This window comes from Lolium perenne, chromosome 3 (genome assembly GCF_019359855.2).
Source record: "Lolium perenne isolate Kyuss_39 chromosome 3, Kyuss_2.0, whole genome shotgun sequence".
NCBI lineage: Eukaryota > Viridiplantae > Streptophyta > Magnoliopsida > Poales > Poaceae > Lolium > Lolium perenne.
The window spans coordinates 243,278,046-243,338,993 of NC_067246.2; the positions used below are offsets into that span (position 1 = coordinate 243,278,046).

General features: G+C 45.8%; 1 protein-coding gene across 9 annotated transcripts; it reads left to right on the plus strand.

The window, feature by feature from the left end:
- The first annotated feature begins 33,368 nt into the window (after positions 1-33,368).
- Positions 33,369-56,458, plus strand: LOC139838560 (uncharacterized). 9 transcript variants are annotated; one of them, XR_011755874.1, is made up of 10 exons: positions 33,369-33,838; positions 41,809-41,997; positions 42,077-42,285; positions 53,385-53,455; positions 53,730-53,837; positions 54,221-54,329; positions 54,496-54,809; positions 55,241-55,348; positions 55,730-55,838; positions 56,005-56,458. XR_011755874.1 is itself a non-coding variant. In XM_071828424.1 (5 exons), exons 1-5 carry the CDS (start codon positions 33,788-33,790, stop codon positions 53,732-53,734), a joined length of 525 nt encoding a protein of 174 aa, XP_071684525.1. In that variant the 5' UTR covers positions 33,369-33,787; the 3' UTR covers positions 53,735-53,928. The 9 variants fall into 9 exon arrangements, 2 of the variants coding, with proteins under 2 accessions (XP_071684525.1, XP_071684526.1); XR_011755879.1 differs by lacking the exons at positions 41,809-41,997; positions 42,077-42,285 and adding exons at positions 43,608-43,692; positions 43,773-43,826; positions 43,914-44,224 and having other exon boundaries at positions 54,496-55,348; XR_011755875.1 differs by having other exon boundaries at positions 54,221-54,420; positions 54,496-55,348.
- Positions 56,459-60,948: the final 4,490 nt, after the last annotated feature.

Genomic DNA, 60,948 nt, shown 5'->3' on the forward strand with positions numbered 1-60,948 from the left:
CATACTTTCACTAGTGGACACTCTCAACATTGATCACATAACAGAATAAATAGATAGATGCTAGACTCTACACCCTCTTGTTGGATGATGAACACCACTAACTATGTAGGATTACACAAACCCTCAATGCCGGAGTTAACAAGCTCCACAATATTCAATGTTCATATTTAAATAACCTTAGAGTGCATGACAGATCAACATAACCAAACCAAGTACTAACATAGCATGCACACTGTCACCTTCACACTACGAAAGGAGGAATAGATCACATCAATACTATCATAGCAATAGTTAACTTCATAATCTACAAGAGATCACAATCATAGCCTACGCCAAGTACTACACGATGCACACACTGTCACCATTACACCGTGCAGGAGGAATAAACTACTTTAACAACATCACTAGAGTAGCACACAGATAAATTGTGATACAAAACACATTGCAATCATAAAGAGATATAAATAAGCACTTCACTATGCCATTCATAACAGTGAATAAGTATTCTGTGAAATATAGCCTAAGAGACCCACACGGTGCACACACTGTCACCTTTACACACGTGGGACAAGGAGTCTCCGGAGATCACATAAGTAAAACCCACTTGACTAGCATAATGACATCTAGATTACAAGCATCATCATATGAATCTCAATCATGTAAGGCAACTCATGAGATTATTGTATTGAAGCACATAGGAGAGAGATTAACCACATAGCTACCGGTACAGCCCCGAGCCTCGATGGAGAACTACTCCCTCCTCATGGGAGACAGCAGCGTTGATGAAGATGGCGGTGGTGTCGATGGAGAAGCCTTCCGGGGGCACTTCCCCGTCCCGGCGGCGTGCCGGAACAGAGACTCCTGTCCCCCAGATCTTGGCTTCGCGATGGCGGCGGCTCTGGAAGGTTTTCTCTGGTTTCGTCGAACGTGTCGTGGTTTTTAGGTCAGGGACCTTTATATAGGTGAAGAGGCGGAGTCGGGGGGTCGACGAGGCGACGACACACTAGGGGGCGCGCCCCCCCTAGGGCCGCGCCGGCCTATCATCTGGGGTCCCAGTGGCCCCCCTCTGGCGACTCTCGGGTGTTCTGGAAGCTTCGTGGAAAAATAGGATGCTGGGCGTTGATTTCGTCCGATTCCGAGAATATTTCCTTACTAGGATTTCTGGAACAAAAAACAGCAGAAAACAGGAACTGGCCCTTCGGCATCTCGTCAATAGGTTAGTTCCGGAAAACGCATAATAATGACATAAAGTATGCATAAAACGTGTAGATATCATCAATAATGTGGCATGGAACATAAGAAATTATCGATACGTCGGAGACGTATCAGCATCCCCAAGCTTAGTTCCTGCTCGTCCCGAGCAGGTAAACGATAACAAAGATAATTTCTGGAGTGACATGCCATCATAACCTTGATCATACTATTGTAAACACATGTAATGAATGCAGTGATCAAAACAATGGTAAGGACATGAGTAAACAAATGAATCATAAAGCAAAGACTTTTCAGGAATAGTACTTCAAGACAAGCATCAATAAGTCTTGCATAAGAGTTAACTCATAAAGCAATAATTCAAAGTAAAAGGTATTGAAGCAACATAAAGGAAGATTAAGTTTCAGCGGTTGCTTTCAACTTGTAACATGTATATCTCATGGACAATTGTCAACATAGAGTAATATAACAAATGCAATATGCAGGTATGTAGGAATCAATGCACAGTTCACACAAGTGTTTGCTTCTTGAGATGGAGAGAGATAGGTGAACTGACTCAACATAAAAGTAAAAGAAAGGCCCTTCGCAGAGGGAAGCATTGATTGCTATATTTGTGCTAGAGCTTTGGTTTTGAAAACATAAAGAGAGCATGCAAATAAAGTTTTGAGAGGTGTTTGTTGTTGTCAACGAATGGTAGCGGGTACTCTAACTACCTTATCAACCAGACTTTCAAGAGCGGCTCCCATGAAGGACGTTATCTCTACCAGCAAGGTAGATCATCCCTCTTCTCTTTTGTTTACACATGTACTTTAGTTTAGTTTTTCTTTATTTATGGATGACACTCCTCCCAACCTTTTGCTTACACAAGCCATGGCTAACCGAATCCTCGGGTGCCTTCCAACATTCACATACCATGGAGGAGTGTCTATTTGCAAAATTAAGTTGCTTACTGATAGATCAGAGCAAAACATGTGAAGAGAATTATTAATGCAAGTTAATTAATTGGGGTTGGGCACCCCATTGCCAGCTCTTTTTGCAAAATTATTGGATAAGTGGATGAGCCACTAGTCCATTGGTGAAAGTCTGTCCGAAGTAAATGACAAGATCGAAAGATAAACACCACATACTTCCTCATGAGCTATAAAACATTGACACAAATCAGAGGTGATAAATTTTGAATTATTTAAAGGTAGCACTCAAGCAATTTACTTTGGAATGGCGGAGAAATACCATGTAGTAGGTAGGTATGGTGGACACAAATGGCATAGTGGTTGGCTCAAGGATTTTGGATGCATGAGAAGTATTCCCTCTGGATACAAGGTTTAGGCTAGCAAGGTTATTTGAAACAAACACAAGGATGAACCGGTGCAGCAAAACTCACATAAAAGAAATATTGTAAACATTATAAGACTCTACACCGTCTTCCTTGTTGTTCAAAACTCAATACTAGAAATTATCTAGACTTTAGAGAGACCAATTATGCAAACCAAATTTTAGCAAGCTCTATGTATTTCTTCATTAATAGGTGCAAAGTATATGATGCAAGAGCTTAAACATGAGCACAACAATTGCCAAGTATCAAATTATCCAAGACATTTTATCAATTACTACATGTAGCATTTTCCGTTTCCAACCATATAACAATGAACGAAGCAGTTTCAACCTTCGCCGTGAACATTAAAAGCTAAGAACACATGTGTTCATACGAACCAGCGGAGCGTGTCTCTCTCCCACACAAGAATTTATTCAAACAAAAACAAAAACAAAAACAAAAACAAACAGACGCTCCAAGTAAAGTACATAAGATGTGACCGAATAAAAATATAGTTTCAAGGGAGGAACCTGATAAATTTGTCGATGAAGAAGGGGATGCCTTGGGCATCCCCAAGCTTAGATGCTTGAGTCTTCTTGAAATATGCAGGGATGAACCACCGGGGCATCCCCAATCTTAGAGCTTTCACTCTCCTTGATCACATTGTATCATCCTCCTCTCTTGACCCTTGAAAACTTCCTCCACACCAAACTCGAGACAAACTCATTAGAGGGTTAGTGCATAGTAAAAATTCACATGTTCAGAGGTGACACAATCATTCTTAACACTTCTGGACATTGCCCAAAACTACTGGAAGTCAACGGAACAAAGAAATCCATCCAACACAGCAAAAGAGGCAATGCGAAATAAAAGACAGAATCTGTCAAAACAGAACAGTCCGTAAATACGAATTTTAAAGTGGCACCAGACTTGCTCAGATGAAAATACCCAAATTTAATGAAAGTTGCGTACATATCTGAGGATCAAGCACGTAAATTGGCAGATTTTTCTGAGTTACCTACAGAGAGGCAGGTCGAAATTCGTGACAGCAAGAAATCTGTTTCTGCGCAGTAATCCAAATCTAGTATTGACTTTACTATCAAAGACTTTACTTGGCACAACAATGCAATGAAATTAAGATAAGGAGAGGTTGCTACAGTAGTAACAACTTCCAAGACACAAATATAAAATAGAGGTACTGTAGCAAAATAAACACATGGGTTATCTCCCAAGAAGTGCTTTCTTTATAGCCATTAAGATGGGCTCAGCAGTTTTAATGATGCACTCGCAAGAAATAAGAGTTGATGCAAAAGAGAGCATCAAGAAGCAAATTCAAAACAAATTTAAGTCTAACATGCTTCCTATGCATAGGAGTTTTGTAAATAAACAAGTTCATGAAGAAAAAAGTAACAAGCATAGGAAGATAGAACAAGTGTAGCTTCAAAAATTTCAGCACATAGAGAGGTGTTTTAGTAACATGAAAATTTCTACAACCATATTTTCCTCTCTCATAATAACTTTCAGTAGCAACATGAGCAAACTCAACAATATAACTATCACATAAAGCATTCTTATCATGAGTCTCATGCATAAAATTATTACTCTCCACATAGGCATAATCAATTTTATTAGTTGTAGTGGGAGCAAATTCAACAAAGTAACTATCATCATTATTCTCATCAAGTGTAGGAGGCATAGTATTATCATCATAAAAATTACTCTCCATAGTAGGCGGCACCAAAAGACCAATATCATTATAATCATCATAAATAGGAGCCAAAGTATCATCAAAGTAAATTTTCTCCTCAATGCTTGGGGGACTAAAAATATCATGCTCATCAAAGCCAGCTTCCCCAAGCTTAGAATTTTCCATATCATTAGCAACAATGGTGTTCAAAGCGTTCATACTAATATGTTCCATTGGTTTTTTATTTTTGGCATCAAACCATCCATGTCTTAAATCAGGAAATAGAATAAGAAGCTCATTGTTGTCCATTATGCCTAACTAGTGTAAACAAGAAACAAAAAGATGCAATTGCAGGATCTAAAGGAAATAGCTTCGAGCACACACACAACGGCAACAGAAAAGTACTTTACCTGGGACCGGAGTATGAGTGCCTTTTACCTTTCTTCCCCGGTAACGGCGCCAGAAAATTGCTTGATGTCTACGGGTGCTTCTATTCTTGTAGACAGTGTTGGGCCTCCAAGAGCAGAGGTTTATAGAACAGCAACAAGTTTCCCTTAAGTGGATCACCCAAGGTTTATCGAACTCAGGGAGGAAGAGGTCAAAGATATCCCTCTCATGCAACCCTGCAACCACAAAGCAAGAAGTTTCTTGTGTCCCCAACACACCTAATAGGTGCACTAGTTCGGCGAAGAGATAGTGAAATACAGGTGGTATGAATAAATGCGAGCAGTAGCAACGGCGCCAGAAAAGTGCTTGCTGGCGTACAGTTGATGGTAGTAATATTGCAGGAAGTAAAGATGCAGTAAAACAGTAAACAAGCAGCGATAGCAGTATTTAGGAACAAGGCCTAGGGATCATACTTTCACTAGTGGACACTCTCAACATTGATCACATAACAGAATAAATAGATAGATGCTAGACTCTACACCCTCTTGTTGGATGATGAACACCACTAACTGTGTAGGATTACACGAACCCTCAATGCCGGAGTTAACAAGCTCCACAATATTCAATGTTCATATTTAAATAACCTTAGAGTGCATGACAGATCAACATAACCAAACCAAGTACTAACATAGCATGCACACTGTCACCTTCACACTACGAAAGGAGGAATAGATCACATCAATACTATCATAGCAATAGTTAACTTCATAATCTACAAGAGATCACAATCATAGCCTACGCCAAGTACTACACGATGCGCACACTATCACCATTACACCGTGCAGGAGGAATAAACTACTTTAATAACATCACTAGAGTAGCACACAGATAAATTGTGATACAAAACACATTGCAATCATAAAGAGATATAAATAAGCACTTCACTATGCCATTCATAACCGTGAATAAGTATTATGTGAAATATAGCCTAAGAGACCCACACGGTGCACACACTGTCACCTTTACACACGTGGGACAAGGAGTCTCCGGAGATCACATAAGTAAAACCCACTTGACTAGCATAATGACATCTAGATTACAAGCATCATCATATGAATCTCAATCATGTAAGGCAGCTCATGAGATTATTCTATTGAAGCACATAGGAGAGAGATTAACCACATAGCTACCGGTACAGCCCCGAGCCTCGATGGAGAACTACTCCCTCCTCATGGGAGACAGCAGCGTTGATGAAGATGGCGGTGGTGTCGATGGAGAAGCCTTCCGGGGGCACTTCCCCGTCCCGGCGGCGTGCCGGAACAGAGACTCCTGTCCCCCAGATCTTGGCTTCGCGATGGCGGCGGCTCTGGAAGGTTTTCTCTGGTTTCATCGAACGTGTTGTGGTTTTTAGGTCAGGGACCTTTATATAGGCGAAGAGGCGGAGTCGGGGGATCGACGAGGCGACGACACACTAGGGGGGTGCCCCCCCTCTAGGGCCGCGCCGGCCTGTCATCTGGGGGCCCAGTGGCCCCCCTCTGGCGACTCTCGGGTGTTCTGGAAGCTTCGTGGAAAAATAGGATGCTGGGCGTTGATTTCGTCCGATTCCGAGAATATTTCCTTACTAGGATTTCTGGAACCAAAAACAGCAGAAAACAGGAACTGGCCCTTCGGCATCTCGTCAATAGGTTAGTTCCGGAAAACGCATAATAATGACATAAAGTATGCATAAACATGTAGATATCATCAATAATGTGGCATGGAACATAAGAAATTATCGATACGTCGGAGACGTATCACTCTGCAGTACAACCCTAATACCTTCCGCCAATTCTCTGGCTCTCAATCTCTATCCCCCCTCACTATCTTCCTTAATTACCGAAGCCGTCGTCGACATGTTCTCCGGCTATCCGGCGTTTGGGACCACCCCGGAGTCTGTGGAGTGGACGAGGAGCTCTACCACATCGCGTGGATCATCCAGTGTCAAGGAATCGGGAGGGGGAAGCCTCAGTTGTCGGAACCGACCATTTTCCTACTGACGGTGATCATCGGAAATTGCAACCGCATAGCCGTCTCTAGCCACCGCTGTCTTCGTCGAGCATACCATCAGATTCAAGGTGAGCGTGCGCATCCATAGAGCTACCTTTTTTTAAAGGAATACGGTAGGGGAAGCCCCTACAGTGATTTTTGTTTTTAAATAATAAGAACCCAAATTCACATCCCTGGGGACTTGAACCTGGGTGGCTGGATTGTACATCCACTTCCCTAACCAAGTGAGCTAGGCTCACTTCTTCATAGAGCTACCTATTGGAGCTTCTAGCCTTCTGTAGCTATTTCTTGCATATTGACCGGTCGGCGCCACCGCAGTTGAGCTCACCGGAGCAATTCTGGTGACCTCCAACTGGTGGCCCCGATACTACCTTTCTCATCATCGATTCGCCGTTCGAACAAGCCTATCCGCGATGTTCTGGGTAGTCTGTAGCGTCGCCATCATTGCTCACTGGCGTGCCCTCCGGCGAGGTGATGTGGAGGTGGGACCGACGACTAGTCTGACCTGGTCAAATGCCAAGAGGGCAACTGACCTGGACCAGACCCCACCTGCCTGTCTCTAGAGGTAGGGTTTGACCGGTTTGAGTAGTCTTTTCTATTTAATTCGAATTCTAGAAAATATCTAAAACTATGCAAATGCATATAAAATTCATTTCAACTCAGAAAATACAAATGAGATATCAAAATGCTCACAAAAATAAACTATATCCAATAAAAATATAATATGATTTTTAAATTTAATTATTTAACCTTTACTAGCTCCATCCCAAAGCTTAAGGCCTATATTTTTTTCAGAAAGTCAAACTATGTCAAGTTTGACCAAATTTTTATCAAAAATTATTAACATGAAAAGTACAAAATCAATATCATTAGATAGATAATGAAATATGTTTTTTATATGGTATCTACAAAATATCATATTTGTTCATAGATTCTTCTAAAAGTTTGGTCAAACTTTACTTCGTTTGACTTTTCAAAAAATATAAGCCTTAAGTCTTGGGATGGAGGTAGTATTAATTATGCCTTTTCTTTTATCCTAAATACAATTGAAATTCAATAATTAATTAACTTTCATAAATAAATGATATCTATTTAGGAGGTAAATAAAACACCAAGAGTAATTTTCTTTTATCATATTATCATTTACTTAAATATTAATGATATTTTCAAAACCCTAAATTGCACTTACTTATTTACCATTTTCTTTAAATATTAAGAAAATAAGAAAAATGTTGAAAACTAATATTACTTTCTAGTCAAAAGTTATTTATTCACTTCAATCCTTTTGACTTTACAAGTTATTACTTAAAAGTTTAAATATCAAATAGGAAACCCTAATTCCAACATAAAATAAATCCTAACTTCATACTTTCATGTGAAAAACTAATTTACTTTCACCTCTAAAACCCTAGAGGTTTATGAAATATGATCATATGAACTTCAACCTTACTTATAGATCCTTATTATGCAAAAAATAAATGTATGCTCATGATTTATTAAAGTAGAACAAGCCAAGTACACATGAAGTTATTATTTCATGTCTTCTTGGTTAATAGACCTTATATGATTCCTTAATGGTCAACCTTAACTTGTTAATTCTTGTCATCACCATTAATCATCATTAAGTAATGTCACACTGATGACCCACAAGTATAGGGGATCGCAACAGTCTTCGAGGGAAGTAAAACCCAATTTATTGATTCGACACAAGGGGAGACAAAGAACACTTGGAAGCCTTAACAGCGGAGTTGTCAATTCAGCTGCACCTGGAAACAGACTTGCTCGCAAGGGTTTATCAGTAGTAATGAGTTTATAGCGATACTTGATAGTGTAATAACAAAGTGAGTAATGAGACAGACGGTAGTGATTTTAGTAAACAGCAGGATTAAAATACTGTAGGCATGGGGACGGATGACGGGCGTTGCATGGATGAGAGAAACTCATGTAACAATCATAGCAGGGCATTTGTAGATAATAATAAAACGGTGTCCAAGTACAAAGCAATCAATAGGCATGTGTTCCATATATAGTCGTGCGTGCTCGCAATGAGAAACTTGCACAACATCTTTTGTCCTACCAGCCGGTGGCAGCCGGGCCTCAAGGGAAACTACTGGATATTAAGGTACTCCTTTTAATAAAGTACCGGAGCAAAGCATTAACATTCCGTGAACACATGTGATCCTCACATCGCTACCATTCCCTCCGGTTGTCCCGATTTCTGTCACTTCGGGGCCATCGGTTCCGGACAGCGACATGTGTATACAACTTATAGGTAAGACCATAAACAATGAATATCATGATGAAACAATAACATGTTCAGATCTGAGATCATGGCACTCGGGCCCTAGTGACAAGCATTAAGCATAACAAGTTGCAACAATATCATCAAAGTACCAATTACGGACACTAGGCACTATGCCCTAACAATCTTATGCTATTACATGACCAATCTCATCCAATCCCTACCATCCCCTTCGGCCTACAGCGGGGGACTTACTCACACATGGATGGGGGAAACATTGCTGGTTGATGTAGAGGCGTTGGCGGTGATGGCGGCGATGATCTCCTCCAATTCCCCGTCCCGGCGGAGTGCCAGAACGGAGACTTCTAGCTCCCGCGACGGAGTTTCGCGATGTGGCGGCGTTCTGGAGGGTTTCTGGCGACTTCGACTTCTCCCCGTGCGTTTTTAGGTCGAGGCGAATAAGTAGTCCGAAGGAGGGCGTCGGAGGCCGGCCGAGGGGGCCACACCACAGGGCCGCGCGGGCCCCCCCTGGGCCGCGCCGCCCTATGGTGTGGGGCCCTCGGGCCTCCACTTCAATTGCCCTTCTGGCTCCGTTAGTTTCCTGGGAAAATAGGGCCTTCTGCATAAATTCCGAGGATTTTCCCGAAAGTTGGATTTCTGCACAAAACGAGACACCAGAGCGCTTCTGCTGAAAACAGCGTTAGTCCGTGTTAGTTGCATCCAAAATACACAAATTAGAGGCAAAACAATAGCAAAAGTGTTCGGGAAAGTAGATACGTTTTGGACGTATCAACTCCCCCCAAGCTTAGCTTATTGCTTGTCCTCAAGCAATTCAGTTAACAACTGAGCGATAAAAGAACTTTCACGGACACATTTGCTCATATGATGTATATATTCTCATGCAATGGCTAATACTTAAACAGTTCATAATGAGATACATGCAAATAAGATCATCTAACAGCTATGTCGATCATGGAGAGGTACCAACAATTAATAAGAAGCATCATGAATCATGTATATAAGCAAGATTGCAATGTTCATAAGAGAGTATGATAAAGTGGTATCTCGCTTGCCTGTATTTGATTGGCAAAACATAAATGCCCGGGCACCTCTGGAGTTCATAGAAAGACTAGAAGTAGTGATTGTCAAAAGATAAATGCATCAAAGTTATACCACAATCAATCATATTTTGAGACAAGCATATTATACTAAGAATGACAGTTGTGCTCTCAAAATAGTGCTCGAAGAAATAATGGAGACACAACATAAAAGTAAAAGATTGACCCTTCGCAGAGGGAAGCAGGGATTAACATGCGCTAGAGCTTTTTATTTTTATAAAGACAGGAGTAAAATTATTTTGAGAGGTGTTTGTTGTTGTCAACGAATGGTAATGGGTACACTAACTACCTTGCCAACCGGACTTTCAAGAGCGGCTCCCATGAATTATTGCATATTTATTTGGCACTCCTTCCAACCTTTCTTTCACAAACCATGGCTAACCGAATCCTCGGGTGCCTGCCAACAATCTCATACCATGAAGGAGTGCCTTTTTATTTTAGTTTTATTATGATGATGACACTCCCCCAACCTTTGCTTACACAAGCCATGGCTAACCGAATCCTTCGGGTGCCGTCCAACAATCACAAACCATGGAGGAGTGTCTATTTAAGTTAATTAATTCGGGACTGGGAATCCCATTGCCAGCTCTTTTTGCAAAATTATTGGATAAGCGGATGTGCCACTAGTCCATATGAGAGTCCGTCAAAAGTAAATGACAAGGTTGAAAGCTAAACACCACATACTTCCTCATGAGCTATGAAACATAAACACAAATTGAGAAGCATTTTGAAGGTTTTAAAGGTAGCGCATGAGAATTTACTTGGAATGGTTTGAAATGCCATGCATAGGTATTTATGGTGGACACTTTGGAATAACTTGGTTTTCATGTGTTTGGAAGCACGAGCAGCGTTCCCGCTCAGTACAAGTGAAGGCTAGCAATAGACTAGGGAGCGACAAATCAAGAGAGCAGTAACTGTCATAATCATGCTTGCGGCAAAATAAATTAACGGAGGCATAAAAGTGATACAAGAACTCTGAAGCAATATAGATCATCGAGGCTTAATTGACTTTTTGTTCAGTCATATGCATGCGTGAGCATGTGCCAAGTCGATATAAATGAATTATTCAGAGGAGGATACCACAATGCCATACTTACTTATGAATAAAAACAATGCAAGCAAACATCCATGACATGCTACTCATATTAATAGATTGGAGCTAAACATGAGAGATCATAAACTACTAGACTTTCTCAAATAACATATACCTCACATGAACCAACTAAGCATGCTCACATGGATGAGTATATGTACAAAAATGAAAACAAATAGAGTTCATACCAGCCTCTCACCACAATCAGATTGTCGTAGATCGTCATTATTGCCTTTTCACTTGTGCAGCTTGGATAATATGAAATGAAAACCACGCTCCAGCCACCAAAGACCATTGAACTCATAAAGAACTTTACAAACCAGAGAAGAACAGCAAATATTTTTGGTGTTTTCGAATTGCAAACAAGAACAAAAGGAAACAAGCAAACAAAGTAAAATCTTTTTGGGTTTTCTTATAGCAAACTAGAAATAGCAAATAAAGTGAAACAAATGCAAGAAACCAAAGCAAACAAATGGTGAAGAGAAACAACAGAAATATTTTTGGTCTTTTTGTGTTTTGGGAAGGAAACAAAGCGAAAACAAGAAATAGCAAACTAAAAGAAACACAGAAAAGCGAGATGGCAGAAATCTGCCAAAACCTGACAGCAGTACAGAAATCGATTTTTACAAAAATCTTACGTTGCTCAGATCGAAAAGTGTTCAACTAATGAAAGTTAGATAACAACCTGGGGAACCTGCACAAAAATTTGCAGCTTAAAATGACGCTCTGGCTATTTTTAAGAATTTTTACGGTAACGTTCCAGAATCTGTTTTCAGGCAGCACTTCCCCAAATATCATCTTCCTCTCATTAGAAAACCACTCAAACGAACAAAACAAGTATGTGCAAGTATTCAGCAACCATAATATGCAAAGAATGAGTGATGCCGGTATACCTCCCCCCAAGCTTAGGCTTTTGGCCTAAGTGGAGTTCAACCCCAACGAGGGTCGTTGTTCCTCGCCGGTGGGTAGTCCATGGAGTAGTCATAGTAAAGTTCCTGTGCAGAAGAAAAGCGTGGAGGCTCCGCATATCCACCATGTTGATGCGTGGAACTTGCTGCATCGGATGATGAGTCGAGGTGCTCCTCGACCTCTATGTCGTCTCTTGCATGATGGCCTCCTCTCTCTATGTGTGCATCCAGTGCACCTTCTGTGACCGACCAATCTCCCCTGGAATCAAGGTTAGACAGAACAGGCGCAGGCAATCTTACTAATTTCTCAGTTTTCTTAGTTATTCTCCAGACTTTCTTATAAAATATCATCTTGTAATACAGGTTACCCAAGTTGGAGGAATCAGAAACAAATTCATGTTTAATCATAAAGGCTAGGTCAAGTTTTTCTATGGGGAATGGAATATCAAAATGATGAGGTTCTACATTATGAAAAGATAGTAAACGAGAGGCGATGAGACCTCCACAAATTCCACCTTTCTCACGGTTAGTAGCAAGTCTATAGGCTATCAATGCCCCCAAATTATAAGCCCTACTATTTTGCAGTGCCGTAGCTAGAAAAGCCAAATCCGGGATAGAAAGTTTACCACCAATCCTTTTAGCAAGAACGCATTTGGTAATAAAATAGGCAAAGTAGCGGATAGCCGGGAGCTGAATACTAGTGATTTTACCACTTTCACCTGAGAAACTCCTTCCATCGCAAATCATCTTGTAAAGATCCGAGAGTTCTTGCGGCGATCCCCTTATCTTCTCGCACGACCCCCATTGCGGTATTCTAATTGCTGCACAAAAAGCACTAAATGGCAAGTTGACAGTTTTATTGTAAATTTTATACTGGACCGTGGGGTTAGATCGCGACCAATTAAACTTGAAGTCCTGCACAAAAGCCATAGTTAATTTTACATATTGTCTTGGCTCTCCTTCAACAAAGTCACTCAGCCCTGCACGAGAAATTAGAGTTTGAACATCTTCAAATATCCCCGCGCTTCTCATGAAATCCGCGCACGGGTAGTAAGAGGGGTATACTCCCTCTTCACGATTGACTATCATAACTTGTTGGACTTCCAATTCTTGCTGGTTCAAGTGATATCTATTCCACTCCATTTTCTGAAATTTCAATAACCAATATAAAAATTTGATTTGGTGACATATAATTGAGGGAAACTACCAAAGGAACTTGCTAGAGTACTAATCATGCACCAAAACTAGTTTCTACCACTTAGAACAAGCATGCAAGCTCACTAAACATGTTACCTACAGCAGCAAAATATTCAAGATATACTCAACCAAACAAAATTCTACTTGGATGGGCGGAGGAGTCACATACCGAAGAGCAAATGTGCCAAATTTCAGCAGGAAATCTGGGCTGAGCAAAGAGATCGAGAAATCTGGAGCTCTGGAGCAAAAACGCGAGAGAGAGGAACTTGGTGTCGATTTTTTCGGGAGAGAGAAGGTGCTGGGAGAAAGAGATGACAAAGTGGGGCAAAGGGGGGCCCACACCACATGGTGGCGCGGCCACCTCCTTGGCCGCGCCGGCCTGTGGTTTGGCGCCCTCTGGTGCCCCACAGGTCATCCTCTGGTGCTCCCAGGTGCCTCGTCGAAAAATAGGACCAACGGTATAATTTTTGTGAATTTTTGAAAACTTTGAAAAACGCACATTTCTGGGTATTTAGTTTATTATTACTGGCCAGGAAAAATTTCGAAATCTTCAAATAACTAAAGAACTTTGCAGATTAAAAGTGCTACAGCAACTAGAGCAAGTGGAGGAAGAAAAATATGTTGTTTACCTCCTCTATGCATATAAAAAGTATCCGTTAACAAGGTTGATCAAGTCTTGTCACCAAATAACTTTTTCATAGCATAAGAAGAAATAAACCTCAAATCAATCATGTTACCTTGAATTGTATTGATATGGATCCAATCACGAGAGTTTGATATTCTTCCTTAGGCTCATATATAGGACAATCAATAGTTCCCACTTTGATAGTTCTCACATTAGAAATAGTATTAACTCCACACGCTTTCTCAATCCTCTTGGGAAAATAAACGGTATGCTCCCTATCATCAACATTGAAAGTAACCTTTCCTTTGTTGCAATCAATAACAGCCCCTGCGGTGTTAAGAAAAGGTCTCCCAAGAATAATAGACATATTATCATCTTCAGGCATTTCCAACACAACAAAATCAGTTAATATCAAGCAGTTAGTAGTAACTTGAACAGGAACATTCTCACATATACCAACAGGAATAGCAGTAGATTTATCAGCCATTTGCAAAGATATATCAGTAGGTATCAATTTATCTAAGTAAAGTCTCTTATAAAGAGAAAAAGGCATAACACTAACACCGGCTCCCAAGTCACATAGAGCAGTTTTAACATAATTATTCTTAATAGAACAAGGAATAGTAGGTATACCTGGGTCGCCCAACTTCTTTGGAATTTTGCCATTGAAAGAGTAATTAGCAAGCATAGTGGAAATTTCCTCATTGGGGATTTTCCTTTTGTTAGTAACAATATCTTTCATATACTTTGAATAAGGAGGCAATTTAATAGCATCAGTCAAAGGGATTTGCAAGAATAAAGGTTTCATCCAATCACAGAATTTATTATAGTGTTCCTCTTCCTTTGATTTTAGTTTCTTAGCAGGAAAAGGCATTTGCTTTTGCACCCAAGGTTCTCTTTCATTACCATGTTTCTCAGCAATAAAGTCTTCTTTCGTGTACTTTTTATTTTTAGCATGCTTCTCAGGTTCTTCTTCAACCTCTTCTTTATCAGGAGTATCATTCTTATCATTATCATTATCATTATCATGTTCATTACCACTTTCAGTTTCAGCATCAGAAATAGAAATACTATTAGGATCATTAACAGGTTCAGAGGATTCTACAACATTTTTATGTTTCTTCTTCTTTTTCTTCCTAGAATGAGCACTAGGTTCAATGCGTTGAGAATCTTGTTCAATTCTTTTGGGATGCCCTTCAGGATATAGAGGATCCTGGGTAGAGACACCACCTCTAGTTGTTACTTCATAAGCATGTTTCTCTTTAGAATTATTCCCTAACAAGTCATTTTGCACTTTAGTGAGTTGATCAATTTGAGTTTGAATCATTTGAAAATGTTTAACAAGCATCTTAACATCATTGGAGGTTCTCTCCACAATATCATGCAATTCACTAATAGCTCGAGAATTTTCCATTAAATGATTCTCTACTCTCATATTAAAATTTTCTTGCTTAACAATATAATTATCAAACTCATCTAAGCATTGTGCAGGAGGTTTCCAATACGGAATATCTTCCCTAGTAAAGCGTTGAAGGGAGTTTACCTCAATCATGGATGAAGGGGGAATTATCTCACATATATCTTCTATAGGAGGTAGATTCTTCACATCTTCAGATTTAATACCTTTCTCCTTGAGAGACTTCTTGGCTTCCCTCATATCTTCATCATTCAATTTAATTAAACCCCGCTTCTTCAATATTGGAGTTGGAGTCGGTTCAGGCGTAGTCCATTCATCATGATTTCGGATTATTTTAGCCAATAATTCTTCAGCGTCATCTGGAGTTCTTTTCCTGAAAACACAACCGGCACAACTATCCAGGTATGCCCTAGACTCAATGGTTAGTCCACTATAAAATATATCAAGTAAATCATGCTTTTCCAAATCATGCTCAGGCCGAGCTCTAATAAGAGAGCAAAATCTCGACCAAGCCTCAGGCAATTTCTCTTCATCTTCCTGATTAAAGTTATAAATTCTCTGCAAAGCAATATGTTGAGCACTAGCAGGAAAGTATTTGCGGAAGAAAACATCAAGCAATTCTTTCGGGCTTTTAATAGAATTAGGTGGCAAATTATTATACCAAGTTTTAGCGTCATCCTTTAATGAGAATGGAAATATTTTAGCAACAAAGTAAGTACGCATCTTGACATCATCAGAAAACAAGCTACTAAGAGTAGATAGCTCAGTCATGTGTTCAACAGCACTTTCTTTTTCAGTACCACAAAAGGGTGTTTTCTCAACAATAGCTATATGAGATAAATCAAGAGAAAAATCATAATCTTTATCCCTAATGTTTATAGGAGATGTGGCAAACTTAGGATCAGGAGACAGTTTATATCTAACAGCATGTTCTGCAAGCAACTTTTTAATTTTTCTTGCATCAGTAGTAGCATTGCATTTTTCAATAAAATCATCATTAAGCTCCACATAATCTTCATCAGGATCACCACTAAAATAACCAAGTTCAGGTGAACTAACAGGTGTAGTAGCATTAGGAGTTTCAGTATTTTCAATTTGTCTAGACCTAGCAATTGTAGCATCTAGAAAAGATCCCAATGAACCACTATCATCAAGCACAGCAGAAACATTATCAATATTATGAGAGTGTTCAGATTCAGCAGAAGTACCCGCATGCGAAGCATGTGGTGGTGAAACAAGTTTATCAATCACAGATGGTGAATCAAGTGTAGCGGAGGTACTCAGAATTGTACCTTTTCTTGTAGTGGATGGTAATATGGCGATCTTAGTATCGCGAGGTTTACCCATGATGGAGAATTTGCAGCGAACAATATTAATCCAAGTGAACTTCCAAATAAAGCTATGCTCCCCGGCAACGGGGCCAGAAAATAGTCTTGATGACCCACAAGTATAGGGGATCGCAACAGTCTTCGAGGGAAGTAAACCCCAATTTATTGATTCGACACAAGGGGAGACAAAGAACACTTGGAAGCCTTAACAGCGGAGTTGTCAATTCAGCTGCACCTGGAAACAGACTTGCTCGCAAGGGTTTATCAGTAGTAACAGGTTTATAGCAGTAGCAGTAGTGTAATAACAAAGCAGAGTAACGAGAGACAGCCGTAGTGATTATAGTAAACAGCAGGATTAAAATTCTGTAGGCACGGGGACGGATGACGGGCGTTGCATGGATGAGAGAAACTCATGTAACAATCATAGCAGGGCATTTGCAGATAATAATAAAACGGTGTCCAAGTACAAAGCAATCAATAGGCATGTGTTCCATATATAGTCGTGCGTGCTCGCAATGAGAAACTTGCACAACATCTTTTGTCCTACCAGCCGGTGGCAGCCGGGCCTCAAGGGAAACTACTGGATATTAAGGTACTCCTTTTAATAAAGTACCGGAGCAAAGCATTAACATTCCGTGAACACATGTGATCCTCACATCGCTACCATTCCCTCCGGTTGTCCCGATTTCTGTCACTTCGGGGCCATCGGTTCCGGACAGCGACATGTGTATACAACTTATAGGTAAGACCATAAACAATGAATATCATGATGAAACAATAACATGTTCAGATCTGAGATCATGGCACTCGGGCCCTAGTGACAAGCATTAAGCATAACAAGTTGCAACAATATCATCAAAGTACCAATTACGGACACTAGGCACTATGCCCTAACAATCTTATGCTATTACATGACCAATCTCATCCAATCCCTACCATCCCCTTCGGCCTACAGCGGGGGAATTACTCACACATGGATGGGGGAAACATTGCTGGTTGATGTAGAGGCGTTGGCGGTGATGGCGGCGATGATCTCCTCCAATTCCCCGTCCCGGCGGAGTGCCAGAACGGAGACTTCTGGCTCCCGCGACGGAGTTTCGCGATGTGGCGGCGTTCTGGAGGGTTTCTGGCGACTTCGACTTCTCCCCGTGCGTTTTTAGGTCGAGGCCAATAAGTAGTCCGAAGGAGGGCGTCGGAGGCCGGCCGAGGGGGCCACACCACAGGGCCGCGCGGGCCCCCCCTGGGCCGCGCCGCCCTATGGTGTGGGGCCCTCGGGCCTCCACTTCAATTGCCCTTCTGGCTCCGTTAGTTTCCTGGAAAAATAGGGCCTTCTGCATAAATTCCGAGGATTTTCCTGAAAGTTGGATTTCTGCACAAAAACGAGACACTGAGCGATTCTGCGAAAACAGCGTTAGTCCGTGTTAGTTGCATCCAAAATACACAAATTAGAGGCAAAACAATAGCAAAAGTGTTCGGGAAAGTAGATACATTTTGGACGTATCACACACCACCCTGATTAACTAAAGCAACAACCCTATGTAGTAATTCACTTTATATGCTCATGCTTAACTAAATCATGTAACTACTATATAATTATGAAACCATCTTGTTTTAGATCCATCTAATAATATCTAAGGAACTAAATTGAGAATCCTAGTAAGCCCTAGAAGTAAATAGCTCCTATTTGTAGTAGTTCTTGTTCATTAATAAACATGTTCTTCAAAAGTTATTCTTTCAAAGTATATAACAAGTAATCATCAATCATGCCCTATAGGACTTAAAACTGACAACTGCTATTTACATATTATGCAACTACTATTGTTTTGTGTGTATGATTATTATGATACATTATACCACTTGTTTATGATACTAAGATAACCAAACCCTAATAAGAACCTTGTTTGAGGAAGCACTTTAAAATTGCAACACACCCTAAAGAAATCTTAACAACTCACCCAATCCTAAATCATCGGGGTTAGATTAAGCTTAGAGCGATCACATTTCATACTTATGCATTATAGCATCTTTGCATGTTCTTTAAACATTGTCCTTACTAGACAATGATGGTATAATTTGGAGTTATATCATCTGGAAGCTCTTGCCTGCATAATCTTGCAGTCAAGAAAGGCAAGTTCATCTCTTGCTCGTGCCATTTGATTATTTTTAACAAATTATGTGCAAAGTACTATACTTATCACTCCTGCAATGTAAAGCAAAAGATTACTTTTACAATTATGAATATAACTATGTGGTGGACAATGGAACCATGGTTTGAGATGATGGTGGAGGTTCCACTGCAACTGGGAAAGTATTCACATAGGATTAACAACAAATGCCGTCCAGTGATTCTAGCACCGTATATTACATGTTAACCATAAGATCTACAATGGCTATGGGGAAGTCAGCTATATCTTCTTCCTTTCGCATATCAACGAACTTGATAGAGCCTGGTTGTGTGTTGGTGAACACTCAGTATTTTGGGATGGACTTAATCTCCCAATCCGTGTGGATGAAGGGCGCTCTACCGTCTATGATGGATTGTATCATGGTCAGGGATTGAGTGATCGAGGACCCGCTGAATACAAAAGGGTGGGTATACAGGGTCGTGGAGAAGGCAGTGATTGGCTTGGATCTTACACCTGGCCTCACACCAAGGAATTTTGGACGAGCTCTAGACTCGTCTGGCAACAAGGATAAGTTCTCTTATGGGTAAAGTAACACATCTCTGCAGAGTGTATTGAATTGTGACCTGTCACTCTCTGTTTCGGAAAGGAACTACGAACGCGGTAGGAAAGGAACTCCATGAAGTTCTGGTCAACCTGTGAAGACTGACATACATAGTTTTTCAGAATAAATAAACCTTTTGAAGAAATGATTATGAAAACCTGCATTTTGCCTACGACTTTCTGTTTTCTGGCTATAGCTAGTGCATGATCCACGTATTTCTATTATTGAACTTGCTGAGTACGCTCATACTCATCCATTAACTCTTGACCCCCCTGCTTAGATTTGGAGGCATCCAAGGAGAAGCTACCGTGAAGTTTGAAGACGGAGGAGTCAACCTATGCAATGACAAGAGTCAGTCAATAAAGTTGGTGAAGTCAGCATCTACATATTCCATGGTGGAAACCTGGTCTGGAAGTAGAAGGGAACCTATTCCCTAAACCTAGTACCTAAGTAGCTAGGGTTCTAGTATAGTTCTCTAGCAAGCCTAGTATCTCTAGATCTATAGTTAGTAATAAATTAGTATGTGAGTTCTTATTTTGTAGTTTATTTGGAGTGTTACCTCAATGTAAAGTAGGAGACCGTGTTGATCTTCTGTAAACAGTCCGTGTGTACTTCTATAGACATGCCTAAGACTCGCATATGTTTCTATTGTACCACTCTGAGGGATGTAATACTAGTGGAACAATGTTTCACTAGTGTTATGTCAACGACTTGCATACTGCACCATGCAGTGGTATGCTGGGTCACCGCACCTTGTCATCCCCAGTCCGCGTTGGACCATTCCATCAGCAGGCCATCAACCACGACTAGTCCTTTTGAAATACAGGTTGTCCATATTTTGTACGTGTGCATACCGCCCAAGGCCTCGAAGCTGGAGGAACTCAGCTACTGGCTAGACCTATCGGTGACACTATACCAGCTAGTCCACTCTAGAGGTGGCGTCCGCTAAAGCAGTGGAGAGGGAGGCCGCTCTGGAGGCGGCAGCGAGTGCCATGAACTGCCAATCCCATTGGTGTAGTACCCCTCATGAGAGGAAGCACTATGTTCACCATGGAGCGTGTGCGCCACCGTGACCCCGGAATGGGCACATGCAACAGTGGTCCCGATGTCCATTGTCTAGCTTTTGTCGCCATCAAGATGGAGAGCAATGACAGGCTCTACTAAGCCATTGGGGGCCATCCAACCCCTAGATTAGCTAGGGTTTTCTATCATGTAAATGCTTTTGTTGTATACCTAGTTTAAATTAATGTCTAGCTAATTTAAATTTGATATTTGGAATTTTTTTGAAATGGGTGACAACGTTGGGTTCACCCAAGCACTCAAACTATTAAACAGGTGATGACATTGGGACTCCAAGTGCAGAGTGTTGTGTCAGCAGAATATTTTCCCCACAAGGGTGACTCGAAGGTTTATATCGAACTCTCAACGAACTGGACAAAGAATATTCTCTTCTCCCTTCTTCTAGCTATCCTACAAGTAAAGTAAAAGCCTTGTGTCCCCAACTCCACCGTGTGGTGTTCAAGCACAAGGTTTCATGTAAGTAAATAAAACACGAGTAAAAATAAAGCGAGTAAATCTAGATAAAATAAAGTAACTAAGTAAAAACTGTAAAGGGGTTGATTGTTTTTGGTGTTTTGGATGAAAATAAGAAAAGTAAATATTTTGTATTTTCGGATTAAAATAGTCCTGCAAATAAAAAACAAGATAAATGCAATATAAAGGTGTTTCTTATGATAAAAAGTGGATCGGGTTCCTGGGTTCACTTGACTATTCTCTCTTTTAAGTTGTAATGGACAAATAACAATTGATCAATGAGGTATGAGGATGCAAAATAATATGAGTAAGATAAACATTCATATGGGCATCACGTCCTAACATAGAGATGATGCAATACATCTCTCTTATAATCCACAAGAAAGGGAAAACTCCATGCAATCTTGTATTAAGAATTAACAGAGTATAGCCATAAGTACTTTGACATGATGTTTGAATATCAAATATGCTACCTTGAGCAAATAAGATCATCACTATTGTCACGTGACGAACATAGCACACACATTCACTTTATCCCTAGCAAGGTAGCAAAAAAAAAGGCAAAACCATAATAGATCATAAATTTATTGTCACTGTCCAATCACTGAAACCATGCTACTCCATCTAATACACACATAACCCCACACACGCTCTTGCATAGATGTTAGATCAAAACAAATACTTAAGAACGGGATACATAATATGTATCTATCAATACATCTTACACATAATACACTCAGATCTCATAGCACAATATCATAGAATAAGGATCCACCACATAGGTATTACAAATATGGCCATAATCATTTGAGGCAGTTCATATGGCACTAAGAACTATGAAGAACATGAGAGAAATAGATCAAGATACTGCCACAAACCCGCAGTCCAGAGTTGGACTACTTTCCCTTGATCATGGTGATGATGAAGACGTTGGAGAAGGTGGAGATCCCTCCACTGGTGACCCCGACGGAGTTTCCCCCTCCAATCTTCTCTGCTGCAGCCTCAGTTTTCGTGTTTCTGTCTTTCTGGGGAGCTCTCCTCCTGAGAACTCTTCGGGGCCATATATATAGTGATTTTTAAGGTTAAAATACGTCGGTGAACGAAAATATCATGCAATTTGGACGATTGACGGCCGAAAGAGCACAGGTGGCGTGCCCTACAAGTTTGGGCGCGCCACCTGATGTCTTTTGGGCCTCAGGCCCATCCAGGTGTGCTTCCAGGTCCCAGGGTGCTTCTCCCGATGAAAAAATGACGCTCCCGATGAAAAAATGACGCTCCGAAAACCCCAGGTCAATTTGACTCCGTATAGGTATCTGAAAGTGAAAAATACACAAAATAGGGAATTCCTGTTCTGCAGAGTTATAAACCAAATAAAGGGGATCATTGGTAAATCCCCATAAATCAATATAAAACATGGTATTATCATCAGATATGTTGCAAATATGTGAGAATTCAATATGATAACGGACAAAGTTCATGTATGCATTTTACATGCATCAACAGGCATGCATAGAACAAAAATCTCAAGGTTATTTCCGCGGACATCCATATAGATCAAAAGGAACATGACTTATATTCAAAATTGATGGTTGTATTAGACATGGAAAATGCTTCTATTCAGCCTGGGGATCACACGCGACGCGTCCCCCGGGTCGAGCTAGCAACGTGTGTCCTTGGACACCACCATCTCTCCATCTTATCCCCTACCCCTCGCCTCCAGACAAATCAAGAAGGAAATATCCCGAGCGTTCACCATCCCATCCATTCCGCATCGTGAGACGCCCGACACCACCGGCTACCAATCTCTTCCGGACTCCAATCCAGTGGTGGCAGATAGCTCTTCCAACTCCCTGCACCTCCTCCGTCCTCTCCTGATGGTGTGATGAACTCTTGCTTCCTCCTCTCTTGCGCCTCCGGGCAAGAGCGCATTGCCTGCGACAACAGCCGGTCCTGCATGCGGCCGACATGGGTGGCTGTCCCAGCGAGGCCTCACTTCTCTTGGCTGCAAGGAAGTTGTCTTCGCCACAAAGCCACTGCCTCCCTCTGCTCCAAGCGCCCGTTGTCTTCACTACAAATCCAGTCACCGGGTGCTACAACGGACAGTCACAGATGCGGCAAAGCCGCCACCGCCGTTGCAACGCTGCTGATCCCATGGTCCATCGTTGGTGCTACAAACACACATCATCGTTGCTACAAAGAAATACCACTGTCGCTACAAAGGGGCGACCGCCGACGTCGCAAAGGTTCATGGCCGTTGTAGTTGGTGGAAATCCCCGCTAGAGCTGCTGCAAACACCCACGGCGGCTGCTACAAGTGGCAACTGCGACGCCATCACCAGGAGCCTTCTCTTTTTTTGAACCACCCCATGTCGGAGCTGGGAAGGACGGTCGGCGATGTTGCAAGCATACATCGTCGAAGCTGCAAGGGACAGCCGGAGGTGCTACATGTGCTACAGCTGGAACTGCATGTGCTACAACGATCTTCTTCTCCGGCGACGGCCATGGCTGATGGAGGAGTGATGCAGACATGCTAGATGAAATGATGGATATTTGGGGAACGGATGGAGGTGTGTGGGGGCGAAGGGAGCGACGATGTGCTTCACAACAAGGCGCATCTCTACCGGTGTTGCAATAGATGCTCGCCAGATGTCGGGATCGCCGGAGATCAGCAGGGCCGGGAGTGTCCTGTTGTGGCGTGAGGTGCCCTTTGCTGGAATGGTGGACGTTTTCTATCTGGCGTGAGGTGACCCTGGGGTCGTGGTGTGAGAAAGCAGGATAGATCCTACGGGTGACAACCGCCTAATCTAAGAGCATCTCCACTCGTCACCCCCAAAGGCCCCCTATAGGCCTTTGGGGAGTGCCGACGCCCAAAATCGCCCCCAGCCACGACCCCGAAAATAGATTTTCAGCCGGCGTGGCCCAACTATCCATCCGGTGCCCCCAAGCCGAATCCAGTAGAAAGGGAGGCTAGCGGGGGCGCTGGCGCGCCACTTGGTGGCGGGAACGACGTGTGAAGATGGCGAGGGAAACGCTTGCTCGCTGTGGACCCACCCCGCCAGTGTCGGCGGAGTCGTTTTCCTCATCGCCTTCCACGCCCGTCAAAGGCTGCTCGCCTTCTACGCCTGGTCGCCTTCTGCATAGCGTCGGCATTAATGCGTCTGCTTGTCTTCAGCGCCGCCTGCTCGTCTGCAACGGCGGCATTAATGCCCTCCAACGCTCCCTCGGCGCCTTATAAACCACTGCGCACGCTCCCTCGTCGCACATTCTAGCCAGCGACCTCGCCATCTCCTCCTCCAAACCTTCTCCAACACCCTAGCCCTAGCCATGGACCGCCAAGAGAGAGAAGGCACCGCCGCTAATGGCTTCGGTCGCTGGTGGCTTCCAGTTGCCGAGGCGCGCGTCCTCTGGAATGCGCGCTGCCCCATCCCACTGGACATGCGCTATCCGGAGGGGGTGGGTGCTCAGCCGCGATGGCCTGCTGGTCCCGCCGATGCTGACGGGGGCCGAGCGTGCTGTCGCGATCTACGACCACTTTTGGGAGCGCCTGGCGCTGGAGGAGCAGAACGAGCTGCGATGGTCACCGGACAATGACCAGGTGTGGACAACGTTCTCCCAATGCTAGTGCAAAGACCATCGGAGGCGGCGATCTGCCGATGAACAACAACGCTGATACGTCCCCGACGTATCCATAATTTCTGTCATTCCATGCTTGTTTTATGACAATACTTACATGTTTTGCTTGCACTTTATGATGATTTCATGCATTTTCCGGAACTAACCTATTAACGAGATGCCACAGTGCCAGTTCCTGTTTTCTGCTGTTTTTGGTTCCAGAAAGGCTGTTCGGGCAATATTCTCGGAATTGGACGAAATCGACGCCAAACCTCCTATTTTTCCCGGAAGGCTCCAGAATACCGAAGAAGAGTCGGAGAGGGGCCAGAGGGCCACCACACCCTATGGCGGCGCGGCCAAGCCTGGGCCCGCGCCAGCCTAGGGTGAGGCGCCCCCAGGTGCCCCCCTGCGCCGCCTCTTCGCCTATAAAATCCCTTTCGACCTAAAAACACCATACCAATTGACGAAACTCCAGAAAGACTCTAGGGGCGCCGCCACCGTCGCGAAACTCCAATTCGGGGGACAGAACTCTCTGTTCCGGCACCCTGCCGGGATGGGGAAGTGCCCCCGGAAGCCATCTCCATCAACGCCATCGCCTCCATCATGCTCCGTGAGTAGTTCCCCCATGGACTACGGGTTCTAGTAGTAGCTATGTCGGTATACTCTCCTCCATGTACTTCAATACAATGATCTCATGAGCTGCCTTACATGATTGAGATTCATCTGATGTAATCGGTGTTGTGTTTGTTGGGATCCGATGGATGATACATTATGATTAGTCTATCTATAAAGTTTGTGAAGTTATTGTTGCTGCAATCTTGTTATGCTTAATGCTTGTCACTAGGGCCCGAGTGGCATGATCTTAGATTTAAGCTCTATATTGTTGCTTAGATTGTATCTATAAGTTGTATGCACATGTCACTGTCCGGAACCAAAGGCCCCGAAGTGACAGAAATCGGGACAACCGGAGGGGATGGCGGTGATGTGAGGGACACACGTTTTCACGGAGTGTTAATGCTTTGCTCCGGTACTCTATTAAAAGGAGTACCTTAATATCCAGTAGTTTCCCTTGAGGCCCGGCTGCCACCGGCTGGTAGGACAAAAGATGTTGTACAAGTTTCTCATTGCGAGCACGTACGACTATATTGGAAAACATGCCTACATAATTAATAATCTTGATGTTCTATCTTAATGCTTTGATTCCTATCAATTGCCCAACTGTAATTTGTTCACCCAACACTTGTCACTTGTTATTGGAGAGTTGCCACTAGTGTAGATCGCTGGGAACCCCGGTCCATCTTTCATCATCATATACTCGTTCTACATGTCATTGGAAGTAGTATCAACTATTTTCCGGTGCCATTGCTCTCATATTGCTATTATCACTGCTGTGTTATCATTACTACTGCTCTCATATTATCGCTTACTTTTACATCACCCCTGTTACTAGTGCTTTTCCAGTGCGGCTGAATTGACAACTCGGTTGTTAAGGCTTATAAGTATTCTTTACCTCCCTTGTGTCGAATCAATAAATTTGGGTTTTACTTCCCTCGAAGACTATCGCGATCCCCTATACTTGTGGGTCATCAAGACTGTTTTTACGGCGCCGTTGCTCGGGAGGCATAGCTCTACTCATAAGTTCACCTGGGGAGTACACTCTACCTCTCTCTCTGTTTTATTTTATTTTGTTTTGCTTAGTTTACTTTTTCCTAGTTTACTTGTGCTTAGTTTATTTCTGTCTAGTATTACTTTGCTTAGTTTACTTTTGTCTAGTTTATTTCAGTTTTGTTTTATTTTCCTCATATACCCAAAAATCCATAAAAATTTGAAAAACCGAAAAATTAAAAACTGCTGTCATGGGAGAACCAACAACCTACTTGGAGCTTATGGAATGTTATAATTGTTATAGAGAATCAAGAACTGGTAAAGTAATGAGTGCTATGATAGAAAAATTGAATACAATTGCTAGAATCTTGCTTAGACGCCATGATATAAACTGTTGCTCTCAACAGGATACTAAACATCTTAAATTTCAATGTGGCTTTAGTGAGGATTTTTTTATTAAGAACTATAATCGGAATTGCTATATTCATTATGGGTTCGAAGAGGTAGAACAATTTGTCTTATTTATGGGAGCCTCCGAGATAGAATCCTTCATGGTTGAGAATTATGAAACTTGTGCTATTTGTAAGGACCTTAAAGATTATGTCTCTACTATCCTTAATTCTTGCATAGAATGCTACGGTAGGAATCCTTATATCCTTGATTATAAAGAGAGACACATTAATGCACAAGAATGCACTCGCAATTTGCAGGAACCGGTGGAAGAAGAAATTGATGAACCTGAAAGCTCATTGGATGAAAAAGAGGAGGAAATTGATGAACCTGAAAGCTCATTGGATGAAAAAGAAGAGGAGAGCGACGAACAAAAGGGGGAAGAATGGATTAGCTACCCATGCCAACCTTCTAATGAGAGTAACTCTTTATCTCTTACACTATTTGATTGTCCTCCATGCTTACCGAAAGAGGTTGAATGTTATGTTCCTGTGGATTCTCTTGAAATATTCCCTATGAGTAAAACTTGTGAGAATAATTATGCTACTGTTATTTATGATAATCCATGCTACTTTGATAAATCTTATGATAATGCTTTGTTTGTGCCTGATGTCGAAATGCATGGTACTAAAGAATTTTGCTTAGCAAATGTTTATGCTAAAGCTCTAGATGACGGTCCTATGTTACTTGATAATATTAATTGTACTACTAATGAAAATGGGATTGGAGAGTTCTTGACTTATTCTATGAGTCCCATATCTCTTGAGATTGATCAACTACCTTGTTATATTATTAATAAAAGTAAGTTTGAAAGTTTTAATTCCACTATTCTTGAACTTGATAAAAATTATGTGTTTGGAAATCATGAAAAGTATGCTTCATGTGATAGTTATATTGTTGAGTTTATTCATGAAGCTACTGAAAATTATTATGAGAGAGGAAAATATGGTTGTAGAAATTTGCATGGTACTAAAACACCTCTCTATATGCTTAAAATTTCGAAGTTACACTTGTTCTATCTTCCTATGCTTGTTACTTTGCTTTTCATGAACTTGTTTATTTACAAGATTCCTTTGCATAGGAAGCATGTTAGGCTTAAATGTGTTTTGAATTTGCCTCTTGATGCTCTCTTTTGCTTCAAATACTATTTCTTGCGAGTGCATCATTAAAACTGCTGAGCCCATCTTAATGGCTATAAAGAAAGCAACTTCTTGGGAGATAACCCATGTGTTATTTTGCTACAGTACTTTGTTTTATATTTGTGTCTTGGAAGTTGTTTACTACTGTAGCAACCTCTCCTTATCTTAGTTTTGTGTTTTGTTGTACCAAGTGAAGCCTCTAATCGAAGGTTGATACTAGATTTGGATTTCTGCGCAGAAACAGATTTCTATCTGTCACGAATCTGGGCTGTTTTCTCTGTAGGTAACTCAGAAAAATATGCCAATTTACGTGCGTGTTCCTCAGATATGTACGCAACTTTCATTAGTTTTGAGTTTTCTGATTTGAGCAACGGAAGTATTTATTTAAAATTCGTCTTTACTGGCTGTTCTGTTTTGGCAGATTCTGTCTCTGTTTTTTGCATTGTCTCTTGTGGACTTTAAGCAAGGCTTTCTAGACATAGAGGGCTGTAGCTAATGTTTTATTGAGTTCTTGCAATGTGCCACTACAGGACCAAGGTGGATTCAAATTTTTTGAGTACTAACCCCTCTAATGAAGTTTATGAGAAGTTTGGTGTGAAGGAAGTTTTCAAGGGTCAAGAGAGGAGGATGATATATGATCAAGAAGAGTGAAAAGTCAAAGCTTGGGGATGCCCCTGTGGTTCATCCCTGCATATTTCAAGAAGACTCAAGCGTCTAAGCTTGGGGATGCCCAAGGCATCCCCTTCTTCATCAACTTATCAGGTTTCCTCCCCTGAAACTATATTTTTATTCGGTCACATCATATGTGCTTTACTTGGAGCGTCTGTGTGTTTATTTTCGTTTTGTTTGTTTCAATAAGATCGGATCCTAGCAATCCTTGTTTGGGAGAGAGACACGCTCCGCTTTTTCATATGAACACTTGGTCTTCGTTTTACTTTTAATGTTCAATGATAAAAGTTGGAAGCTACAATACTTATTGTTTGGTTGGAAACAGAAAATGCCTCATATGTTGTGGATAATTTGACACTTGGCAATTGTTTTGAGCTCTCAAGTAGATTAAGTTTTTTTTTTCATGTAGTTTAAACCTATTAGTGGAGAACTACCGTAAAGCTTGTTAAAATTGGTTTGCATAATTGATCTCTCTTAAGGTCTAGATATTTTCTGGTAAAAGTGTTTGAGCAACAAGGAAGACAGTGTAGAGTATTATAATGCTTGCAATATGTTCTTATGTAAGTTTTGCTGTACCGGTTCATACTTGTGTTTGCTTCAAACAACCTTGCTAGCCAAAGCCTTGTACTGAGAGGGAATACTTCTCGTGCATCCAAAAACCTTGAGCCAAAACCTATGCCATTTGTGTCCACCATACCTACCTACTATGTGGTATTTCCTGCCATTCCAAAGTAAATTGCTTGAGTGCTACCTTTAAACAATTCAAAATTTATCACCTCTGATTTGTGTCAATGTTTTATAGCTCATGAGGAAGTATGTGGTGTTTTATCTTTCAATCTTGTTGGGCAACTTTTACCAATGGACTAGTGGCTTCATCCGCTTATCCAATAATTTTGCAAAAAGAGCTGGCAATGGGATTCCCAGTCCCAAATTAATTAACAAAAATAGACACTCCTCCATGGTATGTGATTGTTGGACGGCACCCGAAGGATTTGGTTAGCCATGGCTTGTGTAAGCAAAGGATGGGAGGAGTGTCATCAGAATAAAACTAAAATAAAAAGGCACTCCTTCATGGTATGAGATTGTTGGCAGGCACCCGAGGATTCGGTTAGCCATGGTTTGTGAAAGAAAGGTTGGAAGGAGTGCCACCCAAAAATAAAAATAAAATGGGAGCCGCTCTTTGAAGGTTTGTCTGGCGAGGGGGTTAGAGTGCCCACTACCATTCGTTGACAACAACAAACACCTCTCAAAATTTTACTTTTATGCTCTCTTTATGTTTTCAAAACCAAAGCTCTAGCACAAATATAGCAATCAATGCTTCCCTCTGCGAAGGGCCATTCTTTTACTTTATGTTGAGTCAGTTTACCTACTTCCTTCCATCTTAGAAGCAAACACTTGTGTTAACTGTGCATTGATTCTTACATACTTGCTTATTTGCATTCATCATATTACTTTATGTTGACAATTATCCATGAGATATGCATGTTGAAAGTTGAAAGCAACCGCTGAAACTTATATCTTCCTTTGTGTTGCTTCGATGCCTTTGCTTTGAATTTATTGCTTTATGAGTTAACTCTCGTGCAAGACTTTTGATACTTGTCTTGAAAGTACTCTTCATGAAAAGTTTTGCTATATGTTATCCATTTGTTAGCAACTATAGATCATTGCCTTGAGTCACTTCATTCATTTCATATGCTTTGTAATAGTATGATCAAGGTTATGTAAGTAGCATGTCACTACAGAAATTATCTTTGTTATCGTTTACCTGCTCGGGACGAGCAGGAACTAAGCTTGGGGATGGTGATACGTCCCCGACGTATCCATAATTTCTGTCGTTCCATGCTTGTTTTATGACAATACTTACATGTTTTGCTTGCACTTTATGATGATTTCATGCATTTTCCGGAACTAACCTATTAACGAGATGCCACAGTGCCAGTTCCTGTTTTCTGCTGTTTTTGGTTCCAGAAAGGCTGTTCGGGCAATATTCTCGGAATTGGACGAAATCAACGCCAAACCTCCTATTTTTCCCGGAAGGCTCCAGAATACCGAAGAAGAGTCGAAGAGGGGCCAGAGGGCCACCACACCCTATGGCGGCGCGGCCAAGCCTGGGCCCGCGCCAGCCTAGGGTGAGGCGCCCCCAGGTGCCCCCCTGCGCCGCCTCTTCGCCTATAAAATCCCTTTCGACCTAAAAACACCGTACCAATTGACGAAACTCCAGAAAGACTCCAGGGGCGCCGCCACCGTCGCGAAACTCCAATTCGGGGGACAGAACTCTCTGTTCCGGCACCCTGCCGGGACGGGGAAGTGCCCCCGGAAGCCATCTCCATCAACGCCATCGCCTCCATCATGCTCCGTGAGTAGTTCCCCCATGGACTACGGGTTCTAGTAGTAGCTATGTCGGTATACTCTCCTCCATGTACTTCAATACAATGATCTCATGAGCTGCCTTACATGATTGAGATTCATCTGATGTAATCGGTGTTGTGTTTGTTGGGATCCGATGGATGATACATTATGATTAGTCTATCTATAAAGTTTGTGAAGTTATTGTTGCTGCAATCTTGTTATGCTTAATGCTTGTCACTAGGGCCCGAGTGGCATGATCTTAGATTTAAGCTCTATATTGTTGCTTAGATTGTATCTACAAGTTGTATGCACATGTCCTTTGTCCAGGAACCAAAGGCCCCGAAGTGACAGTAATCGGGACAACCGGAGGGGATGGCGGTGATGTGAGGGACACATGTTTTCACGGAGTGTTAATGCTTTGCTCCGGTACTCTATTAAAAGGAGTACCTTAATATCCGATAGTTTCCCTTGAGGCATTTGCCATAATTTGGTAGGACAAAAGATGTTGTACAAGTTTCTCATTGCGAGCACGTACGACTATATTGGAAAACATGCCTACATAATTAATAATCTTGATATTCTATCTTAATGCTTTGATTCCTATCAATTGCCCAACTGTAATTTGTTCACCCAACACTTGTCACTTGTTATTGGAGAGTTGCCACTAGTGTAGATCGCTGGGAACCCCGGTCAATCTTTCATCATCATATACTCGTTCTACATGTCATTGGAAGTAGTATCAACTATTTTCCGGTGCCATTGCTCTCATATTGCTATTCTTTATTTCAACGTATTCTTGTTACTCTTTGCTCTCATATTACTGCTACTTTTACATCACCCCTGTTACTAGTGCTTTTCAGTGCGGTGAATTGACAACTCAGTTGTTAAGGCTTATAAGTATTCTTTACCTCCCCTTGTGTCGAATCAATAAATTTGGGTTTTACTTCCCTCGAAGACTATCGCGATCCCCTATACTTGTGGGTCATCAAACGCCAACAGACGGCGGAGGTGGTGGAGCGCGCCCGGTAGCTGCAGCTGGTGGCCCCACGCGCGTCCTCGGCTACATCGCCGACGGGAACGACCCGCCGCTGCAAATGCTACCACGGTAGCTGCAGCTGGAGGCCCCACATGGCAAAGGCCAATGTGCGGTGTGGCGACATGCGGCCTCCTCCTCCTCCTCCCGATCCTCCTCGTCGTGTGGGTCGTCGGCTAGGTAATCCCCTCCCTCACCGCGCTTCTTGGCGTCGGTGAAGGACGAGCCAGAGGAGGCTCCTGCTCGCAGGCGCCGCAATGGCAGCGGAGGCGTCATCACCCGCGAGCGGCGCTAGCCATGTTCGCCGCGCCAGCACGAGTGGACGCCCCCGCCGGAGTACAAGGCGGCGGCCTCCATCGTTAAGGCGGAGGACGACCCAGAGGAATTTCCTGGGCTGCGCCAAGCTGATTGCTGCCAAGTGCAGGAGATCAATTGTAGTACTTTTAAATAAGAAAATTTGTCAAACCCACAAGGAGATGTAGGTATTGGTTATGTAGGTATTGGTTAGCAGAATCGACAAGAACAATAATAATAAAGTAACCGTTTTGGTGTTTTGGGGTGTATAGTTTGCAGTAAAAATAAAGTGCAGAAACTATATAGCAAATAAGGAAATTCTCTTGATGAGAGAAAAGCCAATCCTCTATCCAGAAAGAGGACAAGCTCAAGTGTGTGTGCTTATATGAGACTAAAATTTCCGAGGGCGGCATGGATTCACTAGCATCTGAATTCTAAACAACATGATAAATATTTTGTCAAGCTATATTTTCAATTAGGGGCAGAGTCTAAGTTAGGTGCAATCATTAATATGTGCAAACATAATAGGTCCTAGAACCATTTTCATGAGCAAGTATAGGAATTATTAAAACACTAGTAAACATGCACGTGCAACGCACGTCTGTAAAGTCTTTGAAGTATAATCCATGCTTTCTATGCAAGTGTTTGTGCAACATACTATTCGCACAAACTACATTAGTTAAAATCCATGAAACGTACTAAATGAACAATGCCATATCTGAAAGAATTTTTTTTGTCATATGAAAGGTTGAAATTTAGAGGCACCGAGAATGTATATAATATAAATTTTGGAATAGCGGATTTTGGAGACAACTTTAGCCAAAGTAGTAGCGGATTGCCGTTCTTCGATGAACCATCAAACTCCATGTCTGATTTCGTCACAATTCTGCTACGATAAAACCAAACATATATTATATTTCTAGGAACATCAACGGAGTAGTACACAATTGTGCCCACCAGGCTCCTAGAAACCCCTAGGCTTGTCTTTCTTTCAGTTGTATCTAAATATCACATGCACATCGTCGGTGCCATGTAGTTGCTAGATTACATGTTCATAATCTACTATGTACTTTGCTCTTAACAATGTTGAGGAAATCGATTATCGGTGTCAACTCGATCGCTAGCGATTAATAGCCAAATCGAGTGATTAATTGGACGATAAATGAGTTTATCGGCTAATCGATGACCATCAAGTAGCAATTAATCGGCTGATTAATCGTTGAATCGGATGATTTTTTAAACAGTAGCTCTTAATAAGCAATTGGAAAGGTCTCGTTCAAAATAAAATGCACAGCAAGGGGAGGAGAAAAATAAAAAGAAGAGGTACATCCGTAGGCTATTTGTCTCCCAACGCTAAAAGGAAAAAAACATGACCCATAGCTCTAATCGCAGTCACACTACCTACCACTCCCTCACTCCTCTCTGGTCGTCTCTCATTAGAACCCGCATCAAGAGTCACCGTTCCACTACATCCAGCCGCCGGTACGGGGACCGTCCCTCCCTACCTCGAGCCGCCGTCGCAGGGACGGCTGCCTCCCCGAAGCCGGCTCGAGGACCATGGCCACCCTGCCTACCCGCTGCCGCCATTTGTTCTGGTTCCTCCCCTTCCTCCCTGCCGCTGCCGGTATTTACTCGCACTAACGGAGGCGGAGGGGCAGACGTCTTGTCTACCGGATTCGCGGCCGCGGCCGCGGCCACCGCGCTCGCGTTGGATAGCACCACATCACAGGCCCTCCTCCTCCTTCTGCCGGACAAGGCGGTCAATCGGAGCAAGCGGCGGACGGGCGAGGGACGCTGGTGCGGTGATGAAGCCTTGCTATGACTTTTCAAGGAGGGAAGAGCAAGCAACCAACCAGGTGAGGAACTAATCTGATGCATGAATGGTATGAATTGGTACCCAGCTTGCTTATATGGTAATCTTGTACATACTACATAGACTGTAATTTGATGCATGAATGGTACGAATTGGTACCCAACTGGATTTGTGCATCTTGCACACATGTTCACACACACGCACACATATTAGTTTCAGGATTGTAGGTAAGTTCCAAATATGGGTTATATTATTTCAGCATGTTCAGATCACAATTAGAACCATCATGTTAGTGTTTCTTGGGACTGTGTATTACCTCCAGATTTACTTTTCTTGATACATTTGATCATCTCTATTCTGGTGCAGCATATTTGAACGCATCTCCTAATAGAACACACCTGACAGTATGCTTGTCATGCACTGATTGTGTGCTTGTGTAAATAAAGGTTACATATTTCAACTACACTGAATCGTGAAAATGCATATCAATATAATATTGTTGCATATGTAAGTTGTTTATCCCTATTTATGGGACAACTCTATAGTCTATAAAAATACGGGAAGTGTTAAACGATCAGGATCCTAACCGAAGACGAGGACGATCCTCTCGTGAAGATGATGAGTAGATAACTCTGATGTTTGTTAGTAGTTATGTTGTAATCTTAACAACCTGTAACCCTAGCTCATTGAGCAATATATATACAGAGCTATGCCGATGCTCTAAGCACGGCAAACCAATCTACCGTCTCTCTCCCTCTCTTACTTTTACATGGTATCAGAGCCAAACACTCCAACCATCGATGGCTCCAACCACCTCGTCGTCCACAACTCCGATCAACATCGCGGCCACGCTCAGCGCCGCCATCTCCATCAAGCTCGACCAGGAGAACTACACCTTTCCGGAAAGCGCAGGACCTGCGGCCCTCTACGGCAATGACTTGTTCGGGTTTGTTGATGGCTCCAATCCAGCACCACCAAAGCGCGTCCCTGCCGCCACCGGGAGCCCCGATCAGATCGACAACCCGGAGTACGCCGCATGGCGCAAGCAGGACCAGCAGGTCCTCAGCGGCTTGCTCACCTCCCTCACTCCCGCTGTCCTCGGCCACGTCCAGCTGTTGAAGACGTCGACACAAGTCTGGGAGGCGCTCGATCGGACCTTCGCGTCCAGGTCCAAGGCGCGGATCGTGCAGCTTCGCACCGCGCTCGTGAAGCCCAAGAAGAGGGACATGACGATGTCCACGTACTTCCACCACACCAAGAAGATCGCCGATACCATGGCGACTATCGGCAACCCACTCGCCGATGACGAAATCGTCTCATACATCTTGGCCGGCCTGGGTGAAGATCACGAAAACTTCACCACGTCGATGACCGTGATTGCCGCCAACGAGGACTTCACCTTGAGTGATCTGTACGGTCATCTGACGGCATACGAGGCAAGGACCGGCGGTCGCACGACGAGCGGCCACAACGACGCACCGTTCTCCGCCAACCACGCCTTCCGCGGCAGTGGGCGTGGGAACTTCCAGCGTGGCGGAGGAGGCCGCGGCCGTGGCGATGGAGGACGCGGCAACGGCGGTGTTCGCGACGGCGGCGACAACGGTGGCGGCTTCATTGGCGGCGGCTACAACGGAGGAGGTCACGGCGGTGGTCGTGGCGACAACCACGGGCGCGGCAGCAACGCCCAAGGTGGAGGACGAGGTCGTGGAGGCAAATCGACTGTCGGATACGTGGCGTCTACGGACATGACGCCCTCCGATGCTACTCGCGTTTCAACCACGCGATACGGCCGAGACCTCCGCCCGCGCCGCAAACTACTCCAACACCAGCGACGGCGGCTACACCAGCGACCCCAACTGGTACCTTGATTCGGGAGCGACCGATCACATGACGAATGACATGGAGCGACTCCACGTCCACGAGACCTACAGAGGCAATGAGCAAATCCAGGTTGCCAACGGTACGCATATACCCATCTCACACATCGGCAAATCTAGCTTATCCGGTTCAATTCGCAATCTTCATCTAAACAATGTCCTTCATTCACCTTACATCCGTAAAAATTTACTTTCCACTCATAAACTTGCCAATGATAATTCTTGCTTTGTTGAAATTCACCCCGAATCCTTTTGTGTTAAGGACCGCAAAACGAAGGCAACTCTGCTCCGAGGTAGTTCGCACGGCGGTCTTTACCCTGTTCCTCAACGACATCCTCATCTCCACTCACGCCTTCCGCAAGCACACTCCATCGCCATCTCCAAGGAGCGTGGCACCGCGCCTCGGACACCTGCTCCGCCGTCGTCCAAGCCATTCTTCAAACAAATAAACTAGGCCATGTGCAAAATAATGGAGTGCCCCATGTGTGTGATGCATGTCAACGGGCAAAACTCCACCGGTGCCATATGCGGCCTCTAGTCGTGTTTCCGGTTCCCCTCTAGAACTTGTCCATACGGATGTATGGGGTCCGACAATTAAATCAGCTGGCGGGTACAAAGACAATGTTAGTTTTCTCGATGATTTTAGCAAATTCACGTGGGTATATTTGTTGAAACATAAGTCGGATGTGGAACATGTGTTTTATCAATTTCGAGAAAAGAGTTGAGCTTTCTCTTGGAACAAAAATCCGATCTGTTCGGTCGGATTGGGGAGGAATACCGAAATTACACCGTACTTTAATTCTCTGGCATCACTCATCGACTCTCCACGCACATACGCATCGGCAAAATGGGGCAATAGAACGAAAACATCGTCACCTCATTGAAACTACCCTAGCACTTCTCGCTCAATACTCAACTCCACTTCGCTTTTTGGGATGACGCGGTGCTCACGACTTGCTACCTTATAAATCGAATGACTAGTCGTGTGATTCATAACTCCACTCCCGTCACCAAACTCTTCCAAAAGGAGGTAGATTACACTTCTCTTCGAGTTTTCGGATGCGCGTGTTGGCCAAACTTGCGCCCATATAACAATCATAAACTCAGTTTTCGGTCGCGCATGTGCGTGTTCCTAGGCTATAGCTCTAATCATCTGGGTTTCCGATGTCTTGATCGATCTACTGGCCGAATATATGTGTCTCGGGATGTGGTGTTCGACGAGCACGCCTTTCCTTTTGCTCGGGATTTTACATCTCCTTCTCCTCCTACCGAAACAGATCTCCTACTTCCAGAACCGGATACGGATGAACCGATGCGTGACGATGCGGCAAATGCTACTAATGGTCCTACTTTGTCTCCTGTTTCAGGTATCCAACTCGAGGACCACGTCGATCCAGCGGGCATGCATGCACCGCCCCACGGTGATCACGTCGATCATGAGGAGGCTCCCCACGATGAGCCAGGAGGAGCTGACCCCGACTCGCCTCCGCGCACTTCGTCTCCCACAGCTAATGGGCCGGCCCACGACACTCCACCCGGTTCGCCTCCTCCCGGCTCCGCCTGCGTCGAGCTCGGCACTGCGTCGTCGAGCCCCACTACTGATCATAGCACGCCTGTTCTCCCTGCTCGACGGCCACTGAAGCCCGTAAAGCTATTTGATGGCATCATACGGTATGATTCCAAGAAGAGGGCTTTCGCCGCCGAACCGGTATCACATGTCGACGCCCTTGTGGATCCCTCCTGGAAGTCAGCAATGGATGAGGAATTTCGTGCCTTGCGTCTGAATGACACTTGGCGCCTCGTCGATCCACCGCCAGGCCGTCACATCGTTTTTGTAAGTGGGTGTTTAAGATCAAACGAAACCGGATGGTTCGGTGGATCGGTATAAGGCCCGACCAGTGGCCAAGGGTTTTACTCGGCGTCAAGGGATTGATTACATCGACACATTCTCACATTGTCAAGCCAACCACGGTCAGTACGATCGTCTATTGCCGTGTCGCGAGGATGGCAGCCCGGCAGGTCGACGTGCGAATGCGTTTCTCCACGGCGATATCCGGGAGGAGGTGTATATGTATCGGCCTCCGAGGTTATGTGGACAAGAATTATCCCAATCGTGTACGTCGCCTTCGAAGTCGGCTGTATGGTGAAACGATCACCGCGGGCGTGGTATTCTAAGCTAAGCTCGAAACTTCGATCGGCTGGGCTTTGTTCCTTCTCGAGCGGACACTTCCCTTTTTGTGTTCAATGATAAGAGGGTGATCATTTATATGCTGATTTATGTGGACGACATAATAATCACGGGGTCGTGTAGTCGGGCCGTGAACATTTTGATGATCAAGCTGCGAGATTCATTTGCGGTGAAGGATGCGGGGAAGGCTGTCATATTTTCTCGGAGTTGAAGTGACGAGCACACCGGGGGAATTGCGCTAACTCGGGTGAAGTATGCGTCGATATCTTGCGTCGTGTAAACATGTATAGCGCAAGGATATAGGAACTCCAATGTCATCAACGGAGAAACTCAGCAAATTCTACGGAACAGTTCTTGGTGAGGATATGGCATTTAATTACGAAATACGATAGGGGCTTTGCAATATCTCGTGCTGACTGCATTTGGATATTTCCTTTCTTGTAAATAGAGTTTGTCAATTCACAGCATCCCCAACGAGATGTGCACCGGTCGGCGGTAAAGAGAATACCGAGATATGTGAAGGGTACTATTAACCTTGACTGCAGTTTTAGCGATCGTTGTCAATGAACTCGGTGTGTATCTTGTGGCCCGGCGGGCTGGATGCCGGATGATCGGAGATCAACGGGTGGTTATGCGAGTGTTTTATGGACCCAACTTAGTGTCCTGGAGCTCACGAAAGCGACCTACGCGTGAGTCGCTCGAGTACGAAGCGGAATACAAGGCCATAGCTAATGGCACGTACGAAGTAACTTGGCTACGAAGACGGTTCTCGGGAAGCGGGAGTGTTTCAAGCTCGAGCGCCTACGTTATGGTGCGACAATCTTGGAGCAACCTTTCTTCTGACAAATCCTATGTTTCATGCGAGGATGAAACACATAGAAATAGATTTTCACTTTGTAAGAGAGAAGGTTGCAGCTGGGAGATTGAAGGTTCAGTTTATTTCCTCTCAGGATCAACTGGCAGATATATTTACAAAGGCACTGAATCGAGATGTTTTTGACAGATTGAAGTATGGCCTGTGTTTAGCCAGTGCACGTTCGGATCGAGAGGGGCTGTTAAACGATCAGGATCCTAACCGAAGATGAGGACTGTCGTCGTGGTGAACGAGCAGATGCCATAGGATGGCTTAGATTGGGGCCGAATGGACGCTAGAGGATTCGGGGGAGGGTTTGCGATTAGATGGGAAGAACTTCCGGATGCTTTCCTCAAGAACACAACCAGAGGCCGGTATACAAGAAGAGAGACAAGAGGAAGAACTCTTTACTAGATCGCTAGCTTCATTGATCTCAACATGGTTACAAGTTCGATTGCCTAATCTTTCCTGTGGTCTCGCGCTTTGTAAGAGGCGTGCCCCTCTCCTTATATAGGGGAGAGGGTGGCTTCTGAGAACAAGAAACCCTAATGGCATCTTTGTTGGACAAACTACTTTACAAAGCTACTTTAATCACGAGATGACGCCGAGGTCCTCTTTAATCGTGGCTGCCGATGTCCTCCGGCTTCTTTGAGCGTCATCCCTCTCTTTGGCGCCGGGGCTGCGATTAAAGCCACTTTGCTTAGCTCATCCTTGTCTTCTTGCTCTGGAGAGAATCTTTGACCGATCCTGCCGACAGACCCTTCACTCCGGTATCTTCTTTACCGGGTTACGCATACCCCCTTGGGGATGCGGCAACTTCACTTAGCCAAACTCCTACCTCTGTTCCGGTAAGAAAGTTAAACCGGTATCTCTATGACTTAAACCATCCGGTTTGGCATGCCTTTGGCATACCGGGGGTTATCCCCCCAACATTAGTCCCCGAAGCTGGTATAGTCTGGAGGATTCTATCCTACAGACCATGCCAGGTTTTCATCTTTTTAAGATACCGGTTTAATCACTGATGCCTAGAGCTTGGTTCCGGCACCTTTACCCTTGATCATTTTCTTCTCTTCGCAAGGCACGTTCCGGCATCTTTCTTTTCCGGTATCATGTGCCTTTACTCTTTCCTCGGCTAGGTCGAGAATATTTCGGGCCCCGCGCCTGTCAGTGACATGCGCACTGTTAACTGCCACGCCAGTGTCAGTTGTCACTTCGCTTCGACTCCCGCGCGGTCATTAAATGCCCCGCTGCGGATCCCACTACCCACTCGAGATCCGTGTGCGCTCCCGTGTGGCCTTCCTTTTTTCGCGTGTACCTCTTCGCCACGTGGCGGCCCAAGGCGCGAACCGTCGCGGACCGCGAGGCGAACCGCCGCGGCCCAGCAGTTTTCAGCCCATCTTCTCTCTCCTTTATAAGCACAACCGCCCCTTCTTCTTCCTCTTCTTCGCATTCCTCATCCTTCGCGCACAGTGCTCCTCGCCTTTGCGCTTCCGCCGCTCTTTGTCCGCCGTCGCTCGCTTAAGCTCCGGCGCCCGGCGAACCTACGCCGCGCTTCCGCCGGACTTCGCTGCGCGGAAATCTTCAGCAGCACCTTCACCGCGTCCGCCGCGTTCGCACTTCTTCGCAAGCTTCTCCGCCTCGCCGTCGACGGTGGTCGTTGGCGACCGCAGGTCCTCTCCGTCGCCGGCGAAAATCTTCCTCAGCGACCGCGCCGCTCAAGGTTGGTAGCAATCTTACTTTGCTCGCCATCTGCTCGCTTTTCAGATCTTGGGTCTACGGTGTTCTTATTTCCTCTTTTTCTTTGGTTTTCTTCTTACTCGTAGATCTTCACGCGGGGGTCAAGTGTGGGATTTCTGTTTTTCTGCCTAGCCATCCAATGTCTGACGAGGAATCTTCCTCCGCATCTTCTTCTTCCCATCCTGTTAAGCGCCGCAGACAATCTTCCGGCGAGTCCACGGCTTCAGATCCGATGGACACCGATTCCGGCAACCAGCAGGAATCCGGTAGCCACCAAGAGTCTGGTGGCCATCTAGAATCCGGTAGCTTTAGCCAAGCTTCCGGTAGCCAAGAAACGAGTAGCTCTGGCCAAGCCTCTAGTAGCTCTAGCCAATCTTCCGGCGAGGAGCCTTCCCCAATCACCCGCGGAGCCTGGATGGGCTCTAATGTTACTGAGTTTGAGATCGACTGGTTATACCGGTCCCGCCGAATTCCGGAAGGAGTTACCTGCCGGATTCCTGGTGACGAAATCGAACCGGACCCCGAGCCCGGTGAACATGTTGTCTTTCTTGCTCACTTCGAGCGCGGCTTCGGCCTTCCTGCCTCCCCTTTTTTCCGGGAGTTTTTAGATTTTTACGAACTTCAACCTCACCACCTTCCGGGCAACGCCATCTTCTACCTTTCTTGCTATGCCACCTTCATGGAGGCCTATATCGGCATTCGTCCCACTCGTGAGACGTTTGCCCGCTTCTTTTGTTTGCGGATTAATTCCGTCCAGGGCAAGGAGATCCCTAAGCCCAAGCCGCCCGTGGAGTGCGGATCTTGTATCGTTGGCTCCCGCCAAGGGAGCACTTTCCTTAAGTTTTCCGGCCTCGAATCCTGCCGCGCCTGGCAAGGAACTTTCTTCTATGTGAAGAACAACGGCCGCGCCAATCTTATCGATCTTCCTCCATACCAAGCGGGGCCTCCTTGCAGAGCCAATTGGAGCTACAACCCAAAGACTGATCATGCTGAAACCAACCGGGTGGTGCGCTTTTTGGCCTCTCTGAAGAAGGAGACCAAGATCTGCTCTGACGATATCATCCGGACTTTTATATCGCGCCGGGTGCTTCCTCTGAAGCGCCGCGTGCATAGGATGAGCGAGATGTACGGCCCCGGCGATCCTACCAAGATCACAAGCCATCCTCTTAGCAAGAAGGATGTTGTTCGCAAGGCTAAGCAGATTTGCCAAACTGCTATGCCGTTTGATTGGGAATGGGGCTTGCTTCCCCTCAGCACTACTAACCCTCCGACCCAAGAAGTAAGGGTTTATGTAATTGGGATTGTTTCTTGCCGGTAACTTTCTGCTTTTGTTAACTTTTCCTTTTTTCGTGTTTCAGGCCAAGGACCGCTTCCCCCTCATCGAAGTAGAGCGACGAGGAATTTGCCGGAAGCGCGCCCTTGACTCCTTCGACCCAGATCCCTACATCTTCTGGAAGGATCTGAAGATGGGCAAGACTCCGGCTGCGCGCCTTGGCCGGGACCCGCCGGAGCCTACCGGGTCCTCCGATGACCTGACCATGCTCGAGGTACTTTCTTTTCCGGTCTCTTTTACTTTTCCGCTATTGCTTTCCTGCGAATTGCCTCTTAGCCATATTCTTCTCATAGATCCACGAGCGTGTGCCGCCCCTGCGCGCCGAGGCCGGCTCTGAGTTTGTGGACAAACTCATGGCCCAGGGCCAAAAGAACAAGCAGCCGGCGTCTAATGCCGGTTCCTGCCAGGCCCCTCCCTCCAAGCGCTTCCGGACTGAGCCCGTGGGGGAGAAGGAAGTGGGCGTGCGCCGCTACGGGCGCAAGGTGATGCCAACTGCTTCCGGGTAAGTTTCTCATTTTCCGGCTTGCCTCTTTTTTGCCAAGCTCTTTTTCCGGTTGCTTTTTCCAACTATTTGTCCTTTCTTTTTCTCAGCCCTGCGCTCAAGCTTGGCCCAAGGCCATCGGGCTCTGAAGGATCCGCAAGGACCTCAACCCCTCCTCCTCAGTCAGGCCCGGCACCATCTGGTGCCGGCAACACTTCTGCCTCCCTCTCGGGGGGCACAACAAATTCGGGGCGTGCGGCCCCTTCATCATCAGATCACCGCACGGAGGAGGAGCGTTCCTTTCTCCCCTGAACACCGGGACACGGCGCCAGCAACATCGGCGCCGGAGAAGAAGAAGCTGCCGGGCGGGCGGAGCCTCCTGCTCCTCCCGTCCTTGAAAAGACGACAACTTCCGCGCCGGAATCTTCCGCGCCGGAAGGCTCCAAAACGGGTGACGCTCCTAGCGCTCCCCCTTCTCCACGAACCATCCTCATGCCTCCGCCAGACGCTCCTCGCGCCAAGCCCTCCAGGGCCGCTCCTACCGCGCCGCCGCCCAAGACTTCCGGGGCCGCTTCTACCGCGCCGCCGCCCAAGACTTCCAAGCTCATCAAGGGGAAAGCGACGGCCTCCAGCGCCCTTCGGCGCGGCGGCCCACAGTGCGCACGTCGCCAAGGCCGCCAAGGATGCGCCCACGAAGGCCACCGGCCTCCTTGGCCGCATTACGAGTTCCGCGCCAAGGCCGGGACACAGGGCACCTTACGCCCTACGCCCAAAAGTGGAACGCCGCGGACATGACTCCGGCGACCGCGGCACAGGCAAGGACAGGCTGCCGGCACCTGACCCTGTCGGGGACCGGTCTTCCGAGGAGCACTTTATGCGGCTTCGCAGCGCCGTGAAAGAGCTCGACAGGGCGTGGTACGATTCCACGAATAACTTGATGGTACGTTTTACTAACTTTCTTCAATCTTTACCGGTTTCCTTGCTTCCGGCTTTGCTCTATTTTTAGCTCATGCCGGTTTCTCTCTTGTCTATCTTCCCCAGTCCCCGAGTTTTGTGGTGAGAGCGCAGCTCTTAGCGCAAAACTTAACTTAAAAACTTAGCGTGAAACCGGCCTTTGCCCGATCCAGGGATTTCGGGTCAAACACCTTCTCTTTAACGCACAACTTATCTCAGAAACGCGCAAAACCGGCACTGCCAGTCCCCGAGTTTCGGGTTAAGAACTTTGTTCTTAGGGCAAAACTTATCTTAGAAATGCGCGAAACCGCCTTTGCCGATCCCAGGGATTTCGGGTTAAGAACCTTGTTCTTAGCGCAAAAGCGAACTTACTTCTTTTTCTTGAACAGCTCACGGCTGACGCTCGGAAGGCCCTCTTCGAGGAGCTTCTATGGGAGCATCGGGAGCTCGCTGAGGCACATGATAAGTGCCAAGGTAAGTTTTTGTTCTACCGGCATCTTTGTTACCGGAAACCTTTTTTTTTTCTCCTAACATTCGCAATTTCTGCTTAACAGTGATCCCGGAAGCTTCCATCGATGCTCTCAAGGAGCAGCTCGCCGCCGCCCAACGTATGATTTTCTTCTTTCTCCTGTTACTCTGCTTCCTTTTCATCTTTATTAGCATGACCTTGTTAACACTCTCTTTTCCGGTTACAGGGGAGAAGGACCAGCTCATCCGGCAGCACCGGGAGGAGCTGAGCGCCCACAAGACCAGCTACCAGGAGCTCAAGTCTCAGCTCATTCAGCTGGGGCTTGATCATGCCAAGGCCCTCAAAGCCGCTGAAGCGAATGCGGCGGCCAAGTTGGACGAGGCTACGGAGGACTTGACAATGCCACTGTGGTATTGCGGGCTGAGCTGGAGGAGCTGGCCAAGGCCCGGAAGGGTGCTGAGGAGAAAGCCGCGCGGCTGGAGGAGGAGCACAAGGAATGCAACCAGCTGATCCTGCAGACTGACGCACTTGCCTACCGTGAGTCCTTTTCTTTTACATACTTTGACCACTGCATACGAGCCTTTTTTCTTCCGACCCCATTTTCTTTCCGTTATCTTTCCTTCCGGTCTCTTTTTCTTCCGGATTCTTTTCCTTCCGGTCTCTTTTTCTTCCGGATCCTTTTCCTTAGCCTTTTTCTTTCTTCGCACAGGCCTCTTTCCGGACTCACAGAAGTACGTCGTCAAGAAGGTTGACGCGCGCCGCAAGGACCAAGGCCAAGCGAATCTTACCGTGCCATGGACGCCCAACGACCATCTGGTCGCGCTTAACGCGCGGGTGTCTCATATGCGCGCCATAGATCGCAATCTCTCTGACATTCCTGATGTGGCTACCCAGCTCTTCAGGACCCTGTGGCCTGGCGAAGAGGTGCCGGATACCTTCTCCCTCATCAGCGACCGTCTCAAGGGCGCCGGCAGGAGGATCCGCGAGTGGCAGTGCTCTGCTGCCCGTGCTAGAGCGGACTCTGCCCTCCGCGTCGCCTGTTCCTGGTACCCGGAGCTCGACCTGGATGCCCTTACCGGCGTGCGCGAAGGCGCGGAAACCGATTTGGACCCGATCCTCACCGCTAAGCGGCAGGATCGTGCGTACCATATCGCGGAGTACGCCGAAATGCGCACCTTCATCCCTCCCCCTCCTGACGTCAAAGATTATCTTGATGAGGAGGAGGATGAAGCCGAGGAGGAGCCTCTAGACGACGCTGATGCTGGCGACGCTCCTCCGGAAGCTCCTGCTGCCTGATTACCTGCCTTAAGATTTACCTTGTCTTGCTGTTTGGCCCTGCGTGCCTTAAAACAATGTTCCGTTAAATTCTATCCCGGTATGCCGGGGTTTATGATGTAAAACTTTAAATCTGCTTTTGGTTGTGGCGCAACAGTTTATGCCGGTATGTCATACCGGTGTTAATTATCTTATGTTTGCCTTAGCATATTTGCTCATGGTTTTGCTTTTATCCTGTACCGCAAAGATTTCTAGATTGTTTCCGCATCCAATTCGATGCATACTTGGTTCTTTTGCCTTGGCTCTGCCTGCCTTCTCTGGGCGTTCTTTGGCGTATGAGCACAAGGTTCTTTCACCAAACAAGCACTTTCTTGAACTTAGAAATAACTTCGAAATTTTGCAAAAAACCGGTTTAACCGGGGTTAGTTAAATTTTCCGGATTGTTCTTTCCTGCTCTCCCTCTCCGCAGTTCATGTGCTTATCCCCTACCGGTTTATCTTGCTTGCCATGAAGCCGGTTTGCGATGACAGCGATCGAAGACTCCGGTAGGATTTAGCACATTACTAAACCGGAAAGAAAAAACATTCAATAAGCAACCGGTAAACTGAAAAAATAAACAAGTTACATGCAACCTTATTGGGGTAGTCCCCGAGATTCATTCAAGGTTTCGACATCTTTTATTCATAGCATATAAGGTACAAAAAGGAACTTCTTACACCACCACTTCAAGAGTAGAAAGGACGCAACAGAGCTACGTTCCATGGACGCTTGCTCTCCTCTCCGGACCTGTCCGCCTTTCCTTTCTTCCACTCCCGCGCATCGATCAAGTAGTACGCATCATTGTGAAGCACCTTGCTTACAATGAAGGGACCTTCCCATGGTGGCAAAAGCTTATGCCGGCCTTGATCTGTTGCACTAGGTGAAGCACGAGATCTCGCTTCCGGAAAACTCTCGGGTTAACCTTCCTGTTATGATAGCGTCTTAGGTTTGGCTGGTAAATGGCTGTTCTTGCCAAAGCTAGCTCTCTTGCTTATTCTAGCAAGTCCACATCATTTTCTCTGGCCTCTTTGACCTCTTGCTCAGTATAGAGCTGTACCCTTGGTGAATCGTGATTGTGGTCGGTGGGGATGACCGCTTCTGCTCCGTACACCTTGAAGAACGGAGGGTATCCGGTAGACCGGTTTGGAGTCGTTCTTATACTCCACAAGATGCGATGGTAGCTCATCGAGCCAACATCCCGGTGACTTTTCCACCGCATCAATGAGTCTAGGCTTGATGCGGAAAGCACCATAGCCTTCATTCTTTCCACCTGGCCATTGCCTTGTGGGTGTGCCACTGAGCACAAATCCAACCGGATGTTGTTGTCCTCACGAACCTTTTGAACTCACCTTGAGCAAAGTTGGTTCCATTATCGGTGATGATCTTTGTGCGGGTATCCATACCGCAAAATGACATCTTTTAGGAATTTCACATTTGTATGCCCATCACACTTTGCGATAGGTTTTACTTCTAGCCATTTGGTGAACTTATCCACCATGACCAAGATATGGGTCATCTTTGCTTCTTGCGATTTTGAATGGGCCAACCATGTCAAGGCACCAAACGGCGAATGGCCATGTTAACGGTATTGTCTTTAAACCAGGATCTTTGGGGTATGATTTTGCTTGGCGTACCTGCGCGGCGTTGCATTTTCTTACCAAATCCTCGGCGTTCTCCAAAGCGGTGGGCCAATAAAACCCATGCGGAATACTTTTGCCACTAGCGCCCTTGATGAAGCATGGTGCCCACATTCTCCTTGGTGAATTTCCTCAAGCATTTCTTTCCCTTCCTCCGGTTCCACACATCTTTGAAGGACACCGGTAACGCTTCTCTTGTACACCTCACCGTTGATGAATGTGTAAGCTTTGGACCTTCTTTGTATCCTCCTTGACTCATTTTCGTCGGTAGGCAAGGTGCCGTTGATCGAGAATTCCTTAATAGGTTTAACCCATGACGGTATCTCCGAACCTGAAGCTCTTGGTGCATCTATCTCCATGCTATCTACCGACATCATTTCTTCGGTATGGGTACAACGGTCCCCGAGCTTGTCGGAGCGGTCCCAGAGCTTGCCGAGCAGTCCCAGGTTTCCTTCATCAATATCCATGGGTACGACATGTGATTCCGGTACGAAAATTGATTCCGATTACGGGCTTGGTTTGATTGACGGTGCTCTTAAGTGAGCCAAAGCTATTAGGGAGGAATTTCTTGCCTAGATGAGCCCGACTTGGACAAAGCATCCGCGGCTTCATTTTCTGCGCGTGGCACATGGTGAAACTTCGCGGTGATCGAAGAATCCGGCAATCTTTTGCACATGAAACCGGTACGAGGCCATGTTGGCATCTTTTGCATCCCAATCCGAACAACTTCTTTGTACCACAAGATCTGAATCTCCATAGCAAATGATCCGGTGTGCACCGATTTCTTTTGCGACCTTAAGCCCATGGATGAAAGCTTCATACTCAGCGACATTATTCGATGCCCTGAAATGCACTTGCAAAACATACCGGAGGTGATCCCCTTTAGGTGAAGTAAGTACCACACCGGCACCTAGGCCCTCTTTGAGTTTGGATCCATCAAAGTGCATTTTCCAGTACTCTATCCTACGATGCAGCGGCTTGTATTGCATTTCCGCCCAATCAACGAGGAAATCAGCCAAAGCCTGTGATTTTATGGCATCTCTTCTTTCATATACCGGCACGTATGGTGATATCTGGATCGCCCACTTTGCAATCCTTCCGCTAGCATCCTTGTTGCACATGATATCGGAGATTGGTGCTTCACTCACCACTTTCATAGGATGTTCCTCAAAGTAGTGCTTGAGTTTTGTGGCGGCCATGTACACGCCATAAGTCATCTTTTGGAAATGGGGGTAGTTTTGTTTTGAGAGGGAGAGCACCTCGCTCAGGTAGTATACCGGCCTCTGGACGGTTTTTCCTTCCTCTTCTCTTTCAACTACAACCACTACACTCACAACCCGGTTTATTCTTTGCTATGTATAACGACATAGGCTCTCTCTCTAGAGGTGAAGCCGGTATAGGTCTTTGTGGCGAGCATTGTTTTTGCTCCTTAAACGCTGCGTCTGCTGAGGGTCCCAGACGAACGTATCAGTTTTTCATCGAGCATAGAGTGGTAGAGCTTTTTCTCCCAACCTCGCTTACAAACCGGCTTAGCGATGCCAAGCTTAGGTAAACTTTTGCACATCTTTTAACTCTCGAGGGATAGTCATTCTTTCTATCGCCGGATTTTTTAGGATTGACTTCTATGCCCCGGCTTGATACCAGAAACCGAGCAACTTGCGGCGGGGACACCAAAGGTGCATTTTGCCGGATTAAGTTTCATCCGGAACCGTCTTAGGTTATCGAATGTTTGCCGGATGTCATCGATTAAGGTGTTCTTTACCTTAGTTTTTATCACAATGTCGTCTACATAGACTTGCACATTTTTTCCAATTTGATCAAACAAGCATTTTTGCATGCAGCGCTGGTACGTTGCACCAGCGTTGCGCAAACCAAAAGGCATAGTGACATAGCAATAAGCCCCGTGCGGGGTAATGAACGCAGTTTTTATTTGATCTTCCTTTTTCAAGGGAATCTGATGGAAACCGGAATACGCGTCTAGGAAGGACAACAACTCACACCCAGCAGTTGAATCAATCACTTGATCGATCCGTGGTAAAGGAAACGGGTCTCTTGGGCAAGCCTTGTTTAGGTTGGTGTAGTCAATGCACATGCGCCACACCTTTGGAGCTTTTGCCTCCAGATTCTCATCTTTCTTCTTTTCAACCATCACCGGATTGGCCAGCCACTCTGTGTGCGTGACCTCCACAATGAACCCGGCAACAAGCAGCTTGGTTACCTCTTCTCCTATGATTTTCCTTCTATCTTCAGCGAACCGGCGCAAGGGTTGTCGCACCGGCTTGGCATCTTTCCGGACGTTTAAGGAGTGCTCAGCCAGCTCCCTCGGAACACCCACCAAGTCATCAGTTGACCAGGCAAAGATATTCCGATTCTCACGGAGGAAGCTGACGAGCGCGCTTTCCTATGCTTGATCAAGCCCGGCACCGACACGAACGGTGCGCTGCGGTAAGCGGATCCGGCACAATGTCCTTTGTTTCATTCGTCGGCTTGAATGCGGTGAGCCCATGTTTTCACTCATTGCGCTAAGCTCAATTGTGAGGCCAGGCAGTATAGCATTGTTTGCATTCTTTTCTTTTCCTCCGCGATCACCAGCGATTCCGCTAGGTTCGATCCGGCAGATGCAGTTTCCAGTGAGACTTTATAGTTTCCCACAACAGTCGGCGGCCCACGAGGTGACGGCATCTTCATCTTGAGGTAAGCCGTATGAGTTGTGGCCATGAAGGCTGCCAATGCCGGTCTCCCCAGTAATGCATGGTAGGGACTGTCTAGATCCACCACCTTAAACTCAACATTTTCAACCCGGCAATTGTCACGGCCTCCAAATGCTACGTCAACCCGAACTTTTCCTATCGGGGCGCAGGACAAGCCCGGAACAATTCCGTGGAATGTTGTGCGCGTTGGCTGAAGCATGTTTTCTGTTATGCCCAGCGTATGCATGGTATGCTTGCACATGATGTTTATGCTGCTGCCATTGTCTATCAGCACCTTGCTGAATTTTACTCGAGCTTGTGGCCCCTTCATGATTGGGTCCACAACAAGAGTGTATCCACCCGGATTCGGCATGATCTTGGGGTGATCCTTAGATGACCAGGTAATTTCTTGATTGGACCACATCATATATTTGGGAACCGCCGGCATCACGGCGTTTACTTCCATGGAGCGGCGATGCATACTTTGCCTGTCTGTTGGCTCAGTGACAAAGACAACACAGCACAGATGCGGGTCTTCGTAAACATTCCGGCCTAAAGGTGCCGGTGGAGGTGGTTGGTTATCGTTTTGCTCCACCCGGTTAACTTTGTTGAGTGCTTCTTTGCCGGTTTGTTTGTACATGCGGTAAGGCATTTGCCCCGATAAGCGGCGGCGGTGGTGGTAGCTGTTGTTGCCGCGGCATGTCTTGTGGTGGTTGTGCATCTTTTACCGCTCCCTTTTGCATCAAGTACTTTGTCCAGGTACAATCCTTCGTCAGGTGGTTTGACGGGTGTGCCGGATTCGGTGTGTGCCATAGGCAAGGTTTGATCCATGGCGGCTTCCATGGTGTATTTTGCGGGTTCTTGCCGGTTTCTTTTACGGACCCAGGGTTTCTTTTCCACCCATTGTTTCTTAGGACCCGCCCATGGCTGCGATCCGGTTCTTTGCCTCGGCGCCGGCGGCCTCGGAGTTTTCTGCACACGGCAACTTGCTGCGGACCGTACCTTCGATCAGGAAAATCTTCCCTTCTTTTGTTATTCCGGTTATCCGGTGTTGTTCGTGGCGCGGTATTGTTAAGAGCTCGGGTTGCCTTTGCCCATTTGCGTTGGGTCTCCCAACGCATAGCTATCTGCCACACATATCATCTCCGCCAACGTTGTCGGCATGTTCCGTTGCAACTTTTGCCACAACGGTGAACCTCTTACGCATCCTTTGCTAAACCAAGCAATGGCACATTGCCTCGATTACCCCTTCACGGGAGTTCCTTGTAGTGTTCCATAGGCAGGACAATCCCGGTCTGTTTCGTTCGGCGCGTACGCATAGAGCAAGTTCTTGCGGCTGTTTGGCCTACGATAGGTGCTTCTTGAAATTGCTCACAAAAGCCTCCTCAAAATCCAGCCAGCCATTTATGCTTCCTGCGGCAAGTTGTTTAGCTGCATTCTTGCCGGTCCAACCAAAAACGATGGTATGATCCTCACGGCCCAACGCCGGTTTCCTCCTCTGCTACGGTTCCTCCACCGCTGCGACGTATACCGCGGTCACGTAATCCGCGAGCCGATCTTCCGGCTTCGTGGTGCCATCGTATGTTTTTGTGTCACGGGGCAACATAAAGTTGCGAGCTGGTGGTTTTTCTTTCATGATCCTTGGGCCAAAGCACTTTGGGCACGGAGGACCTTCCTCCTCGATCATCTACGACAAGTACACTCTATCCAGACGGTGCCTCGCATCCCGTTCCGGTAAGTATCTCTCTCCCAAGCGTTCTCCCAATGCATTCCGGTATCTGCCGGTCTTGCGAGTCGGCTTCATCATAACATTCCGGTGCCGCGGCCCTTGCTGCTGGTACCTCGGGGGATCTATTTCCTCCTCATCGTACGCTGCCCTTGCGGCTCGATAATTTGCCCGGTCTCATATCTACCGGCATGATTGTTTCCAGCATAGCCTCCTTTGGCGTAGCCTCGTTACGCCCCTTGGCTTTTTCTCTGGCATCATGTTGCCGGCTTGTTGCTTTCCGGCAAGAACCGGATCGTACCACGATCATCTGCTGCGCATTCACCTCTTTTTCTCTTCTTAAATCCGGATGGGGACGAAGCTTTGCCCATGAGACTTGCTACCGGCATTCTTTGTTGAACGCGCGGATTTTGAAGCCACGGCCTTGTTTAGCTTATCGTGCTCGGCATTTCTTTGCTCGATCGTTTCAAGAAGTTCCGGACACGTTCTTGCTGTTTTGCAGAGCGTCCCCGGAAAGCGAGTCACATAGCGCTACGACGGCTTTAGCAGCTTTTATAGTTTTATCAGAGACTCTTTGTACTTAGGTTTCTCTACAATACTCACGAGATGCGAGATGTGCTTTTGCGGCAGCAATTTCTTTGCGCAGGTCTGATCTAGATTGCGAGCTTTTAGCCGGTTTCGGCATCCCAGCGACATGCGCGCCTACGAAGCAAAGCCAGGGGCAGCGTTATACTCCCGTGCGGGGCGGTTCGGCTCGCGCTGCGCCCGACGATGTGCTTGCCGCTCTCGAGCATCTTCGGCGCTGCGCCTCCCGGCTCCGCTGGCCGGCTGCCGGGTCGATGTTACGCGCGATGGGGGTGGCGAGGACGTTCATCGCCGCACGAGCGGTGTCTCCGGTGGTGCGGACGATGCTCCCGGCTGCGCTGCGCCTCGCTCCGGCCGGTGGCTTGGCCGCACGGGTCGAAACCGTACGCCCGGCGCCTTCACCCACAGCTTCTTTGCCGGCGTCGACCGCGCTGCCATCATCACCTCCACGCTCCCTGGAGCGCGGCACGCATGTAGCCATCTTGGCGGATCCGGCGCCACCCGCCCCGGCGAGAGGCACTGGCGCACAGGAACGGTGCCGAAGTAGACGCGGTGGCTGCCGAACTCGATGATGCGGCCGTTCTTGGGGAAGACGCCACCGTTGGCGAAGCAGCCCGCGTTGTCGTTGATGAAGTCCATGGCGTAGATGCGCTGCACCAACGCGGACACCGTACGTTCGCCGGCGACCTCGAGGATGCCCGCCCGAATGTGAACTCCATCAAGCGCCACTTCCAGCCCCACGGTGGGCGCCAACTGTCGTCGTGGTGAACGAGCAGATGCCATAGGATGGCTTAGATTGGGGCCGAATGGACGCTAGAGGATTCGGGGGAGGGTTTGCGATTAGATGGGAAGAACTTCCGGATGCTTTCCTCAAGAACACAACCAGAGGCCGGTATACAAGAAGAGAGACAAGAGGAAGAACTCTTTACTAGATCGCTAGCTTCATTGATCTCAACATGGTTACAAGTTCGATTGCCTAATCTGTCCGGTGGTCTCGCTTTGTAAGAGGCAGTACCCCCTCTCCTTATATAGGGGAGAGGGTGGCTTACAGAACAAGAAACCCTAATGGCATCTTTGACTGGACAAACTACTTTACAAAGCTACTTTAATCACAGATGACGCCGGGGTCCTCTTTAATCAGGGCTGCTGATGTCCTCCGGCTTCTTTGAGCGTCATCCCTCTCTTTGGCGCCAGGGCTCTGATTAAAGCCACTTTGCTTAGCTCATCCTTGTCTTCTTGCTCTGGAGAGAATCTTTGACCAGTCCTGCCGACAGGCCCTTCACTCCGGTATCTTCTTTACCGGGTTCTGGCATACCCCCTTGGGGATGCCGGCTTGGCTTCACTTAGCCAAACTCCTACCTCTGTTCCGGTAAGAAAGTTAAACCGGTATCTCTATGACTTAAACCATCCGGTTTGGCATGCCTTTGGCATACCGGGGGTTATCCCCCCAACAAGGACGATCCTCTCGTGAAGATGATGAGTAGATAACTCTGATGTTTGTTAGTAGTTATGTTGTAATCTTAACAACCTGTAACCCTAGCTCATTGAGCAATATATATACAGAGCTATGCCGATGCTCTAAGCACGGCAAACCAATCTACCGTCTCTCTCCCTCTCTTACTTTTACAGGAAGCGCCCAGTTAACTTTGATCTAATATGATATGCATATGAAGTCTATTTCTTGAGACTGCGCAGCCTTGAAAAGAGATGTCAAATTCTTCTAACAATAGTCAAGATGCATGCAGGTTTAGCGCTCACGCAGATATAAAACTACGGGACTTGTACAACGTGAAGTTGGATCTTGCAGTGCCACAGGGTAAAGCGAAACCATTTTTCATATCATGCATTTACCCTGTGCATGTATCAATGGGGAAGTTGCAGAATAATAACACATAGGAAGTATAACATTTATTTTGCTAGTAAGGTCCTTTGTAATACCAGTAGAGGATGCTTGAGCATTTTTTTTTCTTCTGAGTCAGTAGCAACTCGTTTTCATTGCCTGGCTTCACGTTGTTTGAGTAGGTACTCTGCTCTTTGTTGCTCACTCATTCGGCCGTACCATCCTTGACCACTCTGCTTTGTTTTGGCAGACTGATCAACGTGCGAAGCATGTCCGTCACATGTAGGAGTTGCAACTTCATCTTTAGGCTGGCCTGTTTATTTTAACATCCAGTCAAACTCAGGTTTCTGTTGGTAATGTAAGTCCATAAATATGTTTCTATTAGCAGATTATAAATATGATGTATGTACCTTGGGTGAGATTAGATTGCTGCAAGGTAGAATTTGTAATACCCCGTTCACTTGTGCCACTATAGAGTCCGGGGTGGGAAATAACTATAGACAATATTGTAAAAATTAGACAAATTATGACATATGAAATGGCGTTTACATTGGTATAGTAAAGACATTCGTAATACCAGGTTGCTCAAGTGCCGGGTATGCCTGAGCATTCTTTATGGAGTCAACAGCAACTCGTTTTTGTTGTCGGGCTTTCCGTTGTTTGTGTAGGTACTCAGCTCTTTGCTGTTCAGTCATTCGGCCATACCATCATTGACCTCTCTGTTTTTTTTTTTTTGGCTAGGTTGATCAACCTGTGAAGTATCTTCAACATTTGTGGGTGCTGGAACTAAATTGGTGTCTTGGCCTGTTTCAGCATATTAAAATTCAGTTGAAATCAAGATCATGTAGGTGTAAGTAACTCCATAATTTCACCCGCGGCTCATGTGTTTACTATGTCTTGAAATGGTGAAAGGCTGAAGTATTTGATTGTTGTGCCATCTGGTAAGAGCAGATCAAGAACCATGCGAAGCCATGTACTGATTTAGCTCATATACTTAATTTCTTATCTGTGTGTAGGCAGCCGAGACTTACCGGCCAGAGCGTTGACTCGAAGTTGTATTTTACGACGGGGCTTAGAAGCGAGTTTGCAAGCTCCCAAGGCGGCGGAGGGTCACCACGGCTGGGAGTTGCCGTCTGGAGTACGTCGGCGCAATGTGGCGGAGGGTCAATCGGCGAGGAGTCGTCACCTCTGTAGTACGCCGGCGTGGTGGCCGCGCATGAGTGATGGAGTCGAGGCGACGGCGACGCGCCAGTGAGCCGGAGTCAGGCAGCGTGGTGATGGTGACTGGAGAAGAAATCCGTAAGTTGGTGGATCTGGAAAACTGCATATGGTAAGTGTAATTCCTGGAGCAATTAGTGGACGGGATCAGTGGGACAACTGCCGATCATACGTGTAGCAGGAATAATTACCGCAATTAATGGGAAAAACTGCCTATCAATCGTGGAGATGCAAAACAGGGAAGTTGTGCAATGTCATTGGAGAGTCCTGGATCGTTAGATCAAGTGGAATAGAAGGCTGAGATGTAATGTTCCTGCCATGTTGGTGCTTTTATAAGTAGTGGAGATAGGAAGTATAACATTTATTTTGCTAGTAAGGTCCTTTGTAATACCAGTAGAGGATGCTTGAGCATTTTTTTTTCTTCTGAGTCAGTAGCAACTCGTTTTCATTGCCTGGCTTCACGTTGTTTGAGTAGGTACTCTGCTCTTTGTTGCTCACTCATTCGGCCGTACCATCCTTGACCACTCTGCTTTGTTTTGGCAGACTGATCAACGTGCGAAGCATGTCCGTCACATGTAGGAGTTGCAACTTCATCTTTAGGCTGGCCTGTTTATTTTAACATCCAGTCAAACTCAGGTTTCTGTTGGTAATGTAAGTCCATAAATATGTTTCTATTAGCAGATTATAAATATGATGTATGTACCTTGGGTGAGATTAGATTGCTGCAAGGTAGAATTTGTAATACCCCGTTCACTTGTGCCACTATAGAGTCCGGGGTGGGAAATAACTATAGACAATATTGTAAAAATTAGACAAATTATGACATATGAAATGGCGTTTACATTGGTATAGTAAAGACATTCGTAATACCAGGTTGCTCAAGTGCCGGGTATGCCTGAGCATTCTTTATGGAGTCAACAGCAACTCGTTTTTGTTGTCGGGCTTTCCGTTGTTTGTGTAGGTACTCAGCTCTTTGCTGTTCAGTCATTCGGCCATACCATCATTGACCTCTCTGTTTTTTTTTTTGGCTAGGTTGATCAACCTGTGAAGTATCTTCAACATTTGTGGGTGCTGGAACTAAATTGGTGTCTTGGCCTGTTTCAGCATATTAAAATTCAGTTGAAATCAAGATCATGTAGGTGTAAGTAACTCCATAATTTCACCCGCGGCTCATGTGTTTACTATGTCTTGAAATGGTGAAAGGCTGAAGTATTTGATTGTTGTGCCATCTGGTAAGAGCAGATCAAGAACCATGCGAAGCCATGTACTGATTTAGCTCATATACTTAATTTCTTATCTGTGTGTAGGCAGCCGAGACTTACCGGCCAGAGCGTTGACTCGAAGTTGTATTTTACGACGGGGCTTAGAAGCGAGTTTGCAAGCTCCCAAGGCGGCGGAGGGTCACCACGGCTGGGAGTTGCCGTCTGGAGTACGTCGGCGCAATGTGGCGGAGGGTCAATCGGCGAGGAGTCGTCACCTCTGTAGTATGCCGGCGTGGCGTCCGCGCATGAGTGATGGAGTCGAGGCGACGGCGACGCGCCAGTGAGCCGGAGTCAGGCAGCGTGGTGATGGTGACTGGAGAAGAAATCCGTAAGTTGGTGGATCTGGAAAACTGCATATGGTAAGTGTAATTCCTGGAGCAATTAGTGGACGTGATCAGTGGGACAACTGCCGATCATACGTGTAGCAGGAATAATTACCGCAATTAATGGGAAAAACTGCCTATCAATCGTGGAGATGCAAAACAGGGAAGTTGTGCAATGTCATTGGAGAGTCCTGGATCGTTAGATCAAGTGGAATAGAAGGCTGAGATGTAATGTTCCTGCCATGTTGGTGCTTTTATAAGTAGTGGAGATAAATGTCCTACCATAGCCATAAGATCATTGGTCCCCGACATAAACCCCTCTAACGCAACCCATAGTATTGGAAGACGGTTTCTGTCATTCCGCCCCTTCCAACACAAATGCATTACATTAAAGTGCAGCCCTATGCGCCCATATAGGTGAAGTAATATGCAGTCATTGTTCGCATAAAACCATCATAGAACAACATAAAAGATAGAAAACTTGACCAAATACTCATTGCACATCATATAGAATCATAGCCAGATCATCATATGCCCTCAGGAACATGGGGAACTACTCACAAGTGTCAAACATGATATGGACCAGAGGCATAATTGTTACAACACAATCTGAATATATAATCTCCCCACCAAATAATGACAAAGTGCCAATCACGAATATGCAATAGCACTAAAAACAATATATGGGGTTCAGTTAAACACAAACTATGAGGGGAGGTACCGATGCAGCAGAATCTGCCCTCTCCCGGAGTAGGAGAGAACTTTTGCCTCCGCCACCGCCTCAATAAATCTCGGGAAAATATGTCTTAGGTGTTTAGGCGAGACGGAGCTTCTAGTATAAAAGGGGGGCCGAGACGATGCCCGAGGCGTAAACGACCTCGGGTGGCGCGCCTAGACTTGTAACATCGCACCACCTGGGTCCGTTTGGCCCTCGTGCCCCCCTGCGTACTTTTTTTGCTCACGGTCTTTCTCCGGGTGAAAAACTGATCAGATATTTTTTTCCTCGATTTTTAGCGATCCAGAAAGTCCTGAAACAAATAAAATACGAAAAATGAGGTTTTCTGCCTCCCAGGAATTAAAGACCAATGAAGGGGACTTTGTAGGCAAGTCCCAAAAATCGACTAAAAATGCATAAATAATGATGTATGATGGCAAATAACAATACAAACTAATCATATATGTTACAATAATGATGATGCAAAATGCATGTATCACAAGCCCATCTCGAATCCTTCGCGGCTACGGACGAGCTCGCCGAGGCGTGGAGCGTGGCCGATCACCTCCGCACGGAGGAGGAGCGCCGGAGTCGCCTCGGCCTCGTCATCGACCTGGACAACGATGACGACGCTGGCCAGTCCAGCAGGCCACGCGGGATGCGCGGGGACGCCGGCCAGGGCTGCAGCTATATGCCGCAGCCCAAGAAGGAGGAGCCCGACGAGGAGGAGGAGAACTACGCGGCGGCGATGTACCGCCGCCTAGAGCTAGGCTGTGGTGGCGGCGGTTATTAGATTTTAAGGTTTTTTTATGCCTATGTTTTTAAATTTGTACAAATATTCGCCAAGTATGGCCGAACTATCTATGAATCTACTTTTTCTACAAATTTATTATATTTTAAATTTTTATTTGTTTTTAGTATAGGGGTCACGACTGGCAGCCATCCGGCTCCTAATACGGGCACTACGCCGGAGCCAATAGGAGAGAACCGAGTGGAGATACTCTACCGGTTGCGGATCAAGGGGATTGAGGGATCAAATCCCCCTGGCGACGCTCAGCTCTTCCCATTAGAGATGCCCTCGCACGAGGTCACCGACTCTCCTCTGATCCCCTCTCTCTCGCTTCTTCTCCATACGCAAAACGGACAAGTTGCGGTTTGTTTTTTCGTCCGCGGCAAGTTCCTTCATCCTGTTGTTCAAAAAAGTTCCTTCATCCTGCAGCGCACCGTCGGAGTAGTTTACTGCGCACGATGCTTAGCTGCGAGTAACGCTGACGGCTGGACGCATGCCTGGGTGGAGGAGAGCTTTTGGTGTGCAGTAGCCAGTAGTAATAGTGTGGTTTGAGGTGAGGTGTGGCTTTCAAGGTTTCGGATTTCGGGTGTCTCTTGGTGTGTACGTTCTGCTTAATTAGTGGAAAACCACTGTTGACCTTGGCAGGAACGCAGTTTTCATTAGACAAGGCCGTACGATAACTAGATGATGTGATGGCGGTACGAGTTTTCAAGGTTTCACCAATATCCGATCGTGCCATATTTGGTGGTTACGGTGGTACCATTGACATGGACATTAGACTTTTCTAATCTTATAAATCACTATTCTTTTATTTGCGAGTATATTCACGACTGAGTATACTGTATTCATGCAAGGCAAAGTGGAGAGCGGGGTTTTAAAGAGGTAAGTGCATCTCCAGCGGCACGATACAAATCGGTCCTTGTGGAGAGGAGGATCGGGCCTGCACGCTCTAGCGACATGACCTAAATAGATCCATTCGGCACGACCCATTCGCCCACCAAATTCGGATATCGGATGTGTTTAAGTGAACAAGGCGCACATCTTCCTATGTCCTCCCGCATGGGCCGAGGGCCCAAATGGCAGCGATGCAACGTTCTTCTTTCTCTAGCTAGCTATCAATGGATGTAGGTTGACTCCAAAGCTGCCCACACCGCCTAACGCATGCGCTCCTGCGCTAGCCGCTCACTTTCATCAATGTCGATGTTTTGGCCTCCGTGCCGGCATCCAATGCCTTGGCCTTTTTATTGTGTTGTGATCCAAATTCATATACTAAAGGGAGGCTAACTTCTGACGAGCGGAGCGAGGCCCGTCGCCGGAGGCTTGGGCCGAAGCGTTATGTGTTCACTGTTAGTGGATGTGCTGTGAGTTGGAAGGCAACGTTACAATCTGTTGTTGCCCAATCCACGACCGAAGCAGAATATATAGCAATTAATGAAGCTGGCAAAGAGTCTGTTTGGTTGAAAGGTTTGTATGCTGAGCTTTGTGGAGATGATTCTTGCATTAACTTGTTTTCTGACAGTCAAAGTGCAATATACCTTACTAAAGATCAAATGTTCTATGAGAGGACAAAGCACATTGATATCAAGTACCATTATATTCGCGACATTGTTGCTCAAGGTAAACTGAAGGTATGCAAGATAAGTACTCATGATAATCCTGCTGATATGATGACAAAGCCAGTTCCTGTTTTCAAGTTTGAGCTTTGCTCGAGCTTGGTTGGTATAACTGTTTAGCCCAAGTGGCTGTTGGCGCCAGCAAGTGTTTTTCCTTTGTTGTTCAGGAGATTGTTGAAGTTCATGCTACAAGATGGAATTTGTCTCAAGGTGGAGTTTGTTGTGTTGTGATCCAAATTCATATACTAAAGGGAGGCTAACTTCTGACGAGCGGAGCGAGGCCCGTCACCGGTACGGATCGTTGGCACCGCCTATATATACATCTTGTAAGCCGCCGACTAGGGTTTATCAGATTATAAGATAACCCACGGCGTTTGTAAACACCTCCCGATATAGTGAAGTTTTGTTGGCTGGTGCCCGTGGTTTTTTCCCCTTCTGTGTTGGAAGGGGTTTTCCACGTTAAATCTTGTGTCCCCTGCGTGTGTTCTTGTTTCGTTCTTCGTTATTTGCTTGTCGCTTTTATAACACTTTTTACCATGCTAACCGCGGTCATTTTCTTCCACATTCTTATCTTCTTCCACCCCCACCACCACATTGGGATTGTGGTAGCCATGTCTGGCAGCATAGCAGGGACGGACACACGAAACAAATAGAGGGTGGGCCTACCTCCAATTTTTTTTGCCTTCCCCAATTGTGATAAAGATTTTTCAAATGAGTAATATATGTAGCCAATACTTTTCAGTTTAGGGGTAGAAAAAATTCTCAGATTTGTGGTGGGCCATGGCCCACTAGGCCCACCCTGTGTGTCCACCCTGCCGTATAAGATCGAGGGGATGGTGTCTAGGATGGCCACCTGACCCGAGGCGTGGCCGAGGCCGAGGTCACTGATGCGTGCGGTTAACACACGTCCGTTGAGAACCCCAAGAGGAAGGTGTGATGCGTACAGTAGGAAGTTTTCTCTCAGAAAGAAACCAAGGTTTATCGAACCAGGAGGAGCCAAGAAGCACGTTGAAGGTTGATGGCGGCGAAGTGTAGTGCGGCGCAACACCAGGGATTTCGGCGCCAACGTGGAACCTGCACAACACAATCAAAGTACTTTGCCCCAACGTAACAGTGAGGTTGTCAATCTCACCGGCTTGCTGAAAACAAAGGATTAACCGTATAGTGTGGAAGATGATGTTTGTTTGCGAAGAACAAAGAAAGAACAATTGCGAGATTGTATTTCAGATGTAAAGAATGGACCGGGGTCCACAGTTCACTAGTGGTGTCTCTCCCATAAGATAAATAGCATGTTGGGTGAACAAATTACAGTTGGGCAATTGACAAATAAAGAAGGCATAACAATGCACATACATATATCATGATGAGTACTATGAGATTTAATCAGGGCATTACGACAAAGTACATAGACCGCTATCCAGCATGCATCTATGCCTAAATAGTCCACTTTCAGGTTATCATCCGAACCCCTTCCGGTATTAAGTTGCAAACAACAGACAATTGCATTAAGTATGGTGCGTAATGTAATCAACACAAATATCCTTAGAC

Excerpts from the sequence above, each read along its gene's own strand:
- LOC139838560 (XM_071828424.1), top strand. The coding sequence starts at position 33,788 with ATGAAGCCTTGCTATGACTTTTCAAGGAGGGAAGAGCAAGCAACCAAC. Across the intron at positions 41,998-42,076 it reads ATGACCTGACCATGCTCGAG|ATCCACGAGCGTGTGCCGCC; the intron begins GTACTTTCTTTT and ends TTCTTCTCATAG. Across the intron at positions 42,286-53,384 it reads GTGATGCCAACTGCTTCCGG|GTTTAGCGCTCACGCAGATA; the intron begins GTAAGTTTCTCA and ends AGATGCATGCAG.